Source organism: Ochotona curzoniae, unplaced genomic scaffold (genome assembly GCF_017591425.1).
Source record: "Ochotona curzoniae isolate NIBS_2020 unplaced genomic scaffold, NIBS_Ocur_1.0 contig_1, whole genome shotgun sequence".
Classification (NCBI taxonomy): Eukaryota; Metazoa; Chordata; class Mammalia; order Lagomorpha; family Ochotonidae; genus Ochotona; species Ochotona curzoniae.
In genome coordinates this window covers 26,398,341-26,466,335 of record NW_024464918.1, presented here as the reverse complement: position 1 = coordinate 26,466,335, position 67,995 = coordinate 26,398,341, and the positions used below count along the sequence as shown (strand labels likewise).

At 53.7% G+C, this 67,995-nt stretch overlaps 4 protein-coding genes across 7 annotated transcripts in view; 2 read left to right on the top strand and 2 right to left on the bottom strand.

Moving 5' to 3' along the window:
* Positions 1-10,873: 10,873 nt before the first annotated feature.
* Positions 10,874-12,834, bottom strand: LOC121153503 (transmembrane emp24 domain-containing protein 9-like). Its single transcript, XM_040976091.1, has 4 exons — positions 12,678-12,834; positions 12,378-12,503; positions 11,700-11,846; positions 10,874-11,590 (listed from the first exon to the last, which is right to left on the bottom strand). The coding sequence occupies exons 1-4, from the start codon at positions 12,744-12,746 to the stop codon at positions 11,441-11,443; spliced, it is 492 nt and encodes a 163-aa protein (XP_040832025.1). The 5' UTR covers positions 12,747-12,834; the 3' UTR covers positions 10,874-11,440.
* A 10,365-nt stretch (positions 12,835-23,199) lies between these two features.
* TMED9 (transmembrane p24 trafficking protein 9) lies at positions 23,200-27,091 on the top strand. 2 transcript variants are annotated; one of them, XM_041001681.1, is made up of 5 exons: positions 23,200-23,423; positions 23,560-23,660; positions 24,133-24,258; positions 25,422-25,568; positions 26,283-27,091. In XM_041001681.1, the coding sequence occupies exons 1-5, from the start codon at positions 23,240-23,242 to the stop codon at positions 26,430-26,432; spliced, it is 708 nt and encodes a 235-aa protein (XP_040857615.1). In that variant the 5' UTR covers positions 23,200-23,239; the 3' UTR covers positions 26,433-27,091. The 2 variants fall into 2 exon arrangements, with proteins under 2 accessions (XP_040857615.1, XP_040857698.1); XM_041001764.1 differs by lacking the exon at positions 25,422-25,568 and having other exon boundaries at positions 23,213-23,423.
* A 5,099-nt stretch (positions 27,092-32,190) lies between these two features.
* On the top strand, positions 32,191-43,035 carry B4GALT7 (beta-1,4-galactosyltransferase 7). 3 transcript variants are annotated; one of them, XM_041001463.1, is made up of 6 exons: positions 32,191-32,322; positions 36,886-37,248; positions 40,588-40,813; positions 41,543-41,626; positions 41,835-41,939; positions 42,373-43,035. In XM_041001463.1, exons 1-6 carry the CDS (start codon positions 32,273-32,275, stop codon positions 42,526-42,528), a joined length of 984 nt encoding a protein of 327 aa, XP_040857397.1. In that variant the 5' UTR covers positions 32,191-32,272; the 3' UTR covers positions 42,529-43,035. The 3 variants fall into 3 exon arrangements, with proteins under 3 accessions (XP_040857397.1, XP_040857481.1, XP_040857314.1); XM_041001380.1 differs by lacking the exon at positions 32,191-32,322 and adding an exon at positions 34,782-35,135; XM_041001547.1 differs by lacking the exon at positions 41,835-41,939 and having other exon boundaries at positions 32,215-32,322.
* A 19,462-nt stretch (positions 43,036-62,497) lies between these two features.
* The window catches only part of GNPDA1 (glucosamine-6-phosphate deaminase 1), a 7,270-nt gene continuing 1,772 nt past the window's right edge, over positions 62,498-67,995 (bottom strand). The window contains exons 3-7 of the mRNA XM_041001254.1: positions 67,983-67,995; positions 66,440-66,622; positions 65,318-65,502; positions 64,375-64,549; positions 62,498-63,677 (exon numbers count right to left, since the gene is read on the bottom strand). The exon at positions 67,983-67,995 is cut by the window's right edge and continues 89 nt beyond it. Of these exons, the coding sequence (XP_040857188.1) occupies positions 63,577-63,677; positions 64,375-64,549; positions 65,318-65,502; positions 66,440-66,622; positions 67,983-67,995 (657 nt within the window). The 3' untranslated portion in view covers positions 62,498-63,576. The remainder of the gene's footprint in view (positions 63,678-64,374; positions 64,550-65,317; positions 65,503-66,439; positions 66,623-67,982) is intronic.

Below are 67,995 nucleotides of genomic sequence, written 5' to 3'. Positions count from 1 at the left end.
CACCACTGAAACCCCATCTGATTCACCTGAGCCTCATTCTCCCCCATCATGCATGAGATGGCACAATGACCACACAACAATTCTTCCCAGGGTGCTAAAGTCCAAGTTTGCCTAGCCCAGTTCTCCAGCTTCCCGTCTGCTGGCATGATCTTCTCCATCCCACACCCACAATGCCATCTTAGGGGACCCCAGAACCAAGCAGATGCTGGCACCATGCCCGTGGACCTCCAGGGCTACAAGGAAATGGAACCGCTGAGCCAACTGGCACTCTGCTGTGGGATGTTGGTATCTCCCTGCCGTGCTAGCCCAAGCATCTCTCGTCTTGAAGTCATCGGCTATGGGTTGAGTGTGTGCTCAGGGAATTGTCTGCTGGAGACTCGCTCCTCTCCGTGGTGCCGTAGAAGTGGTGGGATCTCCAAGGGGTGGGGTCAGTGGGAAGGCTGCATTGTCCGCTGTCTGCTGCTTGTCATGTGACCTCACCTGCATACAAAAGGAGCTTCCGTAGTGATGTGACACTGCCAGGGCCACCCTCACGGGAGCAGGTGTTTTGTTGTTGGAACATTAAACCTCCAAAATGTGAGCTGTATAAACCTGTATAAATACGTCAGCTATTTCACAATAGCAACAGAAGATGAATGACGACACCGTCTGTGACTCCTCTTGCTCACCTTCTCATAGAGAGCCTTGAGTGTCAGATGGATGTGGGTTTGGTGATCTCGGCCACTTCCCGTGTGACCTGAAGAAAGTCTGCTGCTGCTTCTCCTGTCTCTTCCTGTGGGAATCTGTCTCCTCCTGTGGGGAATGGAGAGAAAGGTGCTGTCTTGGGGTAAGTGTTGGGTGCAGCAAGTTGAGTGACCGCTCGGCATACCACATCCCTTGTCAGAGTGCCTGGTTTGAGTTACAGCTCATCAGCTTCCTGGGGAGAAAGGGGTGTTGGTTCAAGCACTTGGAGCCCTGCCAGCCAGGGCAGAGACCCAGATGGTGTTCTGAGTTCCTGGCTCAGGCCTGGCACAGCTCTCATCACGGGAGGGACCCAGAAGGTGTTCCCAGCTTCTGGCCCAGGTCTGGTCCGGTCCTAGTTATGGGAGGAACCTAGATGGTGCTCTGAGCCCCTGGCCCAGGTCTGCCACAGCCCTCATCACGGGAAGGACCCACATGGTGTTCCTAGCTCCTGGTTCAGTCCTGGTTCAGCCATGTTCACTGCAGGCATTTGGAGTGTGAACCAATGGATCAAATACTGCTGTCTCTCTTAAAAAAAAAAAAAAACTTTTTTGAATGTACAGTGAAATTCATGTCTCATGGCAAGACCTTAGTTTAGTGCCTGTGCAGAATGGAGTTCAGAAACAAATGCTGTCTAGCAAGGGCCTGGCCAGGAGAGGCACAAAGACCAGAGCGTGTTGCATTGTTTTATGTGCCTCCAGCAGCTAACACCACTTGCCCTGCTGCAACTCAGCTACAAAGTAGTTCCTCATAGAAATGGAACTGAGGTCATTGCCATGCCATTTGGAAGGTGAAAAGCCACACTGCAGACCCTCATGCCTCCAGGGTGTTGTACTCTTCAGTCCATGCCAAGGAGTGCCAAGAAGTGCACTTTGCAGTAGGTGTGATGATATCAAAACTCCCTTTAGTCATTGCCCTCTGTCATGGGTACTCCACACATGTGCTTCTAACTTACACCCTTTTGCACTGAGGCTCTCACCTGCACACCTGGAATGTCACAGTCAGGGCGGGATGCCATGCTGACCGAGGCCAAGTACACAAGGACCGTCTGCTGGTGATGGTTGTCCAGGGAGACCCATGCCAAGCATGACAGCCATGGAGCTCCAGTCCATGGACAGCAGGGGTCTGTTTGGTGTCTCTGCATTGTCAGCTTCCAGCAGGAGTTGCTCAGAGGAAGCTCTTTTTGCTTGTGATAAGTTCAGGAGATGTGGTTCCCTGAGAAGCAGTTTGCTGGTGTCTGGAGCTAGGCGTGGGGGGATGTCCAGGATTCAGAAAGGGGAGCAGCTGGAGGGCCCTTCCTGCCTGAGTGTGCACCTTCACACATGAGCCAGAGTCACACTCCAACTGCTGTCCTCAGCTTTCCTTGCGTCTCTGAGTACAGCTGCAAAATGAGCTTTCAGAAACATTCTCTGAAAATAACTGCAAGAAATAACAGTATTTCACACTCTGCCTCAGCTCTTGGGCCTAACTCCTGTTCCTTCCCTCTGTAAAAACTTGTTTAAGTGGAGGCTGGCACAACGATTCAACTGGTTAATTATCTGCCTGTGTCAGCATTCCATAAGGGCATTGGTTCATGTCCGAGCTGCTCCACTCCCCTTACAGCTCCCTGTCTGTGACCTGGAAAAGCAGTGGAGGATGGCCCAAAGCCTTGAGACCCTGCATTTGTGTAGGAGACTCAGAGGGGCTCCTGGCTTTGGATTGGTTTAGTTCTGGCCATTGTGGCCATTTGAGGAGTAAACAAGCAGATGGAAGAGCTTAAAAATGATTTATTTATATAAAAGCAGAATTACAGAGAGACATAGAGATCTTCCATCCTCTGGTCCATTCTCAAATGGCTGCAATGGCTGAAACTGGGCAGGATGAAGCCAGGAGCCTGGAGCTTCTTCTGGGTTTCCCACATGGGTGCAATAGTCCAAGCACTTAGTCTGTTTTCTACTGCCTTCCCAGGTGCATTAGCAAGGAGCAGGGTCAGAGTGGAGCATCTGGTATTCCATTTGGAGTTGAATGCTGGAGGCCCCAGCAGCAGTTTAACTCTGCATCACAACACTAGCAGACAGCTCAGTGCGGTAGCCTAATAACTCAATTCTCACCATATGGGCTGGTGCATCAGTCTGACCCATAAAGATCTCGTTTCTCCCCTCCAAACCACTAGGTCTCAGTCCCCTTGCTTACCTGCAAGTACAGTGGCCTTGTTGTTGATACTCCCTCAGGATGCATTTCTCATCTACATATACAATGGCCTTATCCAAGGATGTTCCTAGGCAGTAATTCCATATCCCCAAGACCTGAGTGCTCACCGCTGGGAGGCCAGCAGGTTAAACCCCGTGCCAGTTGGCACTCTGGCTGCCTGCAAGCCCAAGACATTCCCCTACCTCGCAGGGCGGATGGGGAGCTAGGATCTGTAGCAGGAAACCTGGGCTGGCATGAATACCCCCAGCCATAGCCACTGGTGGGGGATCCAGACATTGGCACTGCTACTCAGACTTACCTGGACTCCATCCACCAAGATGCACAATCCTGTGTGAGCAAATGTTGGAGGCCTGCAGCCACCAAGGAGTTAATGAATTTGACCATCTGCTGCTGTGGGTTGTGTCTGTTTTCTGGCTTAGTGCAATGTGCAAGGACCTTGAGTTCAAATACCACAGTGTCTGCTCTGCAGATGATTTCAGCAGAGGGGAAGGGCATGCCGCTTCCTGCCCCAGCCAAACCACAATTCCCTGAACTCTAGCTTTGATTCTAACAGGGGCCCTAATCCCACAACAAATTCTTTCCAACAGTTTCTTGCAGAGTTGCCTCGTCATGCTGCTTTCTCCAGCTGCAGTGAGTCCCTGGGGTCTGCAGTTGGAGATGCGCCAGGATGTGGCTGGAGTCCTCGCTATCTGGGAGAGAGGCCCTGGAGTCAGGGGTTGTGTGTGTTAGAGTCCTGTGGCTCAAATGGTTGGGGTGTTCCCCCGTCCATGCCTGGAAGATTAACTTGCACCGAATTCACCCTCTGGGATTTTGTTGAAACCCAGGAATAAGATATCTTGGAGTTAAAATAATAATTTGTTTAACAGTCAAAGTCAGAGTTAGACAGAGAGAATCTTCCATCCACTGGCTTATTTCCCAGGATGTCTAGGCCCAGAGTGATGAGCTAATTGACTAAATCCTTACCTTGCAGCCACTGGGATCCCATATGGGTGCTGGTTCATATCCTGTTTGCTCTGCTTCCCATCCAGCTCCCTGTTTCTGGCATGGGAAAGCAATAGGGAATGGCTTTGGGACCATGCACCTGCGTGGGAGACCCAGAAGAAACTACTAGCTCCTGGCTTCAGACTGGTCCAGCTCCAACTGTTGTAGCCACCTGGGGTGTGAACCAAAGGATGGAAGATTTATCTCTTCTCTCTGTAAAATTTGCCTTCCCAATAAAAATAAAGGAAAATTTACTCCCTAGATGGCTGCAATAGCCAGGGTTAGGACAGGCTGGGACAGACTATAAGCAGAGAGCTTCTCTGATCTACCATGTGGGTGTCAGGGGCCCAAATATTTAGGTCATCCTCCGCTGCTTCCCAGGCACGTTAGCAGGGAGCTGGATCAGAAGTGGAGCTGCTGGGACTTGAACAGGTGTTCGTACGGGATGCTGACTGCAGGAGGGGGTGGCTGTACCCACTGCACCATGATGTTGGCCCCTCTTGGGTTTTTAAAAGTTGTCTCTGGGCCCGGCGCGATGGTGCAGTGATTAAGGTCCTCACTTTGAACGCCTGGGATCCCATATGGGCGCTGGTTCTAATCCCGGCAGCCCCGCTTCCCATCCAGCTCCCTGCCTGTGGCCTGGGAAAGCAGTCGAGGACAGCCCAAGGCTTTGGGACCTTGCACCCGCGTGGGAGACCCGGAAGAGGCTCCTGGCTTCGGACCGGCATAGTATCGGCCATTGCGCTCACTTGGGGAGTGGATCATAGGACGGAAGATCTTCCTCTCTGTCTCTCCTCTCTGTATATCAATAAATAAAAATAATCAAAAAATAATAATAATACAAAAAGATATCATTCAGAGAGCTTACATCTCACATTAGAGTGTTTGGGCTCAAATCCTGGTCCTGCTGCCCTTTCAAGCTTCCTGCTAATACCCACATATTATCTGCCCCAGGAGGCAGTAGGCGAGAGCAGTCAGATGCCTCTCACATGGGAGCCCCAGGTAAGCTCCTGACTGCTGGCTTCAGTCAGCCTGGATCAACCCTGTCCATTGTGATCACCTAGAGAGTGAATCAGAGGATGGAAGCTCTCTCTTCCCTCTCAAAGAAATAATTTAATAATAATAATAATAAAAGAACTTGGAATAGATATCACCCAACCTGAGGGAGGCAGTTGCTTCACGCACCTGCTCAGCACAGAGGCTTTTCAGATGCGATCTTCTTGTCCTCCACAGTGGAGGACGGGACCATGACCATCGAGGATGGAAGCCAAACATGGAAGTGGAAGGAAGTTTGGGGCAACGATGGGAGCTCTGAGCCTCACTTCTGATGGAGCATGGTGCTGGACAACGAAGAAGATTGTAAGGCTTGAAAGAAAGAGCAATGTGAAGATTTTGAGATTTACGTCTTGGTTCAGCAGTCCTATGAGGCAATCAGCTGGTATGGGAAGAAAGATTTTTCTTCCCTCTTAGGTTCTGTAACTAGGACCTGTGGACAAAGCAAAAGACTAACAAAAGAAAAGCATGCACATTTTATTTAATATTAACACTTTTTTTTACATGTGTACACTTTCATAGAAAAGAAATGAATATAAAAATAGCTAGAGCTGGTAGGTTTTATACTACTTTGAAAAGGAGTGTTAAATTATGGAACTATGACAGGAAAAATAAAAAACCTTTTGAACTAAAAGGGGGGCTGGAGTTTGTCACAGCAAGTTAAACTGCCACCTACGACGCTAACATCTCATACACAGGTGCTGGTTCAAGTCCTGGCTGCACCAGTTCTGATCCTCTCTCTGCTAACGCTCCTGGTAAACAGCACAAGAGGGTCCAAGTGCTTGGGCCACTGGCAGCTTATGATAGTCCTAGATGGAGTTTCAGATTCTTGGCTGCATCCTGGTGCAGCCCTGGCAGTAATGGCCATCATAGAGGTGAATCAACTGGTGGAAGACCTCTCTGTCTCTCCCTCTCTCAGGTAAATAAAGCAAGCATAAATCAAGAAAAAGAGCAAGTCTGGCTCACGAATCCTTCTCAACTTCCTGTGTCATGTGTTCCCACCATGAGGCTATGTAGCCAGTGGGCCCTCACCGGAGCTTTGAAGGTGCGTCACTGCTTAATGTATCTCTTCATTAATCGCTCATCAGATATGTTGTTGTGGGCACAGGAAATGGACCAAGACAGCATCACTTCCCTGATTTACGCCCTTCTTTGTGCTCATCTTCATTGCCATTCCTACGCAGGACCCTGACAACCTGTCACCCAGCATGTGTGGCTGAGACATGGTTCCTGAAGTGACCACACTGAAGATCTAGTTCCTGTCTTGCTCTTGACCTTCCCCCTCAACCAAGCATCCCATGTGTTCTAGCTAATTCTGTTTCCTTACTCCATGCAGAGCAAACCAGAGATAATAAACGTGCCCTCCCTGTTGGTGCGACCCCCCCAAAGCTGACCAAGCCTCTAAGTGTCTCTGCTTGTCTCCCACCTGTCCAAGAACAGTGGCCCAGCTTGCCCTCATCTTCAGTCCATCTGGACCCATATTACTTCTAAGTCGTGAACTGGGTCCAGTTTCTGCTCTCCTGCTGCATTGGGGTTTGGAGGTGCCCAGGTTAGGACACTGTGTTGGTTAAGTCCTCTTATTTCTGCATGTTTAAGTCTAGTTACCCCTGAAGTGAATAAGTACCGTACCGTTGCCCTCTAGTGCAAATGAGCTATTTCCCACTGCTACAAGCCAAAGCCTGTGGTTGGTGCTTAGCCAGCAGTGTCCCATTAGTTTCTGAATGGATAAGGCCACAGGCATCAGGTGACGTGCTTGTTGGCACACTGCCGGTGAGATTTAGCACCTGGAAGTTAGCCCATGTCTGACCTAAAGCCCTCACTCTGTAGAGTTGAGATGTTAACGCGTACAGAGTAGGAATTACAGCTCAGTAGGCAGTGGCTGAGCCCGTGCCCATGGCAATGCATTGGGAGTAGACACAGGAAGGCTGAGGGTCTGAACACACTACACAGAGGGAAGGGGCCTGGGAAGCAAAGGGGAAGCAGTTCCACTATGGCAGGCAGAGCAGGGGCAGAGACACCCTTTAAAATCAGTCACTGCAGAAAAAGGGAATTGTTCTAGAGAGATCACTTTCCCTGGGCCTGTTTCCAACCCCCAGCACGGTGTGCTACAGGTGTGAGTTTGGCAGCACCTGCAGGCCCCCTGCTGTGGTGTGTGTGGGGGGGGTTGGGCGTGCTCCCCAACCATAATCTGTATCACAACCTAGACACCAGCATGGCTGCTTGAGCAAAAATCTGCCGCATCAACCTCGGAGTGGACTCACACCATAACCTGGAAGGTAGAAGCCTGGCTCGGTAGGCAAGAATGACAGGGTGGTCCCCAAGCCTCCACTGAGGCTCCCTTCTGCACTCCATGCTGCCATTCAGGGGTCAGGGGCAAGGATATGGCTGTTAGATCAGACAAGGCCCAGTGTGGTAGCCTAGTGGCTAAATCCTTGTCTTACATGCACCAGGATCCAATATAAAGCACCAGTTCATATCCTGGTGGCTCAGCTTCCCATCCAACTCCCTGCTTGTGGCCTGGGAAAGCAGTCGAGGACAGCCCAAACCCTTGGGACCCTGCACCTGTGTGGGAGAGGCAGAAGAAGCTTCTGGCTCCTGGCTTCAGATCGGCTCAGTTCTGGCCATTGAGACCACTTGGGGAGTGAACCAAGGGATGGAAGATCTTTCTCTCTGTCTTTCCTTCTCTCTGTAAATCTGACTTTCCAATAAAAATAAACAAATCTTATACAACTAAAAAGAAGAGACAAGCAGCCTGCCTTTTTTCATGATACTGTGGGGGCGCGTGGACACTGTACCTTACTCCCTCCACGCGGTTCTGCCAGTGTGAGGGCTGGCAGTGGGCACAGGATGCCTCCCCCAACATAATTCTGGTCTTTTGTGCCCCAGGTCTGATCACATCCTCCAGGATGGAATTTGCAGGTTGCTGGAGGGAACCATGGAGGGGTTTCCTTTGATGTTGGTGGTAGGAATAAGCGTGGCTGCCTAGGGGCTTTGGCAGGCAAAGGAGGCACTGGGGATAGACACAGAGGGCCTCTGGCTGGACCAAAGAAGGTGAGAGAAGCCTGTGTCCACCGCTCTCTCCATCCCACCCCTTCCAGAAAACACCTGCCTATCGGATGTTTAGAAACGGCTGTGAGAGCGCAGAGCTGAACCGTGATGCTCTCTGATTGGTGCGGATGAGAAGGGTGGATCAGGGATTCATGTATATCCACAGGAGAGTCCTCCAGGATCCAAGGAGACCACTGTGAAGTCAGAGTCCGAGACTCAACCCTGCCCAGTGTCAGGGGCCATGGCAGAGGCGAAGTGTGGAGACACACATGGAGCTGTGTGCCATAACTCCCCAGGGAATGGTGGAGGCAAGCAGCGTAAGGGAGAATGCACAGCCTGTCCCAGACCTGAGACTGAGGGCGAGGAGCGCGTGGCCAGCACTGGGAGGCTGTGCTGGGGGCCGCAGCTCCAGATGCCCTGCAGGGTGTGGCTCCCTGCGAATAAGGAGTTAGCCAGCCCCAGCCCATGCTTCAGGGAGAAAGTTCTTACACACACACACACACACACACACACCTCTTTCATTTGCTGATTTACTGCCCAAATGGCCCCAAAAGCCAGAGCTGGGCCAATCCAAAGCCAGGAGCCAGGAGCTTCTGTGGATTCCCACTTGGGCCATCTTCCACTGCTTTCCCCAGGCGTATAAACAGGCAGCTGGATTGGAAGTACAGCAGCCAAGACACGAACCAGTGTCCACATGGGCGCTGCAGGCAGAGGCTTCACTTGATAGGCCACAGTGCTGGTCCCAAGAGGGAAGGTTCTGGATTGTCCCACCCGCGCTGCGGCAGGCAAACCAAGGCTCAAGTACAACACCCCTCCCCCGCCCACCATTAGGAATGTTTGCAGAGCCCAAGGTCACTGACGGGATGGTCAGTGATGATGCACATAGACTGGCCACAGTCTCATCCTCGCTCCTACAAGGGCCTGATGTGTCTGCTAAGGTGACAGGAGAGAGAGGCTGGGAGGAGAGGTGCCAAGGCCCACCATGGAGGGGAGAGCCCCTGAAAGCAAAGGGAGTTCTTGTTGCTGCCATTGGAAGAGCATTTGGGACCTGGATGCGCACTACCCTGCTTGTAAGACACAATAGGGCTCAAGGACTAGGGCCATCAGGCACCACCTATGTGCTCCACAACCCTGCGGATGGAAGGTCTCTCTCTCTCTCTCTCTTTCAAGCTTTGGTCTGGGGCCTGGAACTCCACCTGCTGGTTATCTCCCACTTGGTGGTAGAAGCCCTGGCAGTTCAGCCATCTTCTGCTTTCTCCAGTGCATCAGCAGGGGGCTGGAGCAGCTAGAACTCTAACGAGCACTTGTATGGGATGCTGGTGTTGAAGCTGGAGAACACCCACAATATCCCAACTGAAGTCAGGAGCTGGGACTTAATCCAGCTCTCCTGCGAGGGAGTCAGGCACCTAAATACTAGGGCTGTCCTCACTGCTTCCCAGGATCAGCCAGAACTGAAAGCCGGAGTTAAGAGGCAGAGCTGGGGATTGAACTCGGGTCCTGTGATGAGGCATAGCGATGTGCTAGCTGCTTGGGCAAACGCCTGCCTCTAATCTAAGGATCAGAGCAGGATTATCTCGGCAGGCCTAACCCAATGACAGGTGTCTTTCTAAGGTCACATGAAGACAGAGGCACAGAATGAATTTCTGCAGCCACAAACCAAGGAGTACCTGGGGCCCACCACAGCTGGAAGAGGCAAGGGAGGGCTCTTCTTCTGGAGTTTGTGGCAGTGTACAGCCTACAGACAGCTCAGACCCCTGGGAGTCCAGTTGGAGTCCCAGCCTTTACAGTAATGTGTTACAAAGGAAAAGATTTTCTCTCCAATCTACTGCCAGCTTATTCAGGGACAGGGAGCCTTAACTCTTGGTACTGGGTTCTTTATTTGCCTACAGGTGCAAAGTGCCACCAAGATCAGCCAGACTTCAGATAGCCTGTTCTTTGCAAGCTGGCTTGCTTCTCTAACATGGGCAAACACATTATGTGCCTGGAGTGACTGCCAAGGTCCCATGTGGAAATAGAGATTGGCACGATGGGACTCTGTGTGTGTCCACCACTCTACTAAATTGTCAGGCTAAGAGCTCACTGTATGGGTACGAGGGACGTTTCTCCTAAGGAGGCACATCATCAGGGAAGAGGCAAATCCTAGCTGGTAGGAACCCCAAACTGGAAGCCAGCTCTAGGTGGCCTCTCTGGCTCAGGTCTTGAATGTCATCTTTCTCTGCCTTTCCCAAGTGGGGACATGCTCGGTTGCTTTGGGGGCTCCCTCTGGCTGGAGCACTCTTCCCCAGCTGACCCCCATCACAAGTCTCAATTCCAAAAGGCTTGCTTCTCTGACATTTTAGGTTACATGAGGGTTCCCACTGTGTCATTCTGCACCCACACCTTCTTCCTCAGGAACAACACCCTGCCTTGCTTGGTGCCCACACCACAGGTCCCATGGGGCAGAACCATGCCCACCTGTAGCACAGCAGAATGCCCCATATCTCTCGAGACTGCAAGTGAGGGAAGTGGGCCCTGAGACCACCTTGTGGTCAAGTTTCCCTGCATTGGTCCTCCAATCCCCCCCCGCCCACCAGGCCCTAGTCCTATTTACTTCCCAGAGGCTAATAATGTAATCATGGCCACCCCACAAAAGGGCAGTGCCTCCTGGGGCTCACACACTGGGGTGATCAGCCCTCAAGTTTCCCAAGGGAGGGTGAGTCTGGTTCAGGGCCAAGAGCTGGGGCTGTCACACTGGCCCTTCCCTGTGAGGGGGGTTCTCTTTTAATGATCTGAATTTATTGAGTGTGCCAGACGCACTGAGTTGACCTTGTAGAAGAACCTGGCAGCTGAGATGACTGGACTGGAGCAAAGGGAGACGAAGGAACAGAGTACACAAATCACGTTGGCGAAAAAAAGCCCAAGTTGGACCGCTTTGGAAAAAGCTCTATAGGTTGTCACAAACCTCCAGGGGTACAAGTTCCCTTCGCCACATTCACCTTGGGATCTGCCCCCAGCAACGTCAGCAGGGCATCGATGGCACTGTCTGATCGTATAATGACAACGGCACAATGCGCTACACAGTATGAGGCGATCAAAGCTTATGCTGGCAAGTCTGCAAGGTAAAATTTATATTCACACTTTTCCATCCTATGACAATTCTTCCCGCTTTGCTTAACACTGGGGCTAGGGACACAACCTCTCTACCTGCTGCTCAGCCGAAACACACAGCTATGTCTAACCCAGTGTCCCTGGCTGGAAACCCATCCCTTCCCCAGTGCTGACTGAGAAACTGGATCAAACATGTCCTCTGTCCCTCGTGGCCATGGAGCTCTACAGAGCTGGGCAGGGATGGGGTAGGAGGGTGGAAGGGTAGCGAGTGGGCAAAGGCAGGAGACAGACGCAGCCAGGCCACCTGCCCTCCCGCGGCATCGGAAGGGGAGCGAGCAGCAGCCAGGTCTCTGGGTCCCTACTACACCAGCTTCTTGGCTTCAAAGAAGCTCTTGAGGTGCCGCATCTGCCAGACGCCGACGGCCACGAGGATGAGGGTCTGCAGGATGGACCACCACAACACCCGCTGGTTGGTGCTCTCACTGGTCTGCCGGAAGCGCTCCTCCCGCCACTGTGGAGCGGACAACAGGGAAAGTGTCTGGCAAGAATGGAAGTTAGCCCCAGCGGAAGTTCAGGAGGCTGCATGATCCCCGCCATGACTGGCCCTGCCCAGCCCTCACCCGCTGGTACTCCTGCTCCTTCTGGATCTGTGCCACCTGTTCCACCAGCTGCCGCACGCGCAGATGCAGCTGGCTTAGCTTGTCCTTTGTGGCAAATTCCGCATAATCGTTGGTGTGTTCACCCAGCTGCATGTCCAAGTGGACGGCCTGGGCACACAGAGGGGTGAGGGAGGCGTGGGGTCAGGGCACTTGGCTCCATGCTAGGGCCAGACCCAGCTTCCCTTCTCTACACTGGATCTGGCCCTGGCAGCTCAATGCCACACTCACTCACTGGGGGCTGGGCTCTGCTCTGGGTGCCAGAACACTGGCCTGAGGCCCTGGCTGCCTGCAGTGCCATGGCCTGCATTCAGAGCCAAGGGGGACAAGAGCGCTGCCCATATGACTGCTCAGTGTCTGAGGCACGAAGGTCTGTGTTGGGAGGAAGTGTTCATGGAGAACCTACTGGCACCTTGGTGCTGATGGGCTCTGAATTTCACACCAAACTGTGGCTGGCAGGAAGCCAAGGCAGGATTTAAGTCAGGGAGACTCCCTTCCAGGTCCTTCTTTCCCGGCTTATTCCAACAAAGCCCCAGTGCTCCTCAAATGGTACCAGCCACCATGCCCATCTCATCCCAAGGATAGACACAGGGTTCCAGGGCACGGGAGTGGGGGGCGGAGGCACACACCTGCCATACTCACCAGTTTGTCTTCATTGGAGAGGGAGAAGCGGATGGACTCCAGGTGGATGCAGATCTGGTGCTCTCCTGGGGACTGCGAGGTGAAGCTAAAGCTGCCCTGGGGGCCGTACTGGCGAGCCAGAAGGTTCTAGAGGACACAGCTGGACATGTATCTGCTTCCAGCAGAGGAAGCCAGACTTCCACGAGCCGGGCCACACTGAGGGCCCCCAGTGCTGCCAACACACGCTTCCTTGCCCAGCCCTCCCCCGAGCATGGGAAATGCAGGGTGAAGCAACGACACCGGGACCTGGGCGCTGCACACCTTGTCCTCCGGGTCCTTCACGAACACGAACAAGTTGATCCACTGCGGGGAGGGCTGGTACTTCTCCATTGGAGGGTCATAGAGCTCGGTCTTATAGGTCCCTAAGGACGAGACAAGTGGCTCGCATCTCGATCGTCACAGGTCCACCCAGGCCCACCGCCCTCATGGGGGTCGTGGGAGGGCCAGGGCACCCCCTCCCCCCCCGCACCCCTCTTGGCTTGCAGGCCTCAGCGATGAGGCGCTTGCCCGCCATCTCCTCCCTCCTCCATCCCGGCCTGGACCCTGGCACCCTCAAGGAAGGCTGCACTGCCCACACCCCATGCGCTCGCTGGCCCCGGGGTGCGCCGAGGGAAGGTACCCAGGACCACCGTGCCCTCGGGGATCTCCTGGATGAAGCACTTCTTCTCCAGCTCGCGGACCTCGAGGTAGAGCGCGCCCCCGGGGCCCGCGACCAGCAGCTGCCCCAGCAGCAGCTGCAGGGCCAAGCCCGGCCGCCGCGCCCAGACCCATCCCCGCCCCCGGCCGGCCCGGCGCCCGGCACCTCGAGCCTCGCAGGGCCCCGCCACCTTCGCGGGCGCGTCCCGCGGGTCTCCGCGCGGGGGCTGCCGGGACTGCGGGCGCGTCCGCGGACTACAGCTCCCAGGAAGCACCGCGCGACGCTGCCCGGCCTCGCGGGGCTTTCCCCTCGTGGTTCCTGGGTGTCTTGCGCATCCTCAGAGAGCGGGGAGTGGGTTTGGTGTCTATCGCTGCTGCAAGTGGGCGATGGCGGGTAGGACGTGGGACGGTGCTCGTCACCGTGAATCTGAGAGTGCTGTGGGACAGAAGAGGGAGGTGGACTCCCTCCAAACCGCTGGAGTCTCCCAACGCAGCGTTGCAGCAACAGCTGAGGCAAGGGAACTTAGGGTGTCCGCGAAGCAGCCAGGCGTGCGGGAAGGTGGTTAGGGAAGGTGGTGGGCTGAGGGTAGAAGCACCCAGAGGCCAGGAGGGAGACGCGGTGGGGAAAGGTCCCTTGCATCCCGAGTCAGGGTTGTGAGGGACCCTGAGGGTGCGAGAAGGTGGCAGGAAATGGGCTGGAAAAGCCAAAGGGGGAACAGAAAATAATTGGAAGCAGATGCTTGTCCACTCTGGAGTTGGGTGGATAGATGTGATTCAGCTTGAAAACAAAGGGCGTGCTGACACCTGTTGTAACACAGATGAGCCCGGCGGGGTAGCCCAGTCCTGGAAAGATGGAGCAGTCAGGTTGCTAGAGACAGGAGGCGGAAGGGGGTTGGTTGTCAGGGGCAGAGGGAAGAGAGGCGGAGAGATTTCTAACTGTGCAGAGTTTCAGTTTGGCAAGATGAAGAGTCCGTAGGTGGATTTCATGACATTGTTAGTGTTGTGTCTGTTTTACCACAGTTAAAAAGGAACAAAACCTTGAGAGTTTGTTTTTACATTTGAGGGAAGGTAGTAGGGGACCAGAAGGGTGGGGGGGGGGGGCAGGAGAAGACAGTCTCACTGCCCTGGGTGGAGGATACGAGTAGACTCAAACTGCTAGTGTGGACCCAAGCTCGCTAGTAGAGAGCTGTGACATTATGCAAGTGCCTGGTAAGAACAGCTCATGAGCTGACTCGGCAACATTTAATAATGTCTTTTATTCTTCTGTTCCAAGGACTGCTGTAAGCACTTCCAAGTGTGTTAACTGACCTAATCACAAGTAGAATGTTATAGGGGTAACATTAGAGCTTTGTGTGACGGTGGGGGAGCAATAGCAACAAGAAGTCCAGTATACCTCACCCAAGCTCATGCACCTGAGAAGTGGCAGGTGTTTGCTCACACCAACTCTGGGTCAGGCCTTGTGATGCACATTGAGCACAAAATATAGGGCTTGTCTCCTACACTCCATGGATTCACTCGGACATAAATGCATAATGCAATACAATATTTAGGATGAAGGTTAGGTTCTAGCCTTCAAGAGCTGGGCCCTCCTTTTCCAGTGGTGTTTTTTATTCCTTCACTGGAAATTATTTTTAAGCAAAAATGACAGATGCGGATGTTAGTAAATGTCCAACCTCTTAGGAAGATCAGTTAAGGCAAAGTGGGAAAAGGAGATATTGTATTTGAAAGCTAGGGATTCGCCAAGGGCCACTGGCTGGAGATGGGGGCAGTCAGAGCTTGGGCAAGCATGGGCGCTGGCCGTGGTGCTGAACCACCATTGCCTCTGCACGTGTACTACCAATTGCAGTGAAGCACGCTGTGTGATTTTTGTTGTTGTTGTTACTTAATATTTAAATCCCAATGAATCAATCATTTTTATTTTTTTAAAGATTTATTTATTTTTTTTTTACAAAGTCAGATATACAGAGAGGAGGAGAGGCAGAGCGGAAGATCTTCCATCTGATGATTCACTCCCCAAGTGAGCCGCAACGGCCGGTGCTGTACCAATCCGAAGCCAGGATCCAGGAACCTCCTCCAGGTCTCCCACATGGGTGCAGGGTCCCAAAGCTTTCCCAGGCCACAAGCAGGGAGCTGGATGGGAAGTGGAGCTGCCGGGATTAGAACTGGCGCCCATATGGGATCCTGGCATGTTCAAGGCAAGGACTTTTAGCCACTAGGCCACGCCGCCAGGCCTGAATCAATCATTTTTAGAGAGCACAATATATATAGTGTAATATCCATGCCAAATTTCTAGAAAAGTTTCTGTAACAGTTACTGTCAATTTCAACATTTATCTTGTTGCAAGACCTAACAAATACTTCAGGGACTAACATCAGTACGGTGATTTTGCAGGTGGAAAAGCCCAACTAATAGAACAGCTGGTAATTCTACTGGGTTACTTCCACTTGGCAGCAATCTCATCCCATGTTGGCTGCAGAGATCATGAATTCTAGTTGTGATAGCCAAAGGGGAAACTGGGGAATTGCCACAGCTGCCCTATTTGCAATTCTCCCAGTGCTCTGTCAGGCTTCCAATGAAGCCGCTGTGCCATTTCTCAGAGGGATTGTTCTCAACCCTTATTCCTGCCTCCTTTATCCATCCACTAAATGCAAATTCATTCTTCAAAGACCCAAGTCTAGCATTCTGGCTTAGGTGTTTCGCCCTCCTTGGTCCTCAGGGCCATATATCCCTCTGTCACAGTGTTAGCCATGTTGGATTCCAGTTGTCCATTTAGAGAAAGTCCCCCAAAGTTTGTAGCTGGGGAGAGAATGTGACGTGTAGGATTCTGCCACTTGTTCATGTCTGTGCTCCTCAAAGTCTAGCAGAGAACCAGGAACAGCAGGAATGCGCAGTAAGTGGTTAGAGAAAGGGAAAAGAGATGAAGGAAAGAAAGGAGAAAGAGTGTAACAGCGAGGAGAGAGTGAAAGAAAAGAGAAGATGGAGGAAGAGAGATGCTCCTGAGGGAGGCCCCAGGACCTTCCTGGTAGCTTCCTCCTCCTGCCCCTAGCCTTCCAGGTAGTTTGGGCTGCTCAGTTCAGAGCTCAGGTAGGATATAATGGGGCAGGGGCTGTGGGAGGAGGATGGCAGCTTTCTGACCCTATCTGTACTGGGTGGTGGAGCTTGTGGGCCCTTGGCACAGCTTTGTGGGTAGTGCCACAGTCTGGGTGGGATTGGATATGAGGACTTGTCTTCCCTGTTCTTGAGGCTCCTTGGGAGAGTGGCTTGCTAACACTGCTTTAGACAAGAATGTTGGAAAGTTACCAGCAGTCCTTGGCCCAACCTCCCATGGTTGTTGTTGTTGTTGGGGGGGCGGGGTTGCAGCCTTCCCTAGTGCTTCTGTTGGAATCTCAGAAGCCTAGATCCTGCTCAGAGGGTGGTTAGTGGAGTAAGAGGTAGGAATTAAACTGCCTGCTCTCTACCTAGAACACCCTTAATGGAATTGAGTGGGCTGTTTTTTAAGTGGAGCTCACTTACAACCTGCATAGGCATAGCAACTTCAAGCTAAATGTGTGGGGGCTCTTACATGGTCCTTTGGGACAATGGTCTGGGACCTCTTCAGTGCCCAGGTTCAAGTCCATGCTTAGCTCTCTATTCTGTTTCCTGCCAATGCTATACACAGCCTCCGAATCCTACTTGGGAGTCCCCAGATGAACTACTTCCTGGACTTGGCCCTCTGGCCATTATGAGTTACTGGGGCTTGAACCAGGAGAGAGAGAGAGAAAGAAGAGGGTGGAGAGGAGAAGGAAGGCAGATAGTAACAGTTGGTTGAAATGATAGGGAAAGCCAAAGTCTCCATAGGATAAGCCTACATTTTCCTGGGATTACCTCCCCTCCTCTATTATTTCCAGTTCTCTTGAGCTGGGAGCCATGGAAGTGGGATGTAGCAGTGATGGAATGTTCTGCGTATCAAATCAGAGCTTCTATGCATTGTTCTGCTCTGGTGTTATGAGGATTCTGTCAGCTACCTGCATACCACCATTCCATCCTCTGGACCACTGGCCCCTGCACCCGTTTTATTTCTCAGCTCATGAAAAATACCTTCTATAAGGAGACATCCAAAAGTTTGTGATGGAGGAGCAGGTGTTAAACCTTGGAGTTATGATGTCAGAATCCATTTGTGATGGAGGGGCAGGTGTTCAACCTGTAGTTAAAATGTCAGTATCCCATGCTGGAGTAACTGGGTTTGCTTTGCTTTCAGACTGGTTCATGACTCCTACTTCCTACTGATGTAGCCCTTGGAAGATGATGGAGATGGCTCAAGTGATTGGGTTCCTTCAATCCATGTAGGAGACCTGAATCGAGTTCTGGCTCCTGTCTTTGGCCCTGACCCCCAACCCTGGCCTTCACAGGCATTAAGGGCAGTGAACCAATAGTTGGGAGCTCCTTCCCACCACCCCAGGTGGGGGTCTGTCTCTCAAAGTGTTCACATGTGGAAAATGGGGTTAAAAGATGAGTCTGTTTTGGTATAAGAAGAATTTGAAATCCACACACAGAAGAAGTGTGCAAAAATTCGTGAAAAATGCATGTCATGAAAACACCTCATGGATTTCAAAAATGTTTGCTCCCTAAGTAAAAATTCTACTTTCCACAAATTCTTTGGAGTACCTTGAGGCCTCTCTTTAAAGGGTTCTCCTCTAGGAGCTCTTTGTCCCACACTCTCTGCGGAGGTGGTGAATGCTCACTCACCCCAGGCCCAGCTGCTCACGATGGCTCCTCCTCTCCTGGGATCTTTCCAGACCCCGTTGTCTCTAGTGCACCCCTGCTCAGGGCTTCCTGATCGCATCCTAATGGAAGCTTCGTTTGTTCTCGGTACTCTCCCATGGGTAGGCAGACCAAGGGGAATGCTGGGCCATGTCTTAGTCCTTGGGAGTCAGGACACCATGGATCTCAGCACAGAGACAACTTAGTGGTGACGCAGCCAAGTGCCACATAGCCGCTCCCCAATCTCAGCTGCACACCAGCCAAAAGGCCATTAGACTTCCTACAGTGAAACGTCTGCTCTCTCCTCAGATGTCTCCACTGTCTTCCTCAAGTCTCCCCTGGGAGGGTGAAGCAATGGACAGCCTTAGGGGCCAGCATGGTGGTGCAGCAAGCTCATCTGCTGGCTAGCATCGGCATCCCAAATGGGCAATGGTTCTTGTTCTGGCTGCTCCACTTCCCATCCAGCTCTCTGCCTGGGAAAGCAGAGGAGGATGGATTAAGTCCTTGGGCCCCTGTAACCACATGGGAGACCCAGAAGAAGCTCTCAGCTCCTGGCTTTGGATTGGCTCAGCTCTGGCCGTTAAGGCCATTTGAGGAGTGAACCGGCAGGTGGGAGATCTTTCTTTGTGTCTCTCCATCTCCCCCTGTAAATCTGCCTTTCAAATCAAAGTAAATACATCTTTTTAAAATGTTAAATTAAACATTATGAAACAAAACATTGAATCTGTTCTGGACATGCACCCTGTCAGGCACAGTGCCAGCCCCTTGAACTTCTTTTTAAAAATTTCTTTCCAGCACTAAAATTTCCCATATGTGGAATCAAGTCACTAATGCTTACTTAAAAACCTATTTATTTGTTTGAGAAGGAGTCAGACCAGACAGAGACATAGTTCTCTCCTACTGGCTCACTCCTCAGCTGCCCTGCAGAGCCGCTGGCTGGGGCAGAAGCAGGAACAGTTAGCCCAGTGTAGGTCTCTCCTGTAGGAAGCAGAGACCTGACCACTTGAGCCTTCATCTGCTGCTCTCCAGACTCAGGAGCCAGAGCTGACATACCAAGCCACATGGCTGCCCCCGATCACCAGTTCATTCAAACCCTCACAAGTGCTTAAATTTGTCCTGAATCTGAGCAAACGCCAAAAACCGGTCTTCTTTCGTAGGGGCTGTGCCCATCAGCAGCACACACCACCACACCAGTCACTGCTGGCTACCAGGGTGCAGCAACATGTGAAGCAATAGCTGCTGGCACTGATCTGGGCACAGTTCTGGTGTGAGATGTCCTGCCAGCTAAATGAACCATGTGGGAGACGTGGCTTTGGTTTTCACATGGCAAGGATTTTTTTCACATGGCCACAGCACCAGGCATCTACATGTGTGAAAACTGCAATGATAAGACCTTTGAGAGGTGACTAGGCCTTTTAAAGGGACTGGATGAGACAGCCTTTGAGTTCTGATTCTTGAGCAGCAACCTGTTCCCCCTACACTGTGGTGCAGGATGAGGCCCTTTACAAAGCTTTGTGTGACTTATTAAAGAAGAGCGAGGCGGGCTGTGTTGGCAATCTTGAGTGTGTAGCCTGTTGGCATGAGGGACTAAATCCTGTGGGTGGGGTCTGCAGGTTGGCGACGGTCCCAGGCTGTGTGACACTGTGTACTTTCAGTGTCATTGAGACACTCAGGTGCTGATTCCTGCATGCAGGTCACACTGTGGTTTTCTGATCAAGTAGCAGATGATTAATGTGAAATCTGGGTGTGGCCATTAACATTGGTGCCGGAAACTTGACTCCCTAAACAGTGTAATAAAAAGATGATGCAGGGCTTGGCATTGTAGCCTAGCAGCTGAAGTCCTTACTTTGAATGAGCTGGGATCCTGGTGGCCCTGTTTCCCATTCAACTCCCTGCTTATGGGAGAGCAGTCAAGGATAGCCCAAAGCCTTGGGACCCTGCACCTGTGAGGGAGACCTGGAGGAGGCCCTGGCTCCTGGCTTCGGATTGGCTCAGCTCTGAAGCTGTACTCCCTTGTGAGTGCAGGGTCCCAATGCTTTGGGCTATCCTCTACTACTTTCCCAGATGATAAGCAAGGAGTTAGATCAAAAGTGGAACATCCAACACCCACCATGACTCACAAGATCCTTGGTTGGGAGCAGACCTGGTAAGGAAACATAGAGAACTCCTCCATTAGGTCACAGCTCTCGTTAGAATGAGAGCTGGGCTGGGAGCAGGCCAGACCAGGCAGTACTGCAGCACCCTCAGCACCCACTGGCCTGGGAGTGAGCTGCGTCTGGGGGTGGGCCAGGCAAGATCAGTCTAGAGTACACACTGGCATGAGTGAGAGCCAGGATGGGTACAGGCCAGGCCAGCTGGACTTCAATAACCGGCAGCTCACATGTGGGCTGGGCTGGGCTGCTGCACTTGCTAAAGAGACCTGGAAGTGGAGGCGGGTCAGGCCAAGCAAGGCTGCAGCACCTGCTGAGTGTGTGAGCTGGGTCTGGGTGTGGGCCGGCCGGGCTAGTCTGCAGCACTAGCTAACAGGGGCCAACACTGAATACGAGCTGCATCAGAGAAAACAAAACATATCAGGCTTGACCACAGTACCCCTAGCAAGCACAAGACCCAGGGCTGGGAGCATGCCCGTGGGCATTCTCCTGCTGGGCTATGAAAGCAATAACATCTCGGAACTACTGTAACCAGTTAAGTTATATCCTCAGGACAATGTTCCCCACACTGGGGTCTCTAAGGTGCCATTTGGTGATTGTCCCCATCCCTGGGTGTTCATGTTTTTTGGAAGCAAAGAGTGGCCCCCTCCCCCTTCTCTCTTGTGGACAAAGGAGGGGAAAAAAAAACCAATACACTTGTCTCGGCCACCACCTTCCTCCTTACCTTGACCCTCCTTACCGCAATAAGAGGCCTACATGGCCGTGCATCCCTCACTAGTATATAAACAATATTACAAATCAAATTGAAAAAGTGGAACAGCCGGGACATGACCATGTCCATAATGGATGCTGATGCTGCAGGTGGAGGATTAGCCTATTAAACCATCATGTCATCCCCAACCAGTGTTATTTATAAGGGCCAAAAATCAGGGGGAAAGAAAACTTAATCATGTTTCTCCAGATGAATTTTTTTTTAAAGATTTATTTTTATTATTATTTTTTTCATTAGAAAGGCGGATATACAGACAGAGAGGAGAGACAGAGAGGAAGATCTTCCGTCCGATGATTCACTCCCCAAGTGAGCGCAACGGGTCGATACTATGCCGATCCGAAGCCAGGAGCCTCTTCCAGGTCTCCCACACGGGTGCAGGGTCCCAAAGCTTTGGGCCGTCCTCGACTGCCTTCCCAGGCCACAGGCAGGGAGCTGGAAGGGAAGCGGGGCTGCCGGGATTAGAACCGGCGTCCATATGGGATCCCGGGTGTGCAAGGCAAGGACTTTAACCACTTGCGCCACCGCGCCGGGCCCCAGATGAATTTTTTTAATGGTCATTGGGGCCAATGCAAGTTAAGCCTATCTGTAATAAGCCAGCATCCCACATGGGTATCAGTTCCAGACCCAGCTGCTCCACTTCTGATTCAGTTCCCTGCTAATCAGCTTGGGAAAGCAGCAGAGGGCCCAAGTGCTATGTCCTTGCACCCACATGGAGGATATGTAAGAAGCTCCTGGCTCCTGGTTTTATCATGGCGCAGCTCAGCCATTGTGACTATTTGGGGGTGAACCAGCAGATGAAAGATCTTTGTCTCTCTCCCTCTCTGTAACTCTGTCAAGCAAATAGAAAATGAATCTTTTGGGCCCGGCACGGTAGACCTGTGGTTAAAGTCCTTGTCTTGCATGTGCCCAGGATCCCATATGGATGCTGGTTCTAATCCTGACAGCCTGAATTCCCATCCAGCTCCCTGCCTCTGGCCTGGAAAAATAGTCGAGGAGGTCCCAAAGCCTTAGGATCCTCCACCTTCGTGGGAGACCTGGAAGAAGCTCCTGGCTCCTGGCTTCAGGTTGGCTCAACTCTGGCCATTGTGGTCAGTGGATGGAAGAGCTTTTTTCTATGTTTCTTTCTGTAAATTTTCCTTTCATGTAAATAAAAAAAAATTGTTAAGAGGTGCACCAGAGGGAATGATCCCAGCAAGTAATTTATTGGTAAAAATAAGGAAACCACAGGGGGGAATTGTTTCCAAAGCCATGGCTCCTTGAGGAAGCAGAATCAACTTTTTATTTTCTGGGAACGGAAAAGACAGCAGGGAAGCACCCTGCGGAATGCCTGCAGCCGTGTGCGCGAGCTTGCCAGCTCCCGCCTGCACACTTCAGGAAGGCTTAAGGCTTCCGCGTGTCCTGCGGCGGAGCCCTTAGTGTGGACACCAAGAGGCTACTTTGTATCCACACGTAAGTACCTTTGGACAGTTCCTCCCCAAACCTGCAGCTGCGACTTTGCAGCCAGGTCTGCAGGTCTGGGCGCCTTCAGCGTGGCTGGTGATTGCGTCACTCCCTGAACCTAACCGAAATCGCCAAGAATCCATGTGGGAGAATTTGGGGTGTTCCCCCAAGTTTTGGGGTCTTGAAGTGCAAACGAGTGCAGGAAACGCTTCTGGGCTGCTCAAAGGGGAAGAGGCGCTACAACTTACTCTCCGAGGCTCACTTTTCAGGAAACCTTATCCTTCAGTATGTTGCTCGAGAAGCCTTGGGCGCCATGTTTTTGAGCAGACAACCTACAAGGAAGAAGGGCCCTCCGCCCTCGGCTTTTCACATCCCCTGCTACATAAGCTCCAGAAAACTGTCCCAGTTCTTTCCAGGGCTTACCGCTGCTTCCATCCCATCCCCTCCCCGCGAGAACAGGCTCTCTTATCAGCTGAGTCACAAGCCACGGGCACGGCTCTCCAGCACACACACACCTGGCTGTGTCCCCAGGTCCCCAACAGAACCCTCCCAGCCACGTGTGGGCCCCCATCATGTCCCGCCAGGGAGCCGTCGCAGCGGGATCCAGCACGGGGCCCACGCGGGCGTGTGACGGGACGCCCGCGGCCACGGAGCCAGGCGTGGGGACAGAAACAACGGGCAAGGGAGACCTTTCTGAAAAAGCTGTTTTGAATTTGGCAGGTAATAAGTTCGTGCACTCTTTTGTCGCAACTTAAAACAAAAACAACCCAGCACACGCAGCGCTGGAAAAAGCTCCAGGACCTCAGCTCTGAATGCTGCTTGTGCCCACAGTTCGCTCTGCACCCTCAAAAGCAACCCCTGACCTGCGCCAGGCGCCAGCAGCCAATGGCCGGGCTGGCTTCGCGGCGGCCGTCCCAATTGGAGCAGAAGCCGAGCTCCAATCAGGTAACGCCACGCCGAGCCGCGGAGCATCTCGGAACTTGTAGTCCTCCCGGCCGAACTCACGCTCCCAGCAGACACAGCGGTGGCACCGGCAGGGCTACGTGGCTGGGCCTGCTGCGCCTGCGCAGGCAGGTGAGGGCAAGATGGCTGCCGAGCGGAGTGTGCCCGTCGTCGCAGCCCGACCCGGAACCAGGCTGGGCTGGGTGATGCGAACCCTCCTGCTGCTGTTGTGGCTGGCGGCCCGCGGTAGCACGCTCTACTTCCACATCGGGGAGACAGAAAAGAAGTGTTTTATTGAGGAGATTCCGGACGAAACCATGGTCATAGGTGCGGGAGAGTCGGGGGACGAGACCGGGGCCGTGGTGCGGGACGGCGGGTCCTGGGACCGGGCAGAGCCAGCCTGGCGGTGCCCCGCAGGCCGCTTGGCGCCTCTCTGACTTGTGCTCGCCCCACTGCCCTCCAGGAAACTACCGGACGCAGCTGTATGACAAGCAGCGGGAGGAGTACCAGCCGGCCACCCCCGGGCTGGGCATGTTCGTGGAGGTGAAGGACCCTGAAGACAAGGTGAGCCCCGTTCCCCGCCGAGCCTTCCTCGCTGGCCAGGCGGGACGGGCGGCTGTGCCCGCTGCAGGGCTAGCTGCCGCTGCCCGCGCCCTGTCGTGCGGCCCCTAGGCCCTGATCCTCAGGTTGACCCCTCTTTCAGGTTTGGTGGGTGGAGGAGGGTTTTGCCCATTCTAAAAAGAATACCACAGCAATAATAAGATGAAACCCAAAACCCTTCAGCTGTCACTTCTCAGTTAATAAAATGTCACATCAGCTATGAATGCATGAAAACCGTTTCCAGGAGCGGCCCCTGCCTGCTGCGAGTGATCCCAGGTGGGCGCTTGGCTTGCCACGGGGCAGCCTCAGTGCTCAGGCGGGCGCTTGGCTTGCCGTGCCCTGGAGCAGCCTCAGCACTTCCGTGTTGCAGGGTCCGGCACCGGGCCCCTTCAGCCATCCCTGCAGTAATACTGACTCAGCCTCAACCTCCTTCCAGGTCATCCTGGCTCGGCAGTATGGCTCTGAAGGCAGGTTCACTTTCACCTCCCATACCCCTGGTGAGCACCAGATCTGCCTGCACTCCAATTCCACCAAGTTCTCCCTCTTTGCCGGAGGCATGCTGGTAAGTGGCCCGCTCTGCCCTGCCTGGGTGCTGGCTGGCACCGTGGCAGTTGTCTTCCCTTTGGTGGGAGGTGTGTCTTCCTAAAGTCTGATTTGCATTTTCTCAATGACAAGGTGGCGTTCAGCGTCTTTTTCATGCGCTCCTTGGCTGTTTGCCAGGCTTTCTTGGGGGAAATGGCTGTTGCAATCGTTTGCATGGTTTTTTTTGTGTGTGTGTGTTTTTTTAAGATTTATTTATTTTTATTGGAAAGGCAGAAAAGGCAATATATAGAGAAAGGTCTTCCATGCATTGGATTATTCCTCAAGTGGCTGCAGTGGCTGAAGATGAGCTGATCTGAAGCCAGGAGCCAGGAACCTCCTCTGGGTCTCCCATGCAGGTGCAGGATCCCAAGGCTTTGGGCCGTCCTCTGCTGCCTTCTCAGGTCACAGGCAGGGAGCAAGAGGGAAGTGGAGCAGCCAGGACACGAACTGGCGCTCATATGGGATTGCAGCATGTGCAAGGCGAGGACTCTAGCCACTAGGCTAGTGCACTGGGCCACATTCGCCTATTTTTACAGTGAATTTTTGGTTTCTTGCTGTCAAGGAGATTTGGGACTGCTCTGCATCCTGAGGCTCCAGGGCGTTCCAAACACAACAGGCAGTCCTGAACACTGTAGGTTGTTTCCTGTAGATGCACGCCCGTAATGCACTAATGTTGAGGTGAGCAGTAACTAATAATAAATAGAACAATTATAGCAGTAGTTCAAATAAAAGGTAGGTAACTATAGTCTCACTTTCAACACGGTTGACGTTATACCCAGTGCCAGTGTGTGAGTGGAGTGAGGAGGATGGCTTGGCGTGGGTGTTGGGACGTAGCCTGGGACTGTGATGCGATGTGTTGGGATCTTCATGCAGGGAGGGCGCCCACAGACCTAGCTGCCTGAAAGTGTACAAGGTGAGACCACAGACGCAAGGTGACTGCTGGGCGTCGGGCTTTGTGTCTCCCAAGAACATGGGGTTTGGGGTAGGCAGCCGGGGCTCAGAGCAGCTGCGTGTCGGCCATGCAGTGGCCCAGTGCCTCGTGGGGCTGCACCTGGAGGAGGCTGAATGGGCACAGGAAGGCGCAGTCTCTGGCAGGAACATGGCCCAGGGTTGCCTGTCGCTCATCTCCGCATCTGTCCCCAGAGAGTTCACCTGGACATCCAGGTGGGCGAACACGCCAACGACTACGCAGAAATAGCCGCCAAGGACAAGCTGAGCGAGCTGCAGCTCCGCGTGCGGCAGCTGGTAGAGCAAGTGGAGCAGATCCAGAAGGAGCAGAACTACCAGCGGGTGAGTGAGTGGGCCCAAGGCAGCCCACCGGCTCAGCTGCGAGTCTCCCATGCAGGGGTAGGGTCATCAGGAGACACGCCGGGTCCTTGTCCACACCGGACTGCAGGTCTACAAGGTGCGGGCAGTGTGACTGGCTCCCCCTACGCACGGAGACCTTGAGCTATCCTTGTGCAAAGTCAGTTACACACAAATGACAAACGGGATCGATTGCTCTGGCTCCGGGTACTTCCAGACCAGATGCCATGAGCGAATCTGTTACCAGGACAGGAGGGGCAGTGACCATCTCAGCAGTCGGCTGAAGGCCCCTTTGCAGAAAGGCCAGCCCCAGGATTGCAGAGCTGGGCTTTTCAAGGGGAACTGGAGCCTCAGGTTACTTTATGTGACTGCTTCTGGGTTTTAAATTTTGGCAAAACACCATGTGACCCAGACCACACGGAAAGTCCAGATCCGGCCTCCAGGTGGCCAGTTTGCAAGCTGTGCCCACAGTGCCCGAGGCCTGTGCAGAGGGTTCGATGCAGGCATTCCAGGGCAGAACTGTTTTGACCCAAGGAAACAGACCTGGGGGAAATGGGCAGGTGGCCTGAGGTTTGCTACAAAAGAAGACATTTGCTACAAAAAATAATCTTGGTGGGTAGTTGGTTGTAAACTAGGCAGAACTGGCCGCTCCTGGGGTAACCTCACAGGCTGACTCAGACTGACCTTCCTGTTCCACAGTGGCGGGAGGAGCGCTTCCGGCAGACCAGTGAGAGCACCAACCAGCGGGTGCTGTGGTGGTCCATCCTGCAGACCCTCATCCTCGTGGCCGTCGGCGTCTGGCAGATGCGGCACCTCAAGAGCTTCTTTGAAGCCAAGAAGCTGGTGTAGCCGTCTCGGGCCTCCCAGGCTGGGAGAAAAGACCTCCTGGAACTGATTTCCTCTCAGGCAGGGGGACTGGTTCCCAGCCATCGGTGTCTCAGAGGGGAGAGGGGCTGCGGGCACCTCCAGGCACACGCCGAGGGCTTGGCTGGCGAATGCCCAGCAGATGGTGGGGCAGGGGTCTGCCCCTCCCCAGGCCTCAGGGCCTTTTGCAGTAATCACCGGGGGCTGAAGTCGCCCCATCAGACTCGCAGTGTTACTAATCAGGGATGTGAGGTTGCTCTTAGGGGCGGATGCGGGCGGGAATGGGTGGGCACGTCAGCCTTCCTTTGCTATCTTGGGGGTCTGAGTGGGGTGGGGTGTGGCTGTGGTTTTTCTGTTACCCAGGCGTCTTGCTGGTCCCTTGCCTCTAGGCCCAGCCTGTTGATCCAGGGGATGTCTACGGGTTAAGGGCATGGGGGCAGAGGAGCTTCTAGGGTGGGATAGTGGCACTGATGGTGACGCTGGCTTCTGTGGGTGGCTGTCCTTCCTAGGGTTTGAGGAACCCGAGTCAGGCCAGACAGAGGCCATGGTGCTTGCCAGAGACAGGGGTCTGCAGAGTTACTGATTACATTTTCAACAAGTCTAGGTTTGTTATATTGGTTTCCCAATTAAAAACATTGACTTCTTGTCCTGTGTAAGGTTACTGTCTGTGTGCAGAATTCCACTGGGCGTTTCGGAGAATGGCAGTGCTTCACTGGGTGAGGCATTTTGTATTCTTCCACCTTCTGCAGCAGACCAGCCAGCAAGTCGGTTGCTGGGTTGGGCGCAGCTCCACACCATGGCCCCGAGCCAGCGCCCCTTGGGAAGTGTCCTCTCTCCAGGCTGGTGGGCAGTGTGTTGGTTTCTGCAAGCAAGGCCCTGAGCAGTCGAGTGCTGTGCAAGTAGGAGCCCCTGTCCTGGTGGGCTTGCGCTTGGCGGCAGCTTAATCAGTTGCCAGTTCAGCAAGAACTGTGGAGAGGAAGGATTTTTTTTTTTAAAGATTTGTTTTTATTTCAAAGGCTTACAGGGACAGAGGGGAAGGGAGACATCTGCCGGCTGTTGGTTCACTCCTGAGATGGCCAAAATGACCAGAGCTGGACCAGGCTGAAGCCAGGAGCCTCTGGGACTTCCTGTGGGTGCAGAGGCCCAGGCACCTGGCCATCTGCTGCTGCTTGCCTAGATGTATCAGCAGAGAGCTGGGCTGGAAGTGGAGCAGCCAGAGGTGAACTGGCACCCATGAGGGACTGTAGCACTGCAGGAAGTGATGTCATGTGCTGTGTCACAAAGCTTGCCTCAGGAGGAAGGGTTTTGATCAAAGAAACAGGACAGGGGTGCACAGCTAGTGTGGAGGTGGGTGCAAATTGTGATCCGGTGTTGGGGGGTGGCTGGCTTTGAGAAGGGTGCACATTGAGCTGCAAGGAAGAGGTTGGCATTATGGAGCTGTCAAAGGTTTGGAGTAGAAGGACCACCTGAAGATGACTCAGAAGAGGTTTTGTTTGTTTGTTTATTACCCTGCATTCCCCCAGATGGCTGAACAGCCAGGGCCGGGCCGGGCTGAAGCCAGGAACCAGATCTCCTTCACGGGCATGGGGGCCCAAGAAGCTGGGTCATCCTGTGCTGCTTTCCCGGGCCTTTAGCAGGGAGCTGGGTTAGAAGTGGAGCAGCCAGGACAAACGGGCCCAAATGGGCTGCTGCATTCTAGATAATGGTTTTATTTGCGACACCATAATGCATTGCCAGAAAAGGGATAGTTTTCTGACATTGTGCACTAATAAGATAGGCTTCAATCTAATGAAAACCAGTATTCATAAGATTAGTGCTTGCAGATTTGCTTGGTTTTTACCAAAGCTCTTTATCAGCACGTGGTCCCGTGTCTAGGCTTCTCAGCACTGACTTTCTTGGGCTTGTGATTGGATGATTCCTTGACTATCTGGCAGAGCCCAGGTCAGGGATTTGAGTAACATCCTTGCCCATCAGTTGGTGGGTGCAGTGAATGAAGCTTCCACCTGTGGCACTGTAATCCCACAGGATCTGAATGCATTTGAGTCTTGGCTGATACGATTTTTTTCCTTTTTGTAAAAGAGATTTATTGGGCCCGGCGGGATAGCACAGCAGTTAAAATCCTCGCCTTGAATGTGCTGGGATCACATATGGGCGCCAGTTCTAATCCTAGCGACCTCGCTTCCCATTCAGCTCCCTTGAGACCCTGCACCTGCATGGGAGACCAGGAAGAGGCTCTGGGCTCCTGGCTTCAAATTGGCTCAGCTCCAGCCATGGTAGCCGCTTGGGGAGGAAACCATCAGATGGAAGATCTTCCTCTCTGTCTGTCCTCTCTGTATATCCACCTTTCCAATAAAAATAAATAAACCTTTAAAAAAGAGAGGTTTATTTATGGTCCCAGCATGATGGCTCAATGGCTAAATTCTTACCTTGCAAGTGCTGGGATCCCATATGAGTGCCACTTTGTATCCCAGCTGTTCCACTTCCCATCCAGCTCCCTGCTTGTGGCCTGGGAAAGTAGTAGAGGACAACCCAAAGACTTGGGACACTGCACCTGTGTGGAAGACCTGGAAGAGTCTCCTGGCTTTGGATTGGCTCAACTCTGGCTGTTGCGGCCAGGAGTAGACCAGCAGACGGAAGATCTTTCTTTCCTTCCTCTATAAAGTCTCTTTCCAGTAAAAATAAATAAATCTTAACAACAACCACAAAAATTACTTACTTGAGAGAGATAGCTTCCATCCTTTTTTCACTTCCCAAATGACCACACCAACAGGGGCTGGGTCAGGCCAAAGGCAGGAGCCAAGAGCTTCATCTGGGTCTCCCACATGGGTGCAGGGGCCCCAAGAACTTGGGCTCTGTTCCATTATTCTCCCAGGCACATTAGCAGGGAGCTGGGTAGGAAGTGGAGCAGTCAGGACTCAAAGCATCGCCCATGTGGGATGCCAGTGCTTGAAATCCATTGCGCTGGCCCTGCTCCTGGCTTCTGGTGGGCTCAGCTCTGGCCACTGTGGCCCTTTGGGGAGTGGGCCAGTGGATGAAGGATCTCCTTCTCTCACGACCTTTCAAATAAAGTCAGTCCTTAGAAAAGAAGTGCTGCCTGGTGTTTCTGGTTTTTCCCCGGTGGTCAGGCTGGCCTGGAGCCAGGACGTGGGAACTCAGTCCAGGTCTCTTGTGTAGGTGACAGGGACTCCACTCATTGAGCTGCCAGTGTGGGATCGGGCACCCTGGTGTGGGACACAGCCATCCTCACTGCCAGGCCAAGCACCTGTCCCAGGTCATCAACAGGAAGGGGGATGGCAGAAGGCAGTGTGCTTCAGGCCTGAAGAGGTAAAAGGGCTGCTGGGAGCGATTAACTTCCCACCCATAGCAAAGTTCTCAGTGCAGCAGAGCACACAAACATTATAGATGTGTGGGCAGGAGAGGGGAGTGTGCAGCCAGACTACCTGGCTTGCCCGTCCATGCTTCAGTTCCTTTACCTTCAAAGCAGAATCCATGCTCGTGTAAGTGAAATGGGTTGGTTGTTGTGGAACAGCCAGTTAAACTGCTGCCTGCACAACACCAGTTTCAGTTCCAGCTGCTCTGCTTCTGATCCAGCTTCCTGCTAACGTACCTGGAAAGCAGAGGATGGCTCACACGCTTGGGTCCCCCGCCACACACTGAGAGGATTGGCTCTTTCCTGGCCAATTCCTGTGTGGGGTGATCATTTGGGGAGTGAGCCAGCAGATGGAAGACATTATCTTTTCATCAATCTGCCTTTTTAAAAAAGATTTTTTTAAAAAAAGATTTATTTATTTATTGGCAAGTCAGATATACAGAGAGCAGGAGAGACAGAAAGATCTTCTGTCCAATGAGTCACTCCCCAAGTGAGCGCAATGGCCGATGCTGTGCCGATCCAAAGCCAGGAGCCAGGAATTTCTTCCGGGTCTCCCACAGGGGTGCAGGGTCCCAAGGCCTTGGGCCATCCTCGACTGCTTTACCAGGCCAGGAGCAGGGAGCTGGATGGGAAGTGGAGCTGTCAGGATTAGAGCCAGTGCCCATATGGGATCCTGGCACGTTCAAGGCGAGGACTTTAACCATTGCACTATCGTGCTAGGTCCAAGTGTCTGCCTTTTTAAATAAGTTTTAAAATGTGTGTGTATATATATTTTTTGTGTATATATATATTTTTACAATGTCAGATAATGTAATAAAAAATTTAGAACAATATTGGCAAATGTTAACTCAAAGGACACTCGCTATTTGCTAGGGAACTGAACGTTTGCCTGGAAGAGAAGTTTTCACCTCAACTCCAACAAAGTTCAGTCGTCCCTCCTTACCTGCTGTCCAAACTCACAGAAAATAGTCAACAGATCATTTGAAACATGCTCTGAGTGGCATGATGCAATCTCTTGCTGTCCCCTGTGTCTTGATGTGCCCGCCCCACTGTCCTCAGAGCACTGAGTAGCTGTATCGGTATCAGGTGCACCCTGTGCCGTGGCGCTCAGGTTGTTTATAATGGCCTCACAGCAGAGAACGACAATGCCAACAGTGTGCCAGGCAGAAGGTTCACTTGGTACCATGGCCACAACTCAGGGCACACAGGGAGAATCAAAGCCCATGTTACTTGTCAGGTTCAGCTCTGTCTACAGTCCTAGGCATCCCTGGGGGGGTTTGGGCACGGGGCAGAGCCTCTCCTTTCCCTGGGTGGCTTCGACTTCCTGCCATGTGCTGTGCCGGGTACGTTCATGCTTTGTGCTTCCACCCCCATGGCAGCCCCACACAGTAAGAGCCACATGTAGCCCCTGGCGAGCACACAGCCCAACACGGCAGGGCTCGGCCGTTGTGTCTGCTGAACCTGTGTGGTGGCTTGCATGGTGGCCTCCTGCGCTGGGGGTCCTGGACTGGACTGGGCCTGGCCGCTGAAGGCTGCATGGTGGCCTCCTGCGCTGAGGGTCCTGGACTGGACTGGGCATGGCCGCTGAAGGCTGCGTGGTGGCCTCCTGTGCTGGGAGTCCTGGACTGGGCATGGCCTGGCTGCTGAAGGCTGCATGGTGGCCTCCTGTGCTGGGGGTCCTGGACTGGGCTCGGCCTGGCTGCTGAAGTCTGCGTGGTGGCCTCCTGCGCTGGGGGTCCTGGACTGGACTGGGCATGGCCACTGAAGGCTGCGTGGTGGCCTCCAGTGCTGGGGGTCCTGGACTGGGCATGGCCTGGCCGCTGAAGGCTGCATGGTGGCTTCCTGTGCTGGGGGTCCTGGACTGGGCCTGGCCTGGCTGCTGAAGGCAGCATGGTGGCCTCCTGTGCTGGGGGTCCTGGACTGGGCATGGCTGCTGAGGGCTGCACGGTGGCCTCCTGTGCTGGGGGTCCTGGACTGGGCATGGCGGCTGAAGGATGCGTGGTGGCCTCCTGTGCTGGGGGTCCTGGACTGGGCATGGCGGCTGAAGGCTGCGTGGTGGCCTCTGGGGCCTCCAGTGCTGGGGTCGGCCCTGGGCTGGGCTTGGCGTGTTTGCCGAACCTGCATGGTGGCCTCCTGTGCTGGGGGTCCTGGACTGGGTTTGGACTGGGCTCGGCCTGGCCGCCGGAGCCTGCGTCGTGGTCTCCGGGGCCTCCAGCGCCGGGGGAGCCCTGGACACGGCGCACGCGGGACACGGCGCACGCGGGACACGGCGCACGCGGAACCCGGCGCACGCGGAACCCGGCGCACTCGGAACCCGGCGGGCGCGGCTCGCGCAGCCGGCCGGAGCGGCGGAGCCGGCGGACGGGGGCGGGGCCGCAGGCGGAGGCGCCGCGTAGGCCCGGGAGGCCGGGCGGGCCGGGAGCTCGAGCCCCATGCCGCGCCGCCGGCCCCGACCATGTTCCCATCCCGGCGGAGAGCGGCGCAGCTGCCCTGGGAGGACGGCAGGTGAGCGGCGGCGGGTCCCTCGGGGGCCTGCGGGGGTCTCTGCTCCCGCGGGTCCCACTCGCTCCCCGTGTCTCTGCTCCTCTCCCTCTGTGAGTTTTCCTTGCCTCACGTTCCCACATTGTGCATCTCCTGGGGTTTCACCCGCTGCCTCCCCCGGGCACCGCTGTCTTTCTTTTCTCTGGTCCCTGGCGGGCTCCCCGTGGACCCCGAGACTTGGCGCCCTGCTGCCCGCCGCCCCTGCCCGGCTGCCTGCAGGTGGGCACGCACCAGGCACCCCACACACCTTCCTGCCTTTTCCGTGCAGTGGGGTGTGAGCTGGGCCCAGACCTCAGCTCATGGTGGTTCCAGGACCAGCAGAACTGGGGAAGCGCTTTGTCTAGGTCCAGGGGTAGGGGCGAAACACGAACCCTTCAGGCCCCAGATGGGTCCTCCAAATTCTCTCTTGCTGAAGGCCCACGGCAGCCGGGCCGACTGGGCCATCCAACGTGCTTGGTCTGGTTTCGGGTACCCAAGCTCTTGAGCGGCAAGTGTGCACGCGTAGGAAGCTAGTCTTGCAGCAGAGCCGGCACTGGAGCCCAAGTGCTGCACCTCAGGGTGCATAGGCCAAGCAGTGTCTTCCTGCCAGCCCTGTGTCCCAGGGTCCTGGTGAATTATGGGAGCAGAGCAGGCGACACCAGCCTTCCTGCCTGTGCTGGGGGCTAGAACGTGCGCTGCGGAAGCGGCACAGCATTGAAGCAGGTCACAGACTCAGCTGCCTTGGTGTGGTGCCTGGCACAGGGCAGGAAAGCTGCCTTTACGCTTCCTGGGGTGCCCAACCAAAGCATCCGGGGAGTCCAGTCCTCTTGTCACAAAGGTTTGTATGAGGGAAGAAAGGGAAGGGAGTGGAGGCCGTTTGTATTCTTGGTCCCTTTCCATGGCTGTTCCAGAAAAACAGACTGACGCTAGTTCTGTACTTATTTATTTATTTTTATTGGAAAGGCGGATATACAGAGAGGAGAGACAGAGAGGAAGATCTTCCATCCGATGGTTCACTCCCCAAGTGACCGCAATGGCTGGAGCTGAGCCAATCCGAAGCCAGAAACCAGGAGCTCTTCCTGGTCTCCCATACAGGTGCAGGGTCCCAAGGCTTTGGGCCGTCCTGGACTGCTTTCCCAGGCCACAAGCAGGGAGCTGGATGGGGAGTGGAGCTGCCAGGATTAGAACCAGCATCCATATGGGATCTCGGCACGTGCAAGGCGAGGACTTTAACCACTATGCTATCGTGCCGGGCCCTGTACTTTTTTCTTTTCTTAAGATTTATTTGTTTTTATTTGAAAGTCAGATATACAGAGAGGAGAGACAGAAGGGAAGATCTTCCATCCAGTAATTCACTCCTCAAGCAACTGCAACGGTCAGTGCTGCACCGATCCGAAGCCAGGAGCCAGGAGCCAGGAGCTTCTTCCAGGTCTCCCACACAGGTGCAGAGTCCCAAGGCTTTGGGCTGTCCTCCACTGCTTTCCCAGGCCATAAACAGGGAGCTGGATGGGAAGCAGGGCTGCCAGCATTAGAACTGGTGCCTTTATTGGATCCCGGTGTGTGCAAGGCGAGGGCTTTATCCACTAGGCTATCGCGCTGGGCCCTAGTTCTGTAGTTTTGTTGTTTTTTAAAAGATTTATTTTTATTATTTATTTTTATTTGGAAGCCAGATATACAGAGAGGAGAGACAGAAGGGAAGATCTTCCATCCAGTAATTCACTCCTCAAGCAACTGCAACGGTCAGTGCTGCACCGATCCGAAGCCAGAAGCCAGGAGCCTCTTCCGGGTCTCCCATGCGGGTGCAGGGTCCCAAGGCTTTGGGCCATCCTCTGCTGCTTTCCCGGGCCACAGGCAGGGAGCTGGAAGGGAAGCAGGGCTGCCGGGATAGAACCGGCGCCCATATGGGATCCCGGGCGTGCAAGGCGAGGACCTTAACCACTGCGCCACCGCACCGGGCCCTAGTTCTGTAGTTTTGATGTGCAGTGGCTGCAGGCTGGGTGACAGTTGGGTGCCAGCTCTGAATCAGGCACTCCTTTCTAACCCTGGGCATTGCCTGACCAAGGAGACAGAGGCTCCCAAGTCTGCTGTTTGCCACTAGATGGCGCCAGGAGCAGCCACTGTTAGTGTCCACTGGCTGGGTCTGCTGCTGCCAGGTTGGGTCCTTAGCGCTGGTGAGGAGGTGATTCTTTTTAATTTTTTAGAAAAGGCTATTTATTTTTATTGGGAAGGCAGATTGACAGAGAGAAGGACAGACAAAGATCTTCTGTCCACTGTTTTCACTTCCCAGGTGGCCACAGTAGCCAGAGCTGAGCTGATCTGAAGCCAGGATCCTGGAGCTTCTTGCAGGTCTCCCACGTGGGTGCAGGGTTCCCAAGTCCTTGGGCCAGCCTCCACTGCTTTTCCAGAGTGCAAGCAGAGAGCTGGAAGGGAAGTGAAGCAGCCAGGATGTGAACTGGTGTCCATATGGGGGTCCCGGTTGTGCAAGGCGAGGATTTAGCTCCTGGGGTGCGGTACTGTGCCCGAGGAGGTGATTCTGATAGGAAAGAAACCTGCAGCCAGGGAGTGGAGTGTGAGGCGCAGGAAGGCCCAGCCCACGCCGTGCTCCCGGGTAATGGCTCCTACTTCTTGTTCCAAAGGAACACTAGGATCTCCTATCCATCTCCCCAGCCTCCACTCCGCCCCCAGAAAGAGCCCGGTGGGCGAGGGAGGACCTGTAGCATGTCCAGCCCTCCCAGGCCACTGACACGAGTGGCCTGTGCTCCTCAGCGGCAGAAGCCACCTCCGCAGGACACTGGGGGGTAAGTGAGAAGCCCGGAGGGGGCCCTAGCAGCCCACCCCCCCAGCGTGTGTGACACCGAGCCTGGCTGCAAGGCTGCTGGCTTCTCGCTTGGTAGTTCCCTCACTCAAGGAAGGTAGGCATTGGCCTGGCTTCAGCGTGTGACTTAGAGCATGCACTGGCTGCTGTAGCCTGCCTTTCACAGAGCGAGCCCTCCACCGTCTGACCTGTGTGCTGCGGCCACAGATGGGAATGTGACATGGCCTGACTGGCAGGGGACATGTGATTGCTCTCATAGGGAAGTGCCAGATGCCGTGGGAACACGGTGGCTGGACAGGGATAGGAGCGTAAGGCTGGTGGTGGCGTTGGAGTTAGGCCCCACAGGATCACAGGGACTGCCCGGAACCTCCAGAACCACCCCTTGAGCACTGGGAGGAAGATGAGTCCTGGGGTCCCCACAGTCTGGCAGGCCAAAGCAGCAGACTGAGGGAGATGGGTCCTGGAGCTGGAAGCGACATGGTGTGTGTGAGAACAGTTGGACACAGGCTTTTTTTTTTTTTTTTAAGATTTATTTATTTTTATTACAAAGTCAGATATACAGAAAGGAGGAGAGACAGAGAGGAAGATCTTCCATCCGATGAGTCACAAGTGAGTGCAATGGCCGGTGCTGCGCCGATCTGAAGCCAGGAATCAGGAACCTCTTCCATGTCTCCCACATGGGTGCAGGGTCCTAAAGCTTTGGGCCGTCCTCGACTGCTTTCCCAGGCTACAAGCAGGGAGCTGGATGGGAAGTGGAGCTGTTGGGACTAGAACCGGTACCCATATGGGATCCCAGGGTGTGTTCAAGGCGAGGGCTTTAGCTGCTAGGCCATGCTACCAGGCCCTGGACACAGGCTTTAACTCAGCTCCTGGAAAACAAAGTTGCAAGGGTCTGGGAAGGGCCAGGTGCAGAAGGGGTCAAGTTAGATCAAAGGGGGGCTTAGGAGACAGACGCTGCAGGGCTGGTAGCTAAATGCCTGTGTACGTGGTAGATTGTTTTGCCCGCTATGGCAGGCAGCGTGGAGGAAGCCTCCCTCCTCTGGTGCCCTTTGGCAGCATTCGCAGGAAGGTCTGAAGGGGGCAGCAGAGTCAGGTGGATGTCACCTCTTTCTAGATGTTAGCCCGAAGAGCAGTGCCCCAGCACCAGCCGTGTCTTAAGACACCCAGGTTCTGAAAGGAGTCTGGGTACCGAACCCAGCCCTCACCTTTCTTCTGTCTCCCACCTCTAGGCCTGAGGCTCTGGGACTTGTCCAGTGAGTGGCCTGCCCCTGTCCTTTCTGGCCTTTGATTGCTGGGGGCGGGGAGGGGGTCTGACCTTCCCCCAGTAAGTACTGGTTGTCTCGCCTGGCCCTGCTGCTAGCTCATATTCCTATTCTCGAAGGTTCTCTGGGCAGCCGGAGAAGCAGGGCGAAGCAGTCATTTCTGCTGGGGTGACCATGTGGGCAGTGGGTTTGGAAGCAGTGGGCTGCATCTCGGAGGTGGTGCTCCTGCCATTGGCAAGTGCCAGACACTGGGGAGTTTTGTCCCTCACGCAGCTCAGAGAGAAAGAGCAGTGAGGACCTAGGCAGCTCTGTTGCCTGGAAACAGAGTGCTCTCCTGGAGGGCTGGGCCGGGCCGCCCGAGTGGAAGTGTCCCCGTTGCTGCTGCACTAACGCCCAGGCACCTGGGGTGGCTCAGCCCTGTGTGCCCTGCACGGCCCTGCCCTCCCGACTTCGTCCCTGCTCTTGTCCCAGGTCCAGGTTGCTCCCCAGCGGCCTCTCCCGGAAATGCTCCGTCTTCCACCTCTTCGTTGCCTGTCTCTTATTGGGCTTCTTCCCCCTGCTCTGGCTGCAGTTCAGCTGCTCTGGGGACGTGGCCCGGACAGCAGGGGGACAGGGACAGGAGACCCCGGGCCCTCCGCAGGCCTGCCCTCCGGAATCACCCGTTGAGCACTGGGAGGAAGATGAGTCCTGGGGTCCCCACCGCCTGGCAGTGCTGGTGCCCTTCCGCGAACGCTTTGAGGAGCTGCTGGTCTTTGTGCCCCACATGCACCGCTTCTTGAGCCGGAAGAAGATCCAGCACCACATCTACGTGCTCAACCAGGTGGATCACTTCAGGTAGGGACTGCCCCCCCCCCCCCCCGGCCCCAGGCTCCTCGGCTGGCTCTCTGTCCTGGCAGCGGCCCAGCAGCCCAGGCCCCACCGGGACCCAGGCCCCCTGACCACTGAGGCTGAGTCATAGAAGCCCTGGGGGAGGACCCTGAGCTAATTTCCAGTTTGAAAAGCTCACGGTGGTTATTGCTAAGGATCTAGGGGAAAACACACTTGGTCTTTCCTGCACATCCCTTGGCTGAATGCGCAGGGATCTCGCACACGCGCGCGCGCGCGCACACACACACACACACACACACACACACAATCCAGCAAGTGAGCCGGCAGTTCTTTGTTGGCATCAGCTGGGTGTGCTCTAGCCCAGGTCACTTCCAGGTGAGGACTGGAGCCCACCAGACAGCCCCAACTCCAGACACCAGCAGCAAGGCCGAGCCTGGGCCACCTTCGACTAGCCACCAGCAGTTGGGGTTCCCACTAGTTCCTTCCTGGAGTTGGTGAATTTGCTAGCACGTCTCCCAGGGCTTGGCGAGAGAGTCTGTGAACTCACCAATTTATTGGGAAGGAAAGAGGCTGCAGAGCGGCAGCCGCACGGGGTGTGGAAGGCTCCTGGGTGCAGAAGCTCCGGCCCTGTTCAGGCTACGGGCACACCCCCAGCGTGCACACGAGTGCTGTATCATCTGCCTGTGTCCTTCGTGTGCTCACAAGCTGTGTGAGTTATGTCCTGTTGGGTTTTTTGTTTTATTGAAAAGTCAGATACACAGAAAGGAGGAGAGACAGAGAGGAAGATCCTCCATCTGCTGATTCACTCCCCGAGCAACCGCAATGGCCAGAGCTGAGCCAATCAGAAGCCAGGAGCCAGGAGCTTCTTCCAGGTGTCCTACCCAGTAAGGCTTTGGGCCATCCTCGACTGCTTTCCCAGGCCACAAGCAGGGAGCTGAATGGGAAGTGGGGCTGCTGGGATTAGAACCGGTACCCAGATGGGATCTCGGCATGTGCAAGGTGAGGACTTTAGCCGCTAGGCTATAGCGCTGGGGAGAGTTCTTTAGAGCCAGCTTCAAGACAGGCCTTAGGGGAGAGAAATTCTGGTCGGTATGGCCTGTCTTAGGGGACAGAGCTAGGAGCCAGGAACCATGGGCAGAAGCCAGAACACACAGTGCTGGGTGTGGGCTATATCAGGCCGGGACAAGAGACAAAGGCAAAGGGCCAGCCCACTGGTCATTGCAGTGGGGAGTGGAGAGAAGTGACCCGGTGGCTAGCACATGTGGTGCTCGCTGAGGACTGCTGGGGAGCTAGGGAACCAGAAGGTCAAGATCATGGCGTCAGAGTGCTCCATAGCTTGACATGACCTCAAATCCCATGCTTACCCAAAGCTGCTCCCGTCTGGTCATCGCACACCCCTGCTGCCTCATGGGTAGAGGCTCAGACAGTTCCTGGACTTGCCCACCTCCCCCTTCCCACACCGCAGGCTGTCTGTAGGTCCTGGCTTCCTCCCCACCCTGCCCAGAGTGCATAGCCCTCACAGCCATCTCTGCCCCGTGTTCTCCTGGCCTGGCTCAACCCAGCCAGACTGAACGTGACCCGGCCTACTGCATACTGCTCCTGGGCAGCTGGAGGGGGCCCAGCGCTGCCTGTGACTGTTGGGCCAGCCTGAGCCCTGGCCCACGAAGGCCCTCGGTCCTGCTGGAAGCCTCGCATTCCCTCCCTGGGCAGTTCCCAGCACTGCCTGTTTCTGACTGGACAATTGGAACCGCCTCACCTGCACACCCCTCCCGGCCTCTTGCCCTCTGAGGGTGGCTGTCTCAGCCATGTTTGCCCTTGGGTCTGGCCCCCTCGCGGGTGGCCCTTGGCTCTCTGATGTGTGATTTCTGTCCTGGAGTGTTCACACCAGCACACGTCCTGAACAAGCTCCCTTCTGAAGTGAATAGGAGCATCCAGCCTGGATCCCACATTTCCCACAGCGTCACCATATCACCCTCCCCTCCTCCTCCTGCACCTGCCGCACCCAGACACTTGGCGACATGCAGCTGAATTGGCTGTTACTGGGGTCCACTCCACCCCGCTAATCCAGCGGCCATTCCCAGCCTCACCTTGTCCACCTGTCAGCAGCACGTGCCAAGTGTGCCAAGCGGATGCCTTCTTCCCTCCTGAAGCAACTCCACTTGACGTGGGGACAGGCCTTCCTGGCCAGCCCTGTGCGTCTCCTTGCCTGGCTCTGTCCTGACCCCCTCATCTCTCAGCACTGGTGCTCCTTGGGACTCAGTGCCTGGACACCTCTGCCCCCCAACTGTCCTAGCTACAGTCCTTCGCTGGGAGCCTTTTTGGTCCCCAGTGTTAACGCTCAGCTCTCTGATGCTCTGCAGTCTGCTCTCCCAGAGCCCAGGCTTGCAGAGCTGACTCTGTGCTTGGTGTCCTCAGGGGCACCTCGAGCTGGGCGTAGTCACGGCTGAGCGTCTGACTGCCCACCCCACCCTGGAGCTGCTGCCCTTGCCCTTCCTGTTTCAGGAAATGACAACTCCGCACCCTGGTGGCTCAGCCAGCAAGCCCAGCACCAGCGCCAATTCCTCTTCCCCTGTCACGGTGTGTCCAGTTCCTACGCAGTGTGTGTTTACAGTCTGTCTGCTTCTCATTATTTCCACTTGTGCCCACGCACCAGATGTTCAGCCACCGCAGCGAGGCCATCACCCCTCACTGCCTACTCTCCTCCCCCTGGTCTCCCCTCCCCGAGCACCAGTCTGCTTTCCGCATCCAACCAGAGTGATCCTGGGCCCGGTACTAAGTCTCAGCCTGCCACACCCTGCTCCACGTCCAGCCAGAGTCAAGGCTTACACCTTCCAGCGGCCCGCAGGCCTCACCGTCCCCTTCCTCCCCCTGCCCTGTCTTGCTCTGCCCACACCCTCTTCCCCTGGTTTCTATATGGCTCAGCCAGGAGCCAGGAAGTCTGCGTGGTCTCCCACATACCTGGCAAAGGCTCAAGGGTTACAGTCACCATCTGCTGGCGCCCAGAGTGTACGTTTGCGGGGATCTGGATCAGAAGCTGGGTAGCTGGGACGTGATCCTCCCAGGAAGGGGCTTGAGTGCCGTGCCCATCGCCCTGCTGCCCGTCTAACAGGTCGCCACCCGAGGGCAGGACTTTGCTTTCTCACTCTCCAAGCAGCAGTGCCCAGTGCTTTGAGTAGGGTTTAGCAGGTGCCCAGGAGGCTGCATAATGAGTGGAGGTGACAGCCCCAAGTTGCCAAGTCAGCACTGTGCAAGGGGGTGGCACAGGCTCTTTAGGGCTTAGGGTGGGAGCCAGGCTGTCCCACAGAGCCTTGGCAGAATCCTGAGCGAGCCCGCTGCCTTGCACAGGTTTAACCGGGCAGCGCTCATCAACGTGGGCTTCCTGGAGAGCAGCAACAGCACGGACTACATCGCCATGCACGACGTGGACCTGCTGCCCCTCAACGAGGAGCTTGACTATGGCTTCCCCGAGGCCGGGCCCTTCCACGTGGCTTCCCCGGAGCTCCACCCGCTCTACCACTACAAGACCTACGTGGGCGGCATCTTGCTGCTGTCCAAGCAGCACTACCAGCTGGTGAGGCCCGGTGGGAGGAGGCCTGCCTGGTCCTTGCAAGGAGCCAGGCAGCGGGACGGGCTTGGTGTCTGGGGACATTGCTGCACGAGCAGGGGCCCCCGTGTCCCAGGCTTTGGGAAGTGGGGACTTTAATGGTCCTATGGGGGAGGGCCTGGCTGTTTCAGGCACAGGTGAGCCCACCTGCCAGCATCAGTAGGACTCTGTCCTCCGCCCTCCTCCAGCTCTGCTTGGGTTTTATTTTCAGACTGCAGGGTGCAATCATTTGTATGCACTGAGGCGTGGCAGCAGAGAGAGAAGGAACCCCCTTCAACCCAGCTGGGGAGTCCCAGCACTGAACCACACTGGCTCTGCCTGGGTCAGCTGGAGACCTAGGCCCATCCCCCAATCAGTTCGTGCAGCTGGCAGGGTGGCAAGAGCTGAGAAGCTTGGACCCAGAGCTTGGTTTCTGTCTTCAGGCCATGGCTGAAGGCCCTTGCTGGTTGCAAAGCCAGACATCAGCTCAGCTGTCCCCCTCCCTCACAAAGGAAGAGATGTGGGGTGTCGGGCAGTGGGGGGGGGGAGGAAGGGCACCCAGGGAGGCCCTCTAGATGCTGATGGGCTCACACGAGGTCGGGGATGGGGAGGGTGCTGGGGTAGGGCCATCTGCCGGCCCCTGGTGTGCACAGGCTGGGAGGGAGGAGCATGAGAGCAGCCCTGAGGCTGCGTGAGTGACGCTGCCCATCTCCCTAGTGCAACGGGATGTCCAACCGCTTCTGGGGCTGGGGACGTGAGGATGACGAATTCTACCGGCGCATCAAAGGAGCAGGGCTGCAGGTGAGCACCCCCAGCCCTCGGCTACCTGCGCTTCCCTCCTCAACCCTGGATGGTGCCCGCCCCGCCCCAGTCCTTGCCCTCTGGACCTCTGCTCATCTGAGGATGGACTCCTGTGCCCTTCAGTGAGCACTGGGCCTCAGGAGAGCTCTGGTGAGAGCCAGGACTCCAAGGCTGGCAGCCTGACCCCCTGCTTTCTTGGCCTCCTCAGCTGTTCCGCCCATCGGGGATCACGACTGGGTATAAGACCTTCCGCCACCTGCACGACCCCGCCTGGAGGAAGAGGGACCAGAAGCGCATTGCAGCTCAGAAGCAGGTGCTGGTTGGTCTCGCGGGGGATGATGGGTGCTGATGTGGGGCCCAGTAGGCCCGAGTCTCTCACCAGTCCTCTGCCGCACTTGGCAGCACCTTTGCAGGGCCCAAATCAGTCGGTGGCATCTCTTTGGACTGTGCCTGGCATCCTGGGCACCGTAGCTCAGACTGGACCTCAGGGTCCACGCAGCCTGGAAGGTGTGCTGGGCTCCACTGCCAATGTCCCAGGGGATCCCTGGAATGGGATTCCTTCCTCCTGCACCTCTTCTCCAGCAGGTGTATTCTCTGCGTACCAGCCGGTGTAGCCTCGGGCAGATGTCATTTCTCCTGGGTCTTCCTCTTGGCAGGGAGCCCTGGACCCCTGACCACAAGGCGGTGCAGGATTGGTGGGTGGCACCCATGAAGCCCTGAGTATGTGCTCTCTCCTTTCTTCCCAGGAACAATTCAAGGTGGACCGGGAGGGTGGCCTGAATACCGTGCACTACCGCGTGGATTCCCGCACAGCCCTGTCTGTGGGCGGGGCCCCTTGTACTGTCCTCAACATCCTGCTGGACTGTGACAAGGCTGCCACCCCCTGGTGCACTTTTGGCTGAGATGGCTGCCACTCAGGCTTGGAACGAAGCCTCAGGCCCCCGGGGCCCAGCTCTAATAGGAGACGGAGTGGCCTGCTGCACCTGCCAGCCAGCTCCATACGGGCAGCAGCCCGGCCCTGGAGGCAGGCTTGAGCCAGGCCAGGACACCGGCCCCTCATCGAGATGCTCCAGCTCTGTCCTCCTGCTTGCCAGCTCTACTTCCCTCGTGCTGAGACCTGCGGGCAGCGGGTGGGGTTGAGGACAACAACCGCCAATTGACCTCGCTTCGTTCGGGATGGACAGTCCCATTCCGAGGCCACGTGTGACTGTGACTGGGAGGCTTAGAACTACAGGGACCAAGCACAAGGACCCACGGAAGGGTGCTGCCCGCGGTGGTTGCCATGCGGGAAGGTGGGCCTGTGTCACCTGTGGTCTGACTTCTCAAACCAGAGTGCTGGATTATTCTGTGAAGTATTCTTATTTCTAAGTGATAGGTGATTGAAACTTTCAAAAGTATGGCAGGCCAGATGACAAGCTGCGGCTCATTGGTGTATCGCCTTTGGCTCAGGGGAGGGGAGAGGGAAGAGTGGGTTCGATTCTGAGCTGGTTAGGGATTGGGGTGGGGCCAGCGATGCCAGGTCTTGTGGGGAGGTGAGGTTCTCACAGGCGCAGGGGTCCAGTCCCAATGGGCTTTGAGTGACCAGCTTCAGGCTGGTCCGGCTGTGCTGGGACTCGGGAAGATGCCACCCTGCTCTCCTGGGAGCGGCTGATGGAGCAGCTTCACAGAACTGTTGTGTGGGAGGACAGCTGAGGCTCCTGGAGAGGAAGGCTGGAGAGTCCTGCTGTGATCCCAGAACCTGAGAGAAGATGACCGTTGACCTCCACAGCAGGAGAAGCCCAGGGAACCTGGCATGATGGCTCAACTGACTAATCCTCCTCCTTCAACTGCCAGAATCCTATGTGAGCAGCTACTTGTGTCCTGGCTGTTCCACTTCCCTCCCAGATCCCTGCCTCTGGCCGGGGAAAGCAGCAGAAGATGGCCCAAAGCCTTGGGAACCTTCTTCCATGTGGGAGACCCGAAGAAGCTCTTGCCTCCTGGCTTCAGATCGGCTCAGCTCTGGCTGTTGCGGCTACTCGGGGAGTGAACTAGTGGAGGGCAGATTTTTCTGTCTCCCTCTCTGCGAATCTAACTTTCCAATTAAAACGAAAGAAAGAAATGGAAAGAAGGTGCTAAGGGAGGCTGTGAGTGATCTTGGAGGGAACCCACAAGACACTGGACCCTCTAAGATTTGAGGCAGAAGCCAGAGGGGAATGTTGGGAACGTTCAAGGCTGAGGGGTTTAACCCTGGGGTCCCTGAAGTGCTCATGAAGCAAGGCATGAGGTCCCAGAACCGGGTAGGGTAGACTCAACAGCCCAGGTCCAGAAAGACTGCCCTGAAGTTGATCTCAGAGCTGCTGTCTGCAGTGGTGTGGGTTGTATATTATACACCCTGTTTATCAACAGATGCAAGCAGACATGTCTGGGTCCTTGTCTCCCTGAACTGACTTTGCCCAGCACATCAACCTGACCTGCTATAGTAAGGGGCCAGCGTGCCTCCCCATGGTGCAAAGTGCTGGAAAGAAGCTGAGGTGCCCTCTTCACCCATCTCCTGGCAACCCCAGCTGTGTTGTCCTGGGCTGGCATGTCCCATAGAGTCAGTGGAAGTGGCTGTGGCCTACAGGCCCCAGCTCCACTCTGTGCCACCTAGGAAGGCTTCAGAAAATGGGGCTCTTTGCTTCGCACCTGCACTGGTGGCATGGGATGAGAAGAGAGGCAGAGGTCCCTTCATTGGACAGGACCAACCCTGTAACCCACAATCCCCCATGGTCAAGTGGGCACCTCAGGCTGCTTCTGATGCAGTTGGCCTGGGGAAGGAGCTGGTGGCTCAGGCTGCTTCCTCAGGCCGGTGGGCCTGCTCTGTGCAGTGGTGCTGGCATCCCTGATGCCTCTGGCCTGGCCGAAGTGCCTGGAGGGAAGAGGAGCACGTGACCCTGGAAGCAGCTGTAGTGTTAGTGAGGCATCGCTGCTGAGCCATCCCCTCACACGAGTCTTTGCATTGCGTTACTTTCCTTAGGCGTTGCCCTTAGAACTCAGTCCTCCTGGTTTTGTTTTTTGTTTATTCATTTACCTGAAAAGTATGGTGACGGAAGAGAGAGCGAGAGACAGAGAAGTCTTCCACCCACTGGTTCACTCCTCAAGTGGCCTGCGGAAGCCAGGAGCCTGAAGTTCCAGCCAGGTCTCCCACACAGGTGCAGGGACCCGAGAACTTGAACCATCTTCAGCTGCTTTCCTAGGTGCATTGGTACCTAGGGAGCTAGATGGGAAGCGGACCGGCTGAAACTCAAAGCAATGTGATGTGGAATGCACGCGTGGCAGGGAGCAGCCTAGCCCGCCCCGCAGGGCCAGCCCCTTGGTCCTGTTTGTTAACCCTGTGTGGGGAGCGGTGGGACAGCACAGATGTTGCCTGGGGTCATAGAGTTGATGAGTGGCGGGGCCTGTGATGTACGCGTGGACTCTGCCTTCCCCCTGAGCAGCAGGTTCCCAAGTACAGGGTTCCTTCTGCTCTGTGCCTCCTTCCTGCCCTTGGGCAGAGGACAAGGTGTCTGCCCCTGGACTTTTCCGTGTTGAGGGAGATTGAGGACTCAGCTGCTGGAGAGGTCGTCCCCTGATCCCTGGGCTGGGGGTGGGGCACATCTTTCCAGGAAGGCCATGACTTGCTGGTGGAGTCAAATCTGCTCCTCGGGGAGGGAAGGGCCCCAGAGGGACCAGCAGGTACAAAGGCAGAGGGGCTGGAGCAAACACCGAGAATCAGGGGCCTGGAAGGCGGTGGGGGTGTTCCTGGGGCCCCAGGCCTTTAAAGGAGCAGGGACGGTGGATAGTGTGAGACCTGAGGGTCTGTGCTGTGCTCTGGGGGTGCAGGGCAGTTAGGAAGACAAGGGGACAAGGTCCAGCGGCTTCTGCTCAATGGGGTCTAAGGAGGGATAGACGAGGTTTGCGTGAGTCCAGTGGGGTGCAGTGGGACGGGCGGGAGTGGGTGTGGACCCCTGCCATGTGTGGGACCCCTCAGCTGCTGGCTCTCACAGGCCAAGGTCACTGGTGTGTCCCTGGGGTCTGCCGCCCTGCGGACTGCACCTGATTTGATGTGCAGTGCCTCTTTTCCATCCCAGCCCTCATGCTTCGTGAACACGTAACAGTTTTTTAAAAAATGTTTGTATTTGAAAAAGGCAGAGTGAAGCGGGAGAGAGGCAGAAAGCTTTCATCTGCTGGTTCACTCCGTTAATGTTTGCAGTGGCTGGGTTGGGCCAGGCTGAAACAGGAGCCGGGTACTGCGCCATCACCACCCTCTGCTTTCTTAGGCACATGAGCCGGAAGCTGGGTGCGAAGTGGATGCTGGTGTCGCCAGCAGTGGTTAAACCACCACGTCACACTGGCCTCTGCTAGCTTTTTTTTTTTTTTTAAAGATTTATTTTTATTATTTTTTCATTGGAAAGGCGGATATACAGAGAGGAGAGACAGAGAGGAAGATCTTCCGTCCGATGATTCACTCCCCAAGTGAGCACAACGGGCCGATACTATGCCGATCTGAAGCCAGGAGCCTCTTCCAGGTCTCCCACGCGGGTGCAGGTTCCCAAAGCTTTGGGCCGTCCTTGACTGCTTTCCCAGGCCACAGGCAGGGAGCTGGAAGGGAAGCAGGGCTGCCGGGATTAGAACCGGCGCCCATATGGGATCCGGGGCGTGCAAGGCGAGGACCTTAACCACTTGCGCCACCGCGCCGGACCCTTTTTTTTTTTTTAAATAAGAAAAGGAAAAGCAACTTTGGTTCCATTCAATATGTCCGGAACTTGGAGGCTATTGTTCCAGTCTTTACAACAGAGATGACTGTTTTGTTCTGAGGAGAGCAGGATGGCTGCAGGGGAGACGGCCATGTGTAGCCAACGGGCTGGTGGGGACAGGGCACAGTGATGGTGACCCATGGGGGAGGGCTGAGGATGCCCCACCAGGGGTGACCTCTTCCTCAGCCGCCAGGCCGAAAGACGTCAGCGTCCATCCCAGCACAGGCAGGGCGGTTCCCCACCTCAGCCTCCACCCTCCTCAGGACAGGATGGAGCTGAGATGGCCAGGAGGCTGCCGGCCCTGGTCCCCCTGCCTTGAGCCTGCCCACACAGCTGAGACAAGCTGCTGTTTCTTGTTTCTTTTTCAGTTTTTACAGAAACCCAAAAGCAACAGAAGAAACATCAAAGACAACAAATCAAGAACATCTGAAAGAAGTGAAACTTGTGGCACAGAAAGGTTTTTTTTTAAGATTTATTTTTATTGGAAAGTCAGATATACAGAGAGAAGGCAAGACTGAGAGGAAGATCTTCCATCCGATGATTCACTCCCCAAGTGACCACAATGGCTGGAGCTGCGCTGATCTGAAGCCAGGAGCCAGGAGCTTCCTCCAGGTTTTCTACGCAGGTTCAGAGTCCCAAGGCTTTGGACCGTCCTCGACTGCTTTCCCAGGCCACAAGCAGGGAGCTGGATGGGAAACGGGGCTGCTGGGATTAGAACTGGTGCCCATATGGGATCCCGGCGTGTGCAAGGTGAGGACTTTAGCCGCTAGACCACCACATCGGGCCCAAGAAAGTTATAGTTAAAATTAAACCTGAGTCCAAGTGCTAATCAGATGAACACAAGGTCACACGCTGGGGTCAGGCCCTTGACCCTCTGACTCGTGGGTTACAGGCTTGGCCAGCCGGCAAGCAAAAGAGATTAGGGACCAAGCGAGCAAGCGGCTGGACCCGGCTGGACCCAGCCCAGAGGTCAGAGTTGGCGTGGGAGAGTGACCCGTACTTCTTGAAACACGCTTGGAGAGTGAGCAAGAGAGCAGTGGGAGTGCCCACCCCATAGGCAGGGGCTGGCACTGCTGGCATGGGGTGGGCATGCCTCTGAACTTGAAATTCACTCTAAGAGTATATGGGTCATTTGATGCAAGTCCCCATAACGGGAGGAATGGTCACGGTTTTGCCGAGAAGTAGGTGGAGATGTCCCAGAATCTAGCTGCCGCCCCCTTCTCACTCCTTTTTTTGAGCTTGCCAATTAGCATGCGAATGTATTATTTTCACAAAAGCATGTGTTTCTTTTTTTTTTTAAATGCAGTGAAAGAGAAAGGGAGAGGAAGAGCAGGAGGAGACACACAGAGAGAGAGAGAGAGAGATCTCTTGTCTGCTGGTTTGTTCACTCCCTAAGTGATCTGAGCAGGGTAGGAAATCTCTCTGGGTCTCCCATATGCGTGACTGGGGCTTGGGTACCTGGGCCATCCTCTGCTGCTTTCCCAGGCGCGTTAGCAGGGAGCTGGAACAGAAGCGGAGCAGCACTCATACAGGATGCTGAGGTCCCGCTGCCCCCACATGCTAATGTGTTCTGATAAACATATAATGAGGTCACTGTCGGTTAGGCTTGACCCCCCCCCAAAACCAGTATGAACCTGCTCCAAGGAGGACATACGTGTATCTCTGAGCCCAAGAGGAAACAAGCTCAGTGTGGAGGAAAGAGGAACAACCCCCAGGTGGCTCACCGGCTCCTTCAGCCTCCCTGAGAATAAGCAGACTAGGAACTTAAAATAGCAGTGAGTCATGTGCTGAGGGCTCTGATGGAAGAAGCCGACACCGGGGGGAGAACAGATGGGCTGTGTGAACACAAGGGAGGAGACCAGCCGTCAAAGGAGATGCCAGAAATAAGACACTAACAGAGACGCCTTCACCAGCTTAGAGTCAGGGCCAGAGAGCTCGTCCATCCGTTGGCTCGCTCTCCAACAGCCAGGCTGGGCTGGGTCACAGCCAGGAGGCAGGAATTCAGTCCGAATCTCACTCATGGGTGGACCCAGGTACGTGAGCCATCACCTAGTCAGGGGGCGTGTTAACAGGAAGCTGGAGCTAGCAGCCAAGCCAGGGTTCCAGCCCAGGTGCTCTGCACCCACCCAGGCAGGGTCTTCAGCTTGGCACTGAACACCCATTGCAGGAGAACGCCTCCAATGCCAGTGGGCTGGTCACGGATGAGAAACAATCTCTGAACTTGAAGCATGATTGGTAAGCTAAGAGTGGAAAGACAACAGGGTCACATAACATTTTCAGTTAAACCAGAGAGGACAGAAGAAGAAGCAAAGAAAAACCCAGCACGAATGAAATGAGTGGGAGGGTACCCCCAAAGGAGACAGGAACCCAGCTGCGTCAGCCGTCATTCTAAGGGATGTGGCAGGCACTTGGGAGTTTAGGATGCTCGCTGGGACAGCCACACCCCCTATCACAGTGCTTCAGCTGCTCCTTGCTGATGCACACCCCATAATGCAGGGGTGAGGCTCAAGGTGTGGGCTGCTGCCACCCCTGGGGGAGAACCAGATCGAGTTTCAGGACCCCAGGCTTTGGCCTGGCTCAGCCCTGGCTATTGCGGGCATTTGGGGTGTGAAGCAGCACACGGAATCTTTTTTTTTTTTCTCTCTGCTTTTCAAAAAAAAAAAAAAAAAAAAAGAAGAAACATTAAAAACGAGACAGGGATGGCATGCTGACAGCATGTAGAAGAAATTTGGAGCAGGTGCACTGACGTCAGAAGACACACCCGGGGCAGGAAAGTTCCTGGGGATAACAAGGAGCATGATGGGTGGACAAAGGGATCAATTTCTCATGAAGATGTTAAATTATTAATGTGTATGCATCCAACAACAAAATATCAAAATAGGTGAGGCAAAAATCGATAGAATGGTAAGAAAAAGAGAAAAGTCGGCCATTTTCGTTAGAAGCCCATCGTTTCTTGGCCTTCTGGCTAAGATCAGGTGGAGAGAATTCAGTATCAAAGTACAACGAAATCAGCCAGGATGGAGCTAACAGGAGAACACCATTCATACGCGGAATCTAATTGACATTTCTAGAACATTTCATCCAGCTTCAGGGTACATCTTCTTCCCAGGCTCTGGGGGAACAGTCCCCAAGATAGATCACAGAACACATTGAAAGGAAGACAAAGCATTCCAAGTGTGCTTTCAGAGGAAATGAAGCTGGAAACCAGAAGCAGAGGAACAGGTGTAAAATCCCCAAATACCAAGATGCACCGAAGCGCGGAACAAAGGAAAGGCCTGCAGAGACTTTCTGAGAGGTCGCACTGCGTGGGGGTCCAGCTACCCCGAGGCATGGGAGGGAGGGCCCTGCTGCCTGCAGGCCAAGCTGCAAGCCTCAGGGCCAGCAACTAAAACAGATGGAAAATCAACCACACAAGCTGGTATCTTAGGCAGAGAGTGGAGCTCAACGTAAGCCAAGAACAAACCAAAGAGCTGGAACAAGGGGATCTGGCCTGGCAGCATAAGGTTGAGTCTGGAATTTATCCCCAGCTGTGAACAGACAGCCCCCTCACATAACAGCATTAATTACTTATCTAGTACTTAGCTTCTGTATTTACTCTCTCTATTTCTATATTTGCTATCTCTTAACACATATGTATTCTAATTACCTTATCACCAACTGGACTCTATTGTCTTTACTGCTAGACCTCTACTTATTGCTTAACTACTTAATGCTATTCACCCATTACTTAACACTACCTCAAGTTACTCAATACTTTAGTCTCACAATAACGCTAACCGCCCCCTACAGCACCAGGATTCCACGTGTCAGTTCAAGTCCCGGCTGCTCCACTTCCCATCTAGCTCCCCGCTTACGGCCTGGGAAGGCAGTGGAAGATGGCTCAAGTCCTTGGGTCCCTGCATCCATGTGGGGGACCCCGAGGAAGCTCTTGCTTTCCAATCAGCTCAGTTCTGGCCACTGTGGCCATTTGGGGAATGAATCAGCAGACAGAAGATCCTCTGTCTATCTCCTTCTCTCTGTAAATATCTGCCTTTCAAACAAAAATAAATGGGCCCGGTGTGATAGCTTGGTGGCTAAATTCTCGCTTTGCAAGCGCTGAGAACCTATATGAGCGCCGGTTCATGTCTTGGTTGCTCCACTTCCCATCCAGCTCTCGCTTGTAGCAGCAGAGGATGGCAAAAAGCCTTGGGACCCTGCACCCGCATGGGAGATACAGAAGAAGCTCCTGGCCCCTTGCCTCGGATCGGCTCAGTTCTGGTCGTCACCGTTACTTGGGGAAGGAACCAGTGGACAGGAGATCTTTTTCTCTGTGAATCTGAGTTTCCAATAAAAATGAATAAATCTGGGCCTGACACAGTAGCCTAGTGGCTAAAGTCCTCACCTTGCATGCAGCTGGATCCCATATGGGTGCTGGTTCGTGTCCCAGCTGCTCCACTTCCCTTCCAGCTCCCTGCTTGTGGCCTGGGAAAGCATTTGAGGACGGCCCAGAGCCTTGGAACCCTGCACCCACATGGGAGACCTGGAAGAAACTCCTGACTTTGGCTTGGCTCAGCTCCGGCCGTTGCGGCTGCTTGGGGAGTGAATCATTGGATGGAAGATTTTCCTCTCTGTCTCTCCTCCTCTCTGTATATCTGCCTTTCCAATAAAAAGAAATAAAATATTTAAAAAATTATTTTTAAAAAGTGGCTAAATCAAGTAAAACTAATATTAAAAAATATATATACCAGAAAGACTTGTTGCAAAAGTAATTTACTTGCAGCAATAAGGCACCGCAACAAAAGGTTTCCAAAGTCATGGACTCCTTGGGCAAGGGGAAGGGGCGGCTTGTCATGCGGGGGCTGGGTGCAAGCCCATGCGGCTGCAGTGGGCCAACCTGGGGACATACCACATGCTGTGCTATGTCCTGCATGCTACGGGGATGCATCTCCCCAGAGCCTCACTGGAAAGCTGACCCCCAGCTTTGGAGAACACTGGCCGCCTTGGAAGTTGTGGGGAAGTGTGACAGAGAGAGTGCTCGGGAAGACTGTCAACCAGCTCCGGGTGGCCACAGGTGACAGTTCCGCCTCTTGTGCTTCAGGCCTCCTCTGATCTAGAGGCTGGTGTACGGATTTCCAAACATGCCCCGCCCTGGACTCCATCACTGGTTCATTCTGCAAATGGTGACAATGTGTGCGAGCAGGCCGGGCTTCACCCAGGTCTCTCAGGAGGGTGAGGGGCAGAGGCTCCTAGGCAGGGAAGTGGATTGGAAGTGGAGCAGCCACGCCTTGAACCAGGACCCACATGGGATGCTAGCACTTGCAGATGGCACAGTACTGGCTTCCAGCATCTATATACCGTTGATATGACTTCTCCACCTTGCACAGCTGCTGAGAAAATGGAAGGATGCTGAGCAACCGTCCCGTGTGAGGAGCAGCCAGGGACCTGGCCTTCGCCAGCACTTAGCGACTCCCATGTGGGGAGTGATTTCTCTCATTCCAGAAATTCCTAAGGAGTTAGGGCATTCCCCATTAGAGCTTAGGGATGGTTGGGAGGGTGGCTGTGGCTTCTCCCTTTGTCTCTCTCCTTCCCCCAGAGACAGGAAGGAGAAAAGAAAATGTGGAAATAATGGTCTTATCTACTTTCCTGTAGCCTTTCACCCTTTGGGCCCTAGTCAACTATGTAAAGATCATAAAAAACCAAAAAACTCTCCAAAACCAAAACAAAGAAACAAGTGGAGAGAATTTGGCCAAAAAAGTGAAAAGCTAGTAAAACAACCCCAGCTGACCATCTCAAGAGAAAGAAAAAGCCCCTGAAAAAACTCAACATACCTTCACAATAAAAACATCCGATCAACTCAGAAGTAAGGGAACTTTGCCCCGCTCCCCACGACAACAAAAGCCAGTGCTAACATCATACTTAATGGCAAAAATCAAGCCTTCTGCTCAACACCAGGAAACCAGGAATAAGACAGGAGTGTTCGCTCTCACCACTTCTACTGGATATGGCGCCAGAGGTTCTAGCCAGGGCAATATAGGGTAATACAAGGTAATACAGATACTGGGAACCATATTGGAATGGAGGAAGAAAAACTGCATTTACAAATGATATAATCTCATATGCTGGAAATCCCAAAGAATCTTGGGCTAGTGTCATGGCATGCTTGCATCCCATATGGATACCAGTTCAAGTCCCAGCTGCTCCATTTTCAATCTAGCTCCCTGCTAAGGCACCTGGCAAAGCAGCAAAAGGTATGCCCACGTGGGAGACCTGCCACTGTGACCATTTGGGGGAGTGAATTAGCAGATGGAAGCTCTCTCTTTCTTCATTGTTTGTCTCTCTCTGTCCCTCCCTGTCTCTATAACTCTGACTTCCACATAAATAAATATTAAAAATAAAATCCATACACAAAATAACCATTTGAACTAAAAGTGACCCTTTGCCAATCCACAGCACAATCTCTCCCCCTGCCTCCTACCCGCCTGGGAGAAGGGGTAGCGTGCGGTGCTGAGTGACCCATCTTCCCCATATATTTAAAGAAAGAAAAGAGGGCCTCGCTTTGCATGCACCAGGCTCCCGTGTGGGTGCTGGTTCTAGTCCCGGCGGCCCTAGTTCCCATCCAACTCCCTGCTTGTGGCCTGGCAAAGTAGTCAAGGACAGCCCAAAGCCTTGGGACCTTGCACCCTCATGGGAAACCCAGAAAAGCTCCTGGCTCCTGGCTTTGGATTGGTGCAGCACAAGCTGTTGCACTCACTTGGGGAGTGAATCATTGGCTAGAAGATATTTCTCTCTGTCTCTCCTCCTCTCTCTATATATATCTGACTTTGCAATAAAAATAAATAAATCTAAAAAAAAAAAAAAGAAAAAGAAAAGAGAATAATCAACTATGCTGGCATCTTGGTATAGTTAGCACAAACCTGGCATTAACCAGGCTCAGGATGCCCGCCAGCTATTGGCTGCTTTTCTCCCAACAGTGGAACACTTGCCTAGGTACAGGACAAGCTGGGCAGTTGCCCACAGCGGAGGTGCCTCAGCTTTTGAGTTGAAGAGAAGTACAGCAAAAGCCCCACAGAATGGTCAGAAAAGCCCTGTGTGTGTGTGTGTGACTCCAGGGAAGAAGGGAAGCCAGTGACGAGAGAAGGGCAGAAGAAAGCCGTGCCGTGCTCTGAGCTGGAGAAGGTTCCTGGGGCATTCACAGCTCGGGACAGCCCTAGAGGGTGGTGGGAGGCGTGTGCTCAGCTCACTGCCCCTGGGCTCCATCTCTCCCAGAGTCCCACACAGTTATTCACCTAGGGGAGGGTGGGCTGGGACTTTTAAGAAGTGCAGGAGGGCCTGGCACAATAGCTTAGTGGATAAAGTCCTCGCCTTGAATGCGCCGGGATCCCATAGGGGTGCGGGTTCTAATCCTGGCAGCTCCACTTCCCATCCAGCTCCCTGCCTGTGGCCTGGGAAAGCAGTGGAGGACGGCCGAAAGCCTTGGAACCCTGCATCTGCATGGAAGACCCAGAAGAAGCTCCTGGCTTCGGATCGGCTCAGCTCCAGCCGCTGCGGCCGTTTGGGGAGTGAACCATTGGACGGAAGATCTTCCTCTCTCTCTCCTCCTCTCTGTATATCTGACTATGCAAGAGGGAGTTGGCGCAGCTGAGCACCATGAGACTAGCGCAAGCCAGCAGTGGACAATTAGCACTGCTGGTCTCAGGCCCAGGAACGGCGTGCTTTATTTGTTGTGGACGCTATCATGTGAGGGCACAATAATATAGGCTAATATAGGATAATACCGGCTAATCCTCCACCTTGCATTGCTGGCATCCCATATGGTGCCAGTTTTTAATCCTGGACGCTGCACTTCTGATCCAGCTCTCTGCTGATCGTCAGGGAAAGCAGCAGAGGCTGGCTCAAGTCCTCGGGCCCTTTGCATCCGTGGGGGTGAACCGGAGGAGGCTCCTGCCTCTGACTCCTGGCTTCAGATCAGCTCAGCTCTGGACACTGTGGCCATTTGGAGAGTGAGCCAGTGTTGGAAAACCTGTCTCTCCTTCTCTCTGTAAATTTGCCTTCCAAATAAAAATCCCCTGTCAATCCTTCGTTCCATCCAGAAAACAGCAGTATGAACTCTCTTCTGGCTTTTTCCAGTTGATGGGGGCAGAGGCAGAGGGGTAAAGAGAGGGGATTTAAAATAGGTTTTGCCATGGTGACATACGCCTTTTCCAGTTCTCCTCTTCCTAATGATGGTCTTTTATAAGGTGTTAGCCTGTCAGTTTCTTTCTTTTTTTTTTTTAAGATTTATTTATTTTTATTGCAAAATCAGATATACAGAGAGGTGGAAAGACAGAAAGAAGGATCTTCCATCTGCTGATTCACTCCCCAAATGACCACAAGAAGAAGCTGAGCCATTCCGAAGACAGAAGCCAGGAGCTTCTTCTGGGTCTCCCATACAGGTGCAGGTGCAAACCCAAGGCTTTGGGCCGTCCTCCACTGCTTTCCCAGGCCACAGGCAGGGAGTTGGATGGGAAGCAGGGCCGCTGGAATTGGAACCAGTGCCCATATGGGATCCCAGTGCGTTCAAGGTGAGGACTTTAGCTGCTAGGCCACTGTGCTGGGCCCTGATTCTTTTTTTTTTGTAAGGATTAATTTAGTTTTATTGGAAAGGCAGAGTTACAAGGAAAGGGAGACCGATGTTCCACCTGCTGGTTCATGCCTCAAAATGTCTCAGTGGCCAGAGCTGGGCTGATCCGAAGTTAGGAGCTTCTTCCACAGGGGTCCAAGAGCTTGAAGCATCCTCCAGTGCTTTCCCAGGCCATCAGCAGGGAGCAGGACCAGAAGTGGAGCAGCTAGGACTGCAGGTGGGGGCCTAGCCTGATGTGCCACTGTGTTAATACTTATTTTACTAATTAATGTATTATCTTTCTTACATCAAGCCAGTCTTGCACTTCTAAGATAAATCTTACTTGGTCATGGAATATAATCCTTTTTTATTATTTTTTAAAGATTTATTTTTATTATTTTTTTTATTGGAAAGGCGGATATACAGACAGGAGAGACAGAGAGGAAGATCTTCCATCCAATGATTCACTCCCCAAGTGAGCGCAACAGCCGATGCTATGCTGATCCGAAGCCAGGAGCCTCTTCCAGGTCTCCCATACAGGTGCAGGGTCCCAAGGCTTTGGGCCGTCCTCGACTGCTCTCCCGGGCCACAGGCAGGGAGCTGGAAGGGAAGCAGGGCTGCCGGGATTAGAACCGGCGCCCATATGGGATCCCGGGCGTTCAAGGCGAGGACCTTAACCACTGCGCCACCGCGCCGGGCCCCACTCTTCCTCTTGTGTAAGGCTTCATTGTGGTGCTAAGGAACGGACTAAGTCTATCTTTAAACATTTTTCTTTTCATTTGAAAGGAAGAGTTAAGAGTCACAGGGAGAAGGGGAGACAGAGAAAGATCTTCATTTGCTCGCTCACTCTCCAAATGGCCGCAACAGCTGCAGCTGAGGTGATCCGAAGCCAGGAGCCAGGAGCTTCTTCTGGATCTCCCATGTGGATGGAGGGTCCCAAGGCTTTGGGCCGACCTCTGCTGTTTTCCCAGGCCACAAGCAGGGAGCTGGATGGGAAGTGGAGCAGCTGGAATACAGCCGGAGCCTACATGGGATGCGGTGGCCATGCAGACTGGATCTGCAGGAATGACTTAGGATGACCAATGCGGAAATTGTGGCTGCCTGACTGCCTGCTGCCCATGCCGGTGTGGACTGGAAGTCACGTGCAGTGTCAGTGCAGTGAATTCTACCAGCCCGGAAGTGGAGGAATTGCTCAAGCCGCACAGAGCATAGAACCCTGCTAAGACCACCAGGTCACCATCACAGCCCACACTTCCTTGATTCAGGCTGTCACCGGCGGCTATGCTGAGAAGACCACCCATCCCCCCACTCCCAAGGAGGACCTTGCCCCGGGGCCCGGCTCTGGGGCCGTCCGCGTTCTCTCCTGTGGATGTGATGACCAGCAAGGAGGGCATTGTGGAGTGTTCCTTTGTGCAGCTGCGGGGAGCAGGCAGTCGCTCCTTCTGGGGAATTGAGGCCCAGAGAAGAACCTGGGCAGGGGCACGGGGCTGAGGCAGTCCGCAGCTGACGCCCCTCATCAGGAAGGCCGAGAGGTTGGGGAAAGTGTGAAATGAGAGGGCTGTGCATCTTTAACTAAGGAAGGCAGCGTTTGCCTCCCAGCTCTGTGTACCTGGCCTTGCTGATGCTCTGGGCTGGCTGCCGTGTGCATGGGTGGGCTGCTTGCTGGTGTGTCAGTAAAAGCTATCTGGGGCCCAGCGCAACAGCCTAGTGGCTAAATCCTTGCCCTGCACACACTGGGATCTCATATGGGTGCTGGTTTGTACCCCAGCTGCTCTACTTCCCTTCCAGCTCTCTGCTTGTGTGGCCCGGGAAACCAGTAGAGGACAGCCCTAAGCCCTGGGACCCAACATCCATATTGGGAGACCTGGAAGAAGCTCCTGGCTCCTAACTTCAGATTGGCTCAGCTCCAGCTATTGTGGCCACTTGGGGAGTGAAGCTCAGAAGGAAGATCTTTGTCTCCCCTTCACCCTGTAAATCTGCCTTTGCAATAAAAATAAATAAATCTTGAGAGAGAGAAAGGAAGGAAGGAAAAAAAGAGAGAGAGAAGACAAGAAAGAAGAGAAGAGAAGAGAAGAGAAGAGAAGAGAAGAGAAGAGAAGAGAAGAGAAGAGAAGAGAAGAGAAGAGACTCGCTGGCCTTTGGGACAACCATGCTGTGACCTGCTGTGATGGTGCTGGGCTGTGTCGCTGGAGGCCAGGGTTAGTACCACGGGGTGGGTTTGTCGCTGGAGGATGCTTGGCAAGCTGTGCAGAGGTCTCTGCTGCAGCTGAAGGGTGCTACTGCCATCTAGTGGGAAAACAGCTTGGTGCAATGCAGAGCTCAGCCCCACCACAGTGCTTCGTGTCAGCCCTGCAGGAGTTGGAAGACCCTGGCCTCAGCCTGTCCCCGCTGTCTGACGCGAGCAAACAGCGTGCCTTTTCTGAGTTCCTGTTTTCTTGTAAAGTGAAACATGAGGTCGCAGTGAAGTGATGAGGCCAGACCCTGGGTGCTGATGTTTAATTGTTCTCGGAGTGCCCTGGGATGGAGGGGGACTTGCTGCTGATAAGTGACAAAGGGGATTTTTTTTTTTTTTTTTGGATGCCTTTTCTTGCTTCCGCTTGTCAAGGTGCTGTGACTGTTGCTTAAAGTGTGGCGACACCTCTCCCTTCCCACCCGGAATAGCTGAGGGCCGGCACGCTGCAACAGAACTTCTCAACAGCTCACCTGATTTGGGTGAGCCGAAGAGAAGACATTGCTAAATTTGGGCCCGATGACGCAGGCGCTCTGAGATTAGAACATCGGCTATTCCCGGCCCTTGGGCTCAACTCAAGCTTCCATTTTTCAGTGGGTTCCTTTTCCCCATGGGTGGAAATGATATGGGGAAACCAGGCAGAGAGCTGGCTGGAAATACATGAGCTGGAATTTGTGCCAGCCCTGCATTGTTCCTTTGTCTTAAAGAATTGTTTTATTGGAAAGCAGAGTTAGAGAATCCGAGCTCTTCCGTCCACTGGTTCACTTCTCAATGGTTACAATGGCCAGGACTGGGCCAGGACGAAGCCAAGATGCTAGTATAGCAAGTGGTGGTGGCTTAACCCGTTGTGCCACGATGCTGGCCCCTGCCAGCCCCTCTTGCGATTCTACCCTCTTATCTGTCCATATGATCCACCCACACTCCCATGATGCATCTGTGTCTCATCCGGGACCAAGAAGGAGATGCCATGATGATCGCATAGAATTCCTTTTTTTAAAAAAAAAATTATTTTATTTTGATAATATTTACATAGTTGATTAGGGCACAAAGGGTCAAGGGCTGCAGGAAAGTGGGTAAGACCATCATTGTTTCCACAGTAGCATTGTTATTACTTTTTTCTGTATCCGGAGTAAGGGAGAGATAAAGGAAGCAGCCCCACCCAACCTCCCACCCATCCCAGGTCCCCGATGTGGGGCATGCTCCGAGGGTCCTGCTCAAGCGGTTTTGATAGTTCAACAGTTATGAATTGCTGCCAGTCTCGCCATTCCACTGGCTGACGCAGTCTCTTCACGGTTGGGGTTCCGAGATCAGCAGTTTAGTTGGAAGAGTCCCCAAAGAAACTTCATCTGAGGTGATCCCAGACCTGATTCTTGTGTGTGCTTGCCAGTACAAGGTCCGGCACAGTCCATCGCCCCAATCAGCTTATGCCTATGCTGGTCGTTGCATTTGCTGGGTCGGTTCTGTTTCCAGACCTGTCTTCCACAAGAACCAATGGGTGTTGCAGTCCAGCCTGGTTCTGCCCAGCACACACTTGGCCCTCACACAAACCAATGGGAGCTACAGCCTAGTCGGAGTAACCCCCAATAACCCCCCACCAGGCCTGCCCCCTGCCCTGGTTCCCATGCTTGCCAGTGTGTACCGCAGACTTGTCCAGTCTGCCCCACATCCCATTCAGTTCTTTTTTTTTTTAAAGGTTTATTTATTTTGTTCGCAAAGTCAGATATATATGGAGAGAAGGAGAGACAGAGTAATAGCTTCCATCCGATGATTTACTCCCCAAGCGACACAACGGCGGGTGCTGCGCCTATCCGAAGCCAGGAGCCCAGATCCTCTTCTTGGTCTCCCACAGGAGTAGAAAGTGTCCTTTTGCTGTGACTTGGGTGAGATGAGCAGGTGGCTTCATCCAGGGTTCCTGCAGGTGGAATCTTGGGACCTTGTTGGATTCTGTGCTTACCTTGAAGGCAAAACTGATAGGATTTGTTCATAGGTTGGCTATATGTGATGTGAGAAAGTGAGGCGTCCAGGTTGACAGGTAGTCTTGTCTCACCGTTTGAGATAGAGAAGCATAGGTAACTGAGGCTTGGTGGTGAAGTTTGAGAATTTCAATGTGTAGAGGTGAGTTTAAGGTTCCTGGTGGTGAGCCCAACTCAGATGTTGGATAGGCAGTTAGGGTGACTCAGGCGAGAGATAGGTTCTTACAGCCTCAGGACTGGGTGAGATTACCAAGGGAGAAAGTGGTATGGAAAGGTTGAGAACTGGGTCTTGGGTCACCCCATGTGCTAACAGGTCAGGGAGACAGTGGCCACTAAGGTAGGAAGCGTGTGGTGTCTTGGATGTGAACAGCAGTGTTGGGTACTGCCCACAGTCAGGTGGCAAAGTTCTACCAGGTCACTGGGATGGCAGGGAGAGGATGATATGGAGAGTGACAGAAAGTGGGGATTGCCTTGTACCAGGAAAAAGCTGAGCTTTTCGCAGCTCTGTCAGACAATTGGGGTCCCGGGGCAAGGTCAAACCGGAGTGGAAAATGCAGAGGAGCTCTCCTAAAGCCACAGCTGCTGGAGCTGGTCCCTGGATGTAACCATGCTGCTCAGGGCTGAGGCCCACACTTGGTGGTATTACCTCCAGAGCTAAAGCAGCTGAGAGCTTTCTGCTCCCCAAGTGGGGCCCCCTCTCTTCTGGAACCTTCTCTGCCACAGGGGAAAGGCAGTTCAAAGTCTCAAGTCCTTCTGGCTTTCTGGTCTGACTCTAGAGGAGGAAAAAAATCTAAGAAACTTCAGTAGTTCCCAGCTTGAGGACTCTAACCTGTGGGGGAAAAAAGACAAGAACTTTCATCTTAAGATTTTAGGAACCTGAGGGCCAGTCCTGTGGCAAGCAGGTTAAGCTGCTGCCTGTGAGAACACCAGCATTCCCTGTGCGTGCTGGCTCCAAGTTCCAGCTTTTTCACTTCTGATTTCGCTCCCTGCTAATGCAACTGGTAAAGCAAAGGAGGAGGGACCAAGTACTTGGGTCCCTGCTCCCATGTGGGAGACCCAGATGAAGCTCCTGGCTCCTGGCTTTGGCTTGGTCCAGCCATGGCTGTTTCAGCCATTTGGAGAGTGATCTTTCTTTCCTTTCCTTCTCTTTGTAAATCTGCCTTTCAAATAAAGAAAATCTTAAAAGAAAAGGATTTTAGGAAGCATATCCACACTTCTATGCATCAGTGAATCTAGTCTGGAGCTGCTGCACACAGGATCCATGTTGAGTTTACAGAGAAACCCAAAGATGGTAGGGAGATGAAGGATGCAGAAGGAAGCTGAGCTCTGGGGCTTGCAGTAGCAGCAGACACGGTACTGCCCCGCCAGCCTCCCAGTGAAGACTATTGCTGTCACTCAGTTCCTGCAACTGCCCTGCTATCAGCGGGAAAAACCAACAAACAAAAAACGGGGCAGAAACTGCAGAAAGAAGAGAAAGAGACAAAGCAATCACCAGAGCCAGACTCCAGTGTGGCAGATGCCAGGCACCTATTAGATCTCCTGCAGCTGAGGGGAGTGGTCCAGGAGAAAAGGACAACTTGATGCTACAGGTAGGAGAAATGTCTTCAGGGTGGTAAGAGAGGGTACAACCTAGTGCTGAAGCAAGACAGAGTCAATGAACTGGGTGTGATTATTGTTGCCCTGAGAATATGAAGTAGGTGGGGACTCCCTCAAGGCTTGCATTACTACATTGTTTGACTCTTCTCACATAACTCGGTGTCTTGCCACAGAATGGCACACAGGAACTGTACCTGTGCTTCATCAGTCTCTCATCAAAGAAGGGTTTCAGTTCTCAGGAAATGCAAGTTTAGTGTCATGGTGGCCTGCGGGCTGGCCCATGTCTGCATGTTATCCCACCCGCTCTCCTGGCTTAGTGTGCATGATCACTGCTTTCAGGAGGAACCATCAGCTGGTGCTGTCCAGCTTGCAAGGCCCAGTTTCAGGGGTGGGGAGAGCAGGGCTTTGCAGTGGGCCTTCATGGAGCTGACATCCAGTGGGAAGCAAGATGTATCTCACCGTGTGAGCGGCTGTGAGCCAGCAGTAGGGCAAGGCAGGAATCAATGAGTGCTGCTTTGTACTGAAGGGGCAAGGAGGCTGGACACACAGCACTGGGGCAGAGAGCTGGGGACGAAAAGGATGGGCCAAACCCTCATCTGTTTGATAAACATATAATCCAAGGAAGGTGACATTCTCTCCTATAAACGTTCTGCCACATGAAACAAACTCCAACTGTTTCTTACAACTCAATGTATACTTTAATTATTCCTTTTCCACTTTTGAGTACTGGATCTGTTGCTCACAGACCCAGCTCATTCCAATTAGCTGTATTTCATATTTTCCTTTTTGACTAAATTAGTACAATCTGGCAAGTGGGAACCCCATCCTGGCTGCCTTGTGCTGGCAACACTGCATCTGATGTTCCTTATAGCGCCTTTATTTTCTGACAATGAGAGAGTCCAGATCCACTGTGAGTGCTTCTCTCCGAGGAGCCTGAGCAGAGGCCCCTGTGGCCCGGGGCTGGTCTTTGTACTACCACTTGGTCAGCACAGCACTCGTAGGCATTGCTGTGGGGCCACCCAGAGCAGACCTGAGATCAGATCCCCTCGAGGTCCAAGGTCCCCACAGACATCTCTGTCATCACTGCATTTTGCTTTTTTTTTTTTTTTTTTACATTTTACTCTAATATGGGTCTTTTTTTTTTTTTTTTTTCTGTAAATCTTTCTCCACTGGACAAACTGCTCTATCCACAAGGAGTTACACTCAGCAGAGGAAAGGAATGGTGCCATGCCACGTTAGATGGATGACTCCGAAAGATATTATCCTCCTTAGGAAGTTGACCTGGGAAGACATGTCCTTTCCCTTTGTGTAAGGAGAAATCTGTAGCCACCAGGCAGGCCCATGGCAGCCTGGCTGGGGAGCAGGCAACTTCTCAAAAGAAAGGGACCACAGTGAGGAACTATGTGACTCTATTAACTAAGGCAAATCAACGGAGTTGTATTTAACACAGGGGAACTTGATACACATATATTTCAGCAAAATTTAGAAATTAAACCATTCTTCCAACTTGTAATAGTTGCATTCGTCTGGTTCTCAGGTACAGTGAGAATACGATTTATTGCCATCTGTTTATCCCTAATCCTCTCCACAAGGCTGCTTCACTTTTCACCTTGACGAGTAAAGGCATCAGTAAATGGTTACTATGCTCGTGGCCTTCCCACAGGCTCCCACAAGGACCAAGTATGATGCTTTGCTCACAAGCAAGGTTCTGGAAACATGCCACCTTTTGAGCTCTGGAGCTTGAAATCCATACGTTCCATTTTATTTGAAAATACTGAATTTAATAGAAAATATCACAGTGTAAACAAGTTAATTGATCATGAGCTTAAAACAGAACAATAGCACAACTGCATATGATAAAGGCTAAAGACAAAAGGCTAGTACCAAACAGCACTGGGAGGATGAGGCCTAAGCCGGGTCCTGAAAGTTCTCCCACAAAGACAGCAATAGCATGGCACATGCCCAGAACCAGGGGGCGGGAGGCAGCATCCACTCAACCAGAGGCAGGCAGGACGCCGTGGGCTCAGGGAGATGTCTGAAGGGACACACAGGTGCTGCTTCCTAAGGTTCTCAGAGCATCAGAACGCAGCGCTCAAGAGCCAGACTACAAGCTAGGAAACAAATTCGGTGCTGCTCTTGGCAGTCACCTCAGGGGAGCACAGCACCAATGTATGGAGACTGAGCTGCTCGCAACCCATCCCCCTGGCTCAATGTGACGCTGTTTTCAGGCCGTCTGCTGCAAGGCCTTAAACGTTTGACGTGGTTGAGGTTCTGGCTTTGTCATCAAAAGTAACCGCCTCAGCCCCTCTTGCTCGAACCCTCCTCAGAACTGTGAGCCCAGGTCTGCGAAGAGCCAGCTGTGAGAGCTAAAGAAAAGGCAGACAGTTTTCTTTCCAGCGCCCTGGTCTGACCAGAGCAACTCAACTCCAGATACTGCAAGAGCTGGTTCCTTAATCTAGGACAGTGGTTCTCAGATGAGGAGTGAGCTTCAAAAGTGCCTCCGATTCTAAGCAGGAAGTGCCTGGTGCTCAGCAGCCTGCTACAGCTCCTCAGGGCCCAACCCCATGATACCCCCAACCTGCCTGTGGCAGACAATGATGGCTACACATTTTTCAGAGACTTCCGTTGCTATTTAACAGGTTGTTCTTCCTGTGGCTGAAGTCCATGACCAGGTCCCTTGCTCCAGAGCCAAGACTGGAATACTTGCTCATTTATCTGGACTGGCATAACTGAATTAAAGAAAGACAATTCTGTTCTACAGACAATTTTCTAAAAGACTCCTCCCTGCAAGGTACGCCATGGCAGGTCCCAGGCACACACTAATCGCTGTACGGCTTCTTAGAAGACTGGCTCTTCTCGATTTCTTTCTCCTTGATGCTGTACAAGGGGTCTACCAACTTGTTATGAACAAGCATTAAACCTATAGAAAACAAAGAACAAAATATGACTGCAGCAACATGATAACCAACATTGACCATCCAGGAACTTTCAAATCCTGTGCTGAAACCAACTCCTCCTCTGTGGTTTCCAAGCAATAAACCTCTTGGGATCAGTACCTGAGTTCACGGAACTTCTGCAAATTCAGTCACCAGGGGAGCTGACTACTTAAAAGTTCAACTTTTCAACAGAGAACAAATTCCCAATTTACCTGCTTAGTAAATGGCTTTTAACGTGTATTTGCTTAAAGCATTGTGGCTTAAGTGCTGAGGTTCCCACCACCCACATAGGAGACCCAGATGCAAGTTCCTGGCTCTGGACTTCTGCCAGGCCCAGCCCTGGCTGCTGCAGGCCTTTGGATGTGAAGGTAAGAGATTCTTATGGCAGCCAGCTGGGGTCCCTGCCCAGACGGGAAGGCCTGGGTGAGGCCTGCAGGATTGCTACCTGGTCCTTTGCTACCATTCTGTGTTTCCTTCCTCCTCCTCAGAGCTGACACATCTCCATCAATGCGCCCGGGCATCATGGATGGCAGAGACGTAACTGCAGACTTGTGAAAGAGCGGGGTCCAGTTTTTATTCAGGTCACAGTTGTCAGACTGACCCATTAGGAATGGCCACAGGATGCAAGGCAAAGCCATTCTTAGCACAGTCTCTGTGCATCCAGCCCCTCCCTGCCCTCACCTTTGAAGTACTTGACAGTCTTCACTTTCAGCTCCAAGGTGGCATCCTCATCACACACAAACACGGTGCGTGGGTGCTGCTGGAAGGCAGACACTGTCCACATGTGGTTCACGCCCTCCTCGATGGCCTTGTACAGCGCGAAGGCCTTGTGTGCGCCCGTGATGAGGATCATCACCTGAAGGGCAGAGAACACTCCTGTGATGCAGAAGCCCAGCCACCTGCATACCAGGATGGCGACCCTCTCGCCCCGCCAGTGACTACCAGGGCCCATGAGATGAGGGGGACTGCCTGTTTAATTATTTGAAAGAAGGATCTATGTTTAATTATTTGAAAGAAAGAGGAACAGAGAGCTCTTTCAGTCACTAATTCATTTTCCAAATGACCACAGTAGACACAGCCAAGCCAGCCAGAAGCCAAGAGCCAGGAATTCCTCCAGGTCTCTCGTGCAGATGCAGGGACACAAGCACTTGAGCCTTCATCTGCTGCCTCTCGCAGAACAGGTTAGCAGGAGCTAGATCAGAAATCTTAAATATGATGTCTTCATTTTTAGTAAGAATGTACTCAGGAGAAGGTGTGTTATGCTGCAGTTAGATTACTGCTTGGAACACCTGCATCCCACAGTGGAATGCTCAGGTTTGAGTCCCAGCTCCCTCGTCATTCCATTTGTCTATTAATGCATACCCTGGGAGGCAACACGAGCTAGCTCAAGTGTTTGGTCTTGCTCACCCAAGTGGGAGATCTGAAGTGAGTTCTTGGCCTGGCTCAGCCCTGGCTGTTATGGGCATATGGGAATTGAACCAGCAGATGGGAGTTTTTTCTTTCTCTGCATTTTAAATAAGTAACAAGATTGGTTTTAAAAACAGTATATTCAAGTGGTACCTGGAGTTAAAATGAACAGAGGCCCTGCCCCTGCTGAAGGCTGGCAGCACTGCTGTACTCTTACCTCTCTGGCATCCATGACGGTGCCCACGCCCACCGTCAGGGCCATGGTGGGCACCTTGGTCAGATCTCCATCGAAGAACCTGGCATTGGCCAGGATGGTGTCCATGGCTAGTGTCTTCACCCGGGTCCTGGACACGAGACTAGAGCCTGGCTCATTGAAGGCGATGTGTCCATCGGGGCCGATGCCTGCATGGGGACAGCCCTGTGAGTGCCAGGGACCTCAGAAAGTAAGAACAGAAAGTCTCTCCTTTCCCAAGTTGGGTCTGTAAAAACAATCCCTGGGGCTGGCATGTGTCCTCATGTCTCCCCGCCAGGGGCAGCATGAGTCCCATTCTTTGCCATCCCTGTGAGGCACAGACACTGCTGACTTGCCATCACCCTCAAAAAGCTAAGTAAGGATCATTCAGATGGCTTCCGTTGCCCACACCACCAGAAACAGTGCGTCTTCTCTGTCCCCTGCATGTCACTATTGGTGGCACCTCTGGGCAGATTTACAAGAAATAAAACACACACAGGATTGGGAAAAGGGCTGTAAGGTTTATAAAATCTAAGAATAAAAAAGTCCCTGCCCTCTTACCCTGGCTTTAGGGTACTGAAGAGCTAAGCTTCCAGCAGTGTAGGCCACCCCAAGGAGACACTGCCATGGGTGACTGCAGCAGTGGACACAGAAAAAGCAGCCAGAGCAGAGGCAAGAGCTCCAGTGACAGAGGGAGACGGCCGAGGTGCTGCTGCTTGCTGGAGGACCTTTGCTCAGTCACAAGATTCTCGGGTTCAGCCAGCCATTGATAGGCAGGGGCTGTGGGGAACCTTCTGGAACTACATGTGTCCATGATTTCAAATGTTAAGATCCATAAAACCCAAAGACTGGAGAGTAAACCAGACCTCAATGTATAAATGAGGCATCAAAGTGCAGAAAGATGGCGAGTCCCCCAAACCCCACAGTTCCTGGGCAGCAGGGACAGGGATGGCACCTGGGGCCCCCAATTCACTGTGCCTCCACAAGGTGACAAAGGATGCCACTGTCACTGGTACAGACAACAGGCTAGGTATGTCCTCCTCCTCCTCTCTGTGCATACTCAGCCCCCTGGGGCCCTGGGCATGTGCTGTCGCATGTCACACTCACCTCCAACAAAGAGCTCGATCCCACCTGCGGCCTTGATCTTTTCCTCAAAGGCATCACACTCGGCCTGCAGGTCAGCAGCATTCCCATCCAGAATGTGGGTGTTCTCAGGGTGAATGTCAATGTGCTTGAAGAAGTTATTCCACATGAAGGAGTGATAACTCTCTGGGTGGTCGCGAGGCAGGGCTGTGGGGCCAGGGGATGCTCAGCCACGCCAAGCTGTGCCTCAGCCCACCCCCAGGAAGGATGCTGAACACCCCCACACCCACCACCAGAGCTGCACACACCCCCTGGGGCTGCCCACTGGGGAGCCCTTGTCCCCTCCTCCATACCCTAACACTCAGCATGAACTGATGACTGCAAGAGTCCTACCCCTCAATACCCTCTGGGACCACAGAGCTGCACACCAGGCAGTCCCCTCACTTGGATCTCTATCTTGCTAGGTAATGACCCCAGCCTGGGGGCTGGCAACATTCTGGGCATCTGAATAGGACTGGGCCCATCTGGGAAAGGAAGCAAGCACAGCCCGCAAGCACCCTGTGCCTCCCACCCCCAAGCTATATTTTGCTCAGCCTGAATGCCAAGTGGTTGGAAAGAATTATCTCAGTGCTTTCCAAAATGGGTTTGTTTTTCAGCCAGGAAGAAAAATCATGTTTAAAGTAAATGAGAGCCTGGGTATGTGTAGGAAAACCAGACGGGAGTTCCACGCCTGGCTTTTGCCTGGCCCAGCCTGGCTGTTGTGGACATTTGGGAAGTACACCAGAAACAAAGAATTTCTCTTTGTCAATTTGCCATTCAAATCAATTTTTAAAAAGATTTTAAAAAAATGTATTCTCAAGTAAACTATCAGGTAGATGAACTCTGAGGACAAAATGCCAGTCACAAAGAGTCCTTGTTGATTTCATTTAGATGGGCAACTCAGTGCAAAATCACCAAGGCAGATAAGGAAGCACTGGATTCCAGGGACCAGATGACAGATGTCAGCAGGTCTGGCGGAGTCCCCGTATGCCAGGAGGACAGGACCATCGAGTTGGCTGCACAGCAGTGTGAGTGTGCTCAACAGCACTCAAGTGCTTCCAGGAGCAAACTCCATGCAACTTGTTTATCACCACATTTTTTTTAAAGAAAAGAATGCTTAAAGTGAAGCCAAGTCCAAATGCCTAGGGGGTGGCATGGTAACAGTAAGACCAGGTATGGCTTCCCAGAAGCGCTCATGGCAGGATAGGGAGCTGGCGGTGCATGCTGGCAAACAGGGCCCAGTCAGGCCCTGGGGAACACACCCCTACCAGGATGACACCTGCAATCATTAATTCCAGAGCTGGGGAGCAGTCAAGTGAGAAGGCTCTGTTACTGGAGGCAGAGGAGACTTGAGACTTTCCCACATCTAGGACACCAGTTCTTGCAACAAAGTTAGTCCTGAGAAAGAGTAAACCCAGGCCTGACAGAGACTGGAAGTGATGCCTGAGCCAATCCCCAACGACACTGGCTTCCCAGGGCTGCACGGTGCAGGAAGTTACCCGAGAGCCTCAAGAAGGGACAAACTCACCGACGTACTCATC

Coding starts and splice junctions, on each gene's coding strand:
- LOC121153503 (XM_040976091.1), bottom strand. CDS start 12,746: ATGGAGAAGTACCAGCCCTCCCCGCAGTGGATCAACTTGTTCGTGTTC. Junction 11,847..12,377: donor TCTCCAATGAAGACAAACTG/GTGAGTATGGCA, acceptor CTGTGTGCCCAG/GCCGTCCACTTGGACATGCA. Junction 11,591..11,699: donor AGGAGCAGGAGTACCAGCGG/GTGAGGGCTGGG, acceptor TCCGCTCCACAG/TGGCGGGAGGAGCGCTTCCG.
- TMED9 (XM_041001681.1), top strand. CDS start 23,240: ATGGCTGCCGAGCGGAGTGTGCCCGTCGTCGCAGCCCGACCCGGAACC. Junction 23,424..23,559: donor GGACGAAACCATGGTCATAG/GTGCGGGAGAGT, acceptor ACTGCCCTCCAG/GAAACTACCGGACGCAGCTG. Junction 25,569..26,282: donor AGGAGCAGAACTACCAGCGG/GTGAGTGAGTGG, acceptor CCTGTTCCACAG/TGGCGGGAGGAGCGCTTCCG.
- B4GALT7 (XM_041001380.1), top strand. CDS start 34,801: ATGGGGGTCCCGGTTGTGCAAGGCGAGGATTTAGCTCCTGGGGTGCGG. Junction 35,136..36,885: donor CCTCCGCAGGACACTGGGGG/GTAAGTGAGAAG, acceptor CTCTTGTCCCAG/GTCCAGGTTGCTCCCCAGCG. Junction 40,814..41,542: donor CCAAGCAGCACTACCAGCTG/GTGAGGCCCGGT, acceptor CCATCTCCCTAG/TGCAACGGGATGTCCAACCG.